This window comes from Polypterus senegalus, chromosome 5, assembly GCF_016835505.1.
Source record: "Polypterus senegalus isolate Bchr_013 chromosome 5, ASM1683550v1, whole genome shotgun sequence".
Lineage (NCBI taxonomy): Eukaryota > Metazoa > Chordata > Cladistia > Polypteriformes > Polypteridae > Polypterus > Polypterus senegalus.
In genome coordinates, this window is record NC_053158.1 from 49,366,793 (window position 1) to 49,438,881 (window position 72,089).

A 72,089-nucleotide genomic window follows, 5' to 3' on the forward strand; every position below is an offset into this window, starting at 1 on the left:
TTTCCTTAAAAACTGAGATGTAAATTCACCACTCACTTTCTGATGGTCTGTAAACGATACTAAAAAATAGCAAAACATTTATTGAACATCTATGACTTGTATTAAATTTCACATATTGTGTGATTACAAACAATTTAATTAATAGCAGGAGTCCTGTTAATAATTTCTGTTGCCAAGGAGAAAAACTGGAATCTGCTGAATCCAGCCTGGTTTTTATTCATACACCTCGATGCACTGCTGCAACATGGATGAAAAATCTTCCTCACCACATGCAGTTGAATTGCAGTACACAATGCAATATCCCTTAAATCCCTTCAAAAATTCCATGTAAACAGGGCTACACAGATGAGGTGTACTGTCACATCCATACAATTTCTGATCCCAACCCTCCTTTAACCAGTGCTTAAAAGTTTAGGGAGCATCAGGTACAAGCATAAACCAGTTTTACATAAGTTGTGAAGTCAATGCTGCGAGCACACACACAATTACTTATGCCTTGGGGATAGTGGTTTTGGGGGATCATGCAAAATGCAAACAGTGAGGTTCATGACAGTTAGGAATGCTGAACTTGTAAACATTAAAACGGCTCTTCAATATGCAATCAACAATCTCGCTTAAGAACACTGCTTCATCTGGAACATATTAATAGGATAATAAATACAGCAAAACATTATCTTGTGAAGCAGTTTACTTTATTGCACTAAATCAGAAAAATATCACACATGCTGACAACAGTACCATAGTCTTGGTAACTTCAATCATTTTATTAGCAATCAAAGAAGAAAGGAAAAAAAACAGGAAACCTCAATTTCTGTACAAATCAAAATATAGTACAATATATACTATTATAATACACTGGTATTACATTACAGATAAATTATTAGTACAGCAGTCACAGAGAAACAAACTTCAGCTTGTTGGAAATAAACAGTGTTGACTGGACTAGGTGAGTATATACTATCCATATTTTTCTTTTAAGCTGACAATATACACTATTTTCTATAACTGAACTTTATACTGTATATGTACACTATCACGGCTTATTTATGGAAGTTTCAACAGAAATCCCTCTTAAAAGTGCTTTCAGTTTCATGTTCAAAATACAAAACGTCAAATGGTATATCGCAAATAAAAACTTTTTGTTTTTTAATTTATTGCTTAGCCTCAGTCTTAAATGCTAAGAGGGACTTCCACATTGTAAAGATCATACACATATCTTATCACTGTGGGTAGCTGATGTTCTGATTGTATAAGTGCTCAGTAGATACTCTGAATGTGAAAATCTGTTGGCATAACCACCGAGATGGGGATGACACTAGCATGTAATGCAAAGCCTACTTACCACACTCAACTTTTTGTTGTAAAATACTTGGTTCACATTTGCAGTTGCACCACTCGGCTTATATTAATATTAAAAGTGCAAAAAAATAGCATCACCTATTTTAAAAACAAAACATGTCAGGGCTCAGAAGAGTTTATATTAATTTTAGTTTACTTGCAATACTTTCAAGTAAATTAATCATCATGCAACATTGTGTTTATTTAAAAAGAAAAAAACACATGACTTGTACAAAGAATAACAGCAGTCAATATTTATACTATCCTTAAATGTAAAGATGTTTTCAGGGCAACAGAAAAAAAAACGGCTGATGTAACAAAATGCATATGCACCTTTAGTTCATTAAATGCTCTGGAACAAATAGATAACTAGATATTATCACTGAGATGTTATTACACCCTGTTCAAGCTAATGAACACATTGTTTTTCTTTTTATATTGCTGTATCTGTATTATACACACACATCTCCTGTCTATGTACAGTAGCATGTACTATATGTGTATGTATAGACACTTTTTATACAGCAATATATATATATATATATATATCAATTCATATATATTTGCATGTGTGTATATATAAAATAAACCCACACTGGAAAGTTTATAAATGCATTTTATTACTAGAGATTGTACATCTCTGAGCTTCCATTGCATTTCTACTTGTTTACACCCCTGAGCTTCTGTTTGCTTTAAAATAGGTAACTAAAAAGAGTCTTGTGTTGAAGTGCTCAGTATATTTTATAAGCTAGTTCTTTTTTAAAAACAAAACCAAATTGTGTTTGACAAAATCTGTTTTAAACATATATGATCTACTTTTAAATCATTATTAAGTCAGCAGCAGTAAAGTTAAATGGCAACACTGCAATGCACATTGTAAAAGTACTGGAATTTGAAGTAATAAGCCTACATTGCAGAACAGTGTCAGTACTCTGCAATATGACAGCAAAGTAAAAAGCTCTACATGTTATTCTGTAAACTGAAAATCTTGACAAAACCTTTTAGTAAATATAGACAATATAAGCAAGTGATCTTTTAGATTATTTGAAAAGTCAGAATACATTTCTTTACTGTATTATTTTGTGAACAGATGCTGCAAGCACAGTTGCAGTTATCAATATATGATCACTGCACGGCTCCCTATCAACAACAGCTGCACCCACCTATATGGTAACTAAGATTTATATAAGCAAGCATAAAATGGCAACATAACTACAAATAAAATATCTTAATAGAATTACAGGGAAATCGTTAAAAGAGACGCATGCAAAAGTTGAATGATGAAAACGATTATTAATTATAATCTTAACTTTGTTCCTTCTGAAACTAATCTGCTCTAACAAATATAACAGTCAACAACCGTTACTAAAGATCTAATCGTACATACAGATTCCATCCAAACCATTTCTTACAACCTGCAGTGTATCATTTTAACAGGTTGTCAAAAAAAAATTCTTTTGATTTTACTAAAAGTCAGGTGGAGTTACATCAGAGGTACAGTATGTATCGGGTGCATATGATTCACAGAAGTCTAAATGAAGGGTGTTATATGTGTAGCCTGTGACCTATGAATATTAGCCTAATACCTTAAGATCTTTGTTATCCCCATTGGTCTCCTTTCAACATAAGCCTCAATGGCCCCAGTTTTTGAAAGTGAATGTTTAATTTTAGCTGGTGCATTTGTATGTAAATGAGTTCCAATTATATTACAAATGTAATCATTTTATTCTGTTTCTTCTCACAGTGCACGTCTTATATACAGAAATTTCCAAATCAGCCTGGGTAGCATTTAGGCAGATAGCACTACCAATTTTACACTTGCTGCCATGCAGTAAATGAGAATTTATAACATCAGATCTCTGTGTTTTAATACAACCAGATGGCCTGGCTACAATAGCATCCTTAACTTATGTAAGGAATTTGTAGTTTTCAGGCCCCCTATACATGTTTTCATACCATGCTTTGAATCAAGAATGATCCATTGGCTCAGAAGAACTGTGCACCTCTGCATCCTGACTATCCATTTCTTCCAGTTCCTCATTCACAACATTTTCCCCCTGAATTTTACTTGTTGTACTAGAGGGAAATATTATGTCTTCACTGTGAGCTCTGCCTACGCCCGACATCTCTGAGGCACCAGTCACCTGAACAGAGCCTGAAGTACTTGTTTGATTATTTTTTGTCCTACTTGCTAAACTTCCAGAATCTGTTTTTTTGGGAGAAGGATCACCAGGTAAAAAGTCTTTAACACTTTGTTCTCGCAAATGTCTATCCATTGAGGCCTGAATAGAGGAAACCATTTCCTGAAGTTTTTTTCGTTGAGCTTCAACCACATTTGGATCCAGATACCTTCCATCTTTTGTTGTTACAAACCCAGGAGCCATTCTAATAAGCTCTTTGGCATCATCAGAAATTTCTGCTAGGGAAGCTCCTGACTTGGAAATGCTACCACTCAAATCAGTTCCACTGCTATGCTTCCTAATGATTTGCTTTTCTCTAGACTTTAAATCAGGAGGTGAGCTGCTAGAAGCAGATCCCAATGAGTGACCTTTCCCCTGAAATGCCAGGACATTATGAGACTGATCGGATTTTTTCCGTACTACTCCTCCACTTCCAATCTTGAGGACACCATGCGAGGGACTGCCCTCTCGACTTCGAGAAGCTGCTTCTGACCTGAGCTGATTCAGTGCATCCTTTACCAGATCTTCTACATCAGGGCCCACTGCAAAATGACCAGCAGCATCTACACAAAGTTCTAGTTGATCCTCTGCCGCGTTGTAGACAAAGGTCTTACCAGGCATATGTGGCAATGTGCAGTGCTTACCATCCACTAAACCTGTGGTAACAAAAGACAACAGTATGTTAAGTATGGCATATCCTTCAAACCACTATACAGCATGTAGAAAAATAATGTTACTAAGTAATAGGTTATGTTATAAACTGCGGATTTGTTTGAACTCAAAGCTACTCCAGTTGGAAAAAATGAACATGTGATTAGAGTAATATTTAAATTTCTGTTTTATAAGGTCATAAAAAAGTTAGGCGAAGCCAATGAATGTATCTACTTATTAATGTGAAAGGGGCCTGGAGTAAAAATATTAGGAGTCATTTACTTGCAGTAGAAGGTGACACATTTGTAGAAAACTGCTGCATTTCTGGGCTTTCAATGTATCTTTGCCCATGGGTTGGTTTATAAATTTCTCAAAAATTCCACCACCACCCTTGTTTCTTTGATCCTGTTCCATCCTCTTCTGCTAGTAAGCCTTTGCCCCTTCACATCTCCTGACATTATAGTCAGCTATCCATTGACCTGAGGTAGTCTTAAATCACCTTGGGAATAAGCTCAATATCACTTGTGAGGTCAGTGGTATGTCTATTATTTCCTAATGGACACAGCACTGCCAAGACACACCTGCTATTTATGGCATTAATAGTTTAGGTCTTTTATGCTGCATTCACGTTGTATGGGAATTTTCAAAGTTATTCTATGTGACATCACAATTTCTCATTTTATATATTTCTGGTTGGATTTTTTTTGTTGAAAAGTGTGTGGTCCCTATTGATTTGGTGCTCAATTGCTCTCCTGATACTCAGGTCTATATAAAATAGAAAGAAATTTGCTCAAATATTTCTTGAGATAAAATGAAACTATAAAAAAATGTCTGACATATTCTAGTCTTTAGGAATTTCTCCTATACACAATTACTTCTGATTCACATTAACATTTATATTGCATATATCACTAGCTTCTTTCCTTTCAAGTATCAATTTTCTTCTTGTAGTTTTCACATTATTTGGTGCTTTGTTAATATTTCATGTAACTACTGGAAGGTTTCCGACATCTTCACAGGTGTAAACCATCATAAAAATGTGAAGTGAAAGCATTTATTATTTCCTTTGTCATATTTATGCTCCCCTTACTGCTACTAAAATGTGTTCCCTTCTGCTTGACAGTTCCTTAATGGGTGAAAAAGTGAAGGTTTCATTTTTTTTCAACGGTTGTGTAACTGTTGCACTGATGTTCTTGCAAGTCCTACTGTTAGTACTTCTATTGTTGTCATTATACAACACCTTCTTCATTAACATCGTCTCCTTACTTCTCCACCTCTAAACCTAAGACAGTCTCAGTATATTCCTGTGAGTCTCTACCAAACAGATTTAAATCTGTTTAAAATTAGATTTACTTTTATAAATTAAACCCAATAATTAAGTTTTCTGTCATATCTGCTGTATAATTTTAAGTCTACATAGGTCTTTCATTTTGGTGCTTCAAGATGCTGAACAAATATATAAATCTAGTGATTATTTGCTAACTACTGTTTCTGTGTTCCACTAACTTTCCCAGCTAGTCACTATAACCTCTCCATGTAAACTTATTTATTAGCAACTACTAAAGTTATTTATTAGTGATTGTTTCTTTACTACTTACCTGGTTGCCACTAGTTTTCCCAATTAATCTGCTCTACTATAAAATAAAACGCTACGGTGTGTATGGATGTGTGTCTGGTCCCTCTGAGCAATCTGATTGGTCAATTTGGCTTTGGTTTAATTGTTCAGTTTTGCTTTGGTTACCCAGTAAAATGAAAGTGAGACAGGAAGGTCCGGGTAAGAGAGGTTGATATACACAAGAATACAGAGGAAAAAGTACTGGGAATTGCCTTCAAACACAGGGAGTACTGTATATGGAAGAATATGAATGATGTTTTCACAACAAGTAATTATGGTCCATCTAACAATGGTGGTAGGTTAAATAAAAAAATAAATAAAAAAAAATCAAGACAGGAGGCAAGCAACATGCCTGAGAAACAAGCTTTATGGGAATGTGATCAAGAGAGGAAGCACCAGAGAAGACAAGCTGATACAAACAAGGATTCCAAAAAGGCATGGGGCTAATGCTGACAGTACACATAACGCAAGAGATATAAAATATTTTAAAATGTATTCTTTTACATAGCTAGTACACTATAAATGCTGATGAAAGCAATACTTTTTATATTTTTATAAAGTAATTTATTAACACACACTTCAAATATTATGTATCTGTCCTTGCAGGTTTATATTAAAATATCATCTTTTGAAGCAATGATTTTAGGCCATTTTAGGTCAAAGGTCATGCTGTCAGTCTCGTCCATAATAACTTGCAGCTATTTATATTACACTCATTCCAATCTAGAGTATCCAGCCCAATTTGTTTGTTACTATAACAATAAATTTGCATTCAGCTGTTTTACTTTTACTACTAGAAGCATAGAGGCAAATAATTATAGCCTAAATCAGGGGTGCCCACACTTTTTCAACTTGTGAGCCACTTTTAAAAATGACCAGGTTGAAATAACCTTTATGGCACAATAAAATTCAATACATTTATGGTCACTACAGTATTTGGATTTAATAATCGTCATGTGGGAAAAGGCTCACTCGCATAAATAAGTGGAGCCAAATAATGCAGTCAAGGAGCTTTTGAATTCAGCCGAGTGAAAAATGACGGCTGTCAGATAAACTGCGATTTTAGTTCCCTTTCTTTTCTCTTTCTCAGATGGCTTTTTGGAAGGACGTCAGTTTCGTAGTTTTTATGAACAGTTCGAAAATGCCTTTCCACATTTTCCCTTGGAATAGCAATGATAGATTGACAAATCAGACAAATGCACTTCGATTGTAATATTGTGAGAAAAAAATCCTCTTCCAATTCTACATCCAGCCCATACTCTCCCCAAAATTTTTTTTTAAAATCCCTTCTTTAGTCGATATAAATTGGAAAGCTAACTAGATCCCAGCCGAAGTTTTGCAGTAGCTCGCACGTTTGATCGTGAGTACAGGATGACCATTGTGTTAGAAGAGAAGAGATCTCAGACTGGCCGCCCTGTATGTCAATCAAGTGGCAAATGCCATTGGGAGGATATATGATAGACTAATGTTTAAAAAACTTTTTTTTGAATTCAACGCAATCTACCTGCACTACCTTGGCCCTGGCCTAAATAGTTCCTAAATATGACCTCTTCTATGCTTATGTTTTCCCAAATTGTTAGTAATTTCAGAGCTCTTGAACGTGTTCACCAAGTTTCTAAAATCGTAAATAAAATCTTAAGCAGGTCCTGTGCTAATCTTTATACAGCTACTGTACATTTAACAGCTCATATACCTTCTCAATATACTGTAAAAGCTACTCAGGGCACGGTTATGGAAGCGGCAGGTGCGAAACAAAAAATATTAATATTTAGGATCTAAAATACATGTACAAATAGCATTTCAATTTTTGACTCCAAGACATCTGCTGATAGACTGGTCTTTTTTAATATTCATTTTGTATGTTGTGTGTTTGCAATAAAATACAGATTGGCACAAGATGCAATCTGTCAATTTTTGAACACTTTGTAATAATCTGAACACTTCATAAAGTCGCTGCATATGTTGCATGGTGAATATACTTAAGAACAAACCAATAATTTACATATTAATACTACTCCCACCTTGTGCTCAGTGCTACCAGAATAGGCTTGGACACCTTACAAATCTAAACTGGATTAAGCACATTTAAGAATGTTGTGTTATGTTTGTACCTCATGCAAATTAATTCTGTATCCAAAGACAGAACACATAAAGAAAAATAAAAAGTCTATCCATGCATGCAGTCAATTTCAAATTGCCTCTGATTAAGTGATCTTTTTGTACAATAAACCTGGATCCACTAGCCTTATGGAATCCTGACTCAGACAATGAGCTTCCTATGTACAAAGTTTCTTAGACTGTTGTATATCAGCCATCACTTGCATAAGAAATGGATTGATATTCCATCTAGTTATGTTTATACATGTTACGGCCAAAACCCGAAATTGGCCAGAGTGGGAAGTGTCCGGCCAAATCGGGAAATGGCCAATTTCACTGTAAATTGACCAGCCAATGTCCGATCTTTTCCTCGATTTCGGGTTTTGGACAGGCAGTTTGCGAAATGGCATGGGGCGAACAGCCAAAGTCAGAAGAAAAAAGGCGTGAGCAGCAATTTTTGTTGTGCAGTTAGTAGTGAATTTGCATCGAGTATAGTCTTGGCTGCCAGTCAGTGATTGGGAAGATACGACAGTTCGTAGTGATTTTTCTTCTGTGCCTACGGATTCCAGTGTGAGCAGTTTCTAGTGCAGAATGGAAAAATCATTTCTGAATCTGCATGTTAATTTTTTTAAGCATCTTCGCAACTTGAGTGGACAGTCTTACATCAGCACATCAAATTTTGGCCAGAGAGTTCTCCCCACTTCGCAAAATGGCCAGCCAAAGTAGCATATACACTGGTCATTTCTAGTAATTCGGACTTTGGCCACACTCAGCACCCAAAATGCGAAATGGCCGGCAATTTCGGGAACTGGCCAAATTTCAGGTTTTGGCCTAACATATACAAGGCCTGTAAACATGAGTCCAAGAGTTAAATAATTTGCAATAATGAAATAACCTGAGCAAGGTCAGACTTTTGTAGCTTTAGCTTCCTATTAAATGCCCTTCTGAGTCAATATATACTGTAAGTACATGTGTTTTTTTACATAAATATACTATTAGCAAGAATATCATAGAATTGAAATACAGAAATAAACACATACACACTGTATTATATTGTAATTGTCACTACCAAATAAATTAATTATAGGACTAAACATACTTAATCCATTAACATAGAAAACCAGTATAAAACACGTTTTTGAAAACTACTGGTACTTGAACTTGAAACTCTGTTTCATTAACTAATAAGGAAAGTTCATAGAACAATAATAACAAGACAGTTTGCATTGGGCAAAATGTAAAAAAAATCTATATATTTTTAAAGGGTAACTTACTCTTTTACGGTAGATATTTTTTGCAAAAAATAAAATAAGCTTTGTACATTATAATACTAAATTTCCCCATGGGGTTAATAATGTTTATCTATTGTATCATTGTGTTAGAAGAAAAGAGATCTCAGACTGGCCGCCCTGTATGTCAATCTAGTGGCAAATGCCATTGGGAGGATATATGATAGACTAACATCTAAAAAACTTTTTTTTGAATGCAACGCAATCTACCTGCACTACCTTGGCCCCTGGCCTAAATAGTTCCTAAATATGACCTCTTCTATGCTTATGTTTTCCCAAATTGCAAAAAATAAAATAAGCTTTGTACATTATAATACTAAATTTCCCCATGGGGTTAATAATGTTTATCTAATCTAATATCTGTTTTATTATTATTGCTGCAGTTGAAACAAAGTTTTTTATTCTTAGGTGGCTTACTTATAATGTCACTACACAAGGAGTTTAATAAACTCTGTAGAACACTTTCCTGGCGACCTAAGACAAAAGCTGATAATGTGGTTACATTATTCTAGCCCTAAAAATAGTGCAGCTGATGCACTCTATTTTTTAAAGATATACAATAGTTAAATTGACCTTTATTTATAAACTGTTTCAGTAGTTTGCATATTCTCCCCATTTCTGCATGGGTTTTATCCAGGTGCTCCGGTTTCCCCCTGCAGTCCAAAGACAAGTAGGTTAGGTGAACTAACGATCCTAAATTGGCCCTAGTGTGGGGTTGGGGAGTGTGTGTGGGTGTGTTTGCCCTGTGATGGTCCACAATTTGTTCATGCATTGCACTCTATGTTAGCTGGGATGGGCTCCAGCAAACCCCCGTGACTCTGTTCAGGATTGAGCGGGTTAGAAAATGACTGACTAACTGAATTATATTACAGCATGTTCTAGAATCAAGTGAGATAATAAGTAAAACAGACACAAACATGAACCAGCAAGGTTTTGCCTGACGCTAATGTGATTATGAAAAATAGTTGCAGGTATTAACATCTACATATGGTTCAGACATACAGGAAGTGAAAGTCAATCAAGTATAACTACTGGTAACATTTACTGAAAAAAGTGAAACAGTACCCATATCTTTCTTCATAATGTTGTAAAAAACTCCACCATGCTGGAACAAATGTGGCAGTTTTTTTGCATAGGACCAGACATCCTCTCCTGTGAAGACAAAAGGTATTATTGAAATATTAGCACCACTGCACATACTGAAAGACGATTAAATTTACTCCTTAAGACTCAAAGAAAGAAAATTATTTTATTAAGGCCTTATTCAAAGTAAACAAAAAGGCTACACCCACCTACAAAATGGAACCTACCATAACATATTAATATTTAAGTATACAGTATTTGCCACTGTGTCTTTCATCTTTTGCAGTTAAACTACACAGATTTAAATATACTCCAAACAAGCCATTATCATTATCATAATTTTTGTTTTTTTCCCTGGTGAGGGACACAGTAGCAACACAAGGAGGTGGGGTGAGAAACAACCTCCTTTAGCCCTTCTTGGCAAATATCCAGATGCTCTCAGTATAGTTGAAAGACATACTTTCCCCACTGGGTTGTGCCTTTTACTGCTCCCAAAAGAGGTATCAGGGAGAATTTTAACTACATGAACAAAACCACCTTACATGGTTCCACTTAATGTGTAGATGTTGTAGTTCTAATCTTGGGTTCTCACATATTGCTGAGCTCCTCACCTTGTCAAAGAAAGAGAGCAATGGAACTCTACACTGCAAATTCATTTTGGCCACTTTTACCTGTGAAATCATTCTTTTACTCAATAACTAGAGCTCATGAGCACAGGTGAGGGCGGAGATGTAGACCGACCTGTAAACACCCCATTTCACCAGACGGTACCAATTAATGTTTGTAAATCTGCTTCTCCACCAATTCACTGAACAATCTCACAATCATCTCTTCCCTCATTCAAGAATATGACTCCGGGGTGCCTGAACTCCTCTACTTCAGACACTGTTACTACTCACACCTGACCTGCTGGGAACAATTGTAAGGGCATTCCACAAGATAATGTGAGGTACATAGTCCTCAACTTTTTTTCAAATTGTCAACCATATGTAGGCAGGTTTGGTGAATTCCAGTGAACCCTCCAATATCTGTGTGAGGGTAAAGTGTTTGTCCAGTGTTCCGTGGCCAGGACAAAGCCACACTGCTCTACTTGAATACAAGGTTCCACTACTGTGACGTTCTTTCCAGTAATCTGGTACAGGCTTTTACTTGGATAGCTGAGGAATCTCATCCCCTCTTGGTGCTTGCTGGAAACCCTCTTGTCCTCCTTTTAAAAATGGGTACCACCCCTCAGTCTACCAGTCTTGCAGCACTGTCCCTATTTTTCATGCAAAACTGGACAGGTGCATTATCCTAAATCCTCTCATTAGGAGTGGATTGCATGGTAAAAAAATCCTTATCACTGTGTAATTAAAAATTCTTATGGATTCAGTATATACCAGTGTATTGTATTTGTATGCACGTTTTAGATTGAATTGCACTTTGTAACTAATAAGAAATCTATTAGTGAGTAATTGTGCGCACACAGGCACAGTTCTTATCTGTCAAAATGTATGTCAATGCTCTACTACTCACAAGGATCTGACAGCAGGTGTTCACCTCTCTGGATTAAAATGAAGAGCTTTTTCTCACTCATCTGCCACTACCAAAAAACACTATCCTCTCTTTCGGCTTGTTTCAACTCACCAATCAGGTTGACAAATACATCACTTTGGGCAATAGACTTTAAAGGTTAGGCACATCTATTACAGACAATTCACATACAGTACAACTTTATATACAAACCCATTACCTTAAACATACTAATACACCAACACAAAATAACATTTGCCGTTTCCTTTTGCATGTACCAATATACAGGTACATTATTTGTAATAAAGCATGTTTTATGTTTTAATGAGTCTGCAAGTTTTGTGCTTATTTTTAGCATACCAGTATATATGTTTCCCCCAAATATATATCCATACCACACGAAGAATTCCATCTGGTATACCAAATCAACTGGTTTATCACACACTCCAAACTACATTATCTGCTGTTTTTAGCATATCAGACCGTGTCCACCTCTGTGGCCTTACCAATACAGAGTATTTTAATCACAGTAGCAACCTCAGGCCGAGAGATGGACCCAACTTCTCATCTGCCTGGCACTCCCTCCTCTTAGGAAGTTATATCCACCAGGTTTAGAAGTACTTCAAAGTGATCTTTCCACCTTTCAATAATATCCCAATTTTAGCTCAAAGTTTCAACAAACTAGGAGATGTTCCATCCACCCTTTGAATGGCTTGCTAGCCCTTCAAGATCTTACAAAAGTCATAATCTATGGCCTCACTTAATTTCACCCACACATCTTATTTTGCTTCAGCTAGCAGGAGTCTTTCTTTGCTGTGTGCTTCTTCTTGCAAAAGACTCCACTTCAATTGTCTCGAACATGATTCATTCAGACTTTTATGGCCTTAAATGAAGGAGAAACTCTTTTGGAAGTGAAATATGAATGCACTGTGAACAGAGGCATTGGCTAGTAGCTTAGAGCACACACGTACTCCATGTTTGGCGCATCCAGGCTAGGTCTCCAAGTAGTGATCAATTTAGAATCGAGCAACTCCGGAACATATTGCTTCAGATCAGATGACATGACTACAGCATTGATTTGGACCAAGGTACACTTATGTGCGCTTATTCTGTTCAAGTATGACATTTATTATGAATAATCCATAACAAGAGTTGAAATAATTTATTACTAAGATTCACATCAGGTAAGCCACTCCTATGACCACTACTATCCACTTATGTCATTCTCCACATAAGCACTGACATCTTCCAGTATAACTACAGAGTCAGTAAATGGTATCCATTCAAGCATCTAATCACTGTCACTATAAATGTCACATACTCTGAGTAGCTGCTGGTTGCATACAGACAGCTATCAAAACACTTTCCTCTGTGCATCCCAAAGTTGCACTGAGGGAACCCTCTCATCCACCAGAATAAACTCCAATTGCATGGCACACAGCTGGGGGCTTGGGAGTATCCCCACTGGACAGCACCAGAGTAGCAGGAACAACGCAATTTCATTAGAAGTTTCTTTTCTGAGCAAATGGAGCGTGTAAATGAATTTGACTATATCTAGCCAGTATTTTTAAACTTCTTACAAAAATTCCCATTCCTTTGCCGCCAGAGAATTTATGTTTCATGCCTCAAGAATTGGATGGCTGAAACAAAGATAAAAGAATCCACATCTGGAGCTAGGCCTGGAAGTAGCATTTGTCAGCAAGTGAATGATGGCCTGGGGACCCACGTACATTAGTCAGGCACAGCCCAGCAACACTGAGTGTATCCATCATTTGGACTCGCTACGCACAAGATGATAAGTCAGGGTCGAATGTAAAGTCAGTCAGGTGACAGGGACAGGCCGAAGCATACTAGGACCCTGGTAATGAAGACTACCACCAGACAAGTGATTTTGATAAAAAATACACAATAAATAAATAAAACAAATATAAAAGAGATATCCTGATTGGTAATTTTTCATTAGTTATGTTACTAAACAATATTATAACAGATATTGAAATGAAAGATCAATAAGAAAATTCATATACAGTGTCTTATATAAATACACTGAGTGTCTTATATAAATACACTAAATAAAAAAAAGATTTTTTTCTGAAATATATAAACTACAATTAAAGTTTGTATACTTGCAATATAGAGCCCAAAGGAATTGCAGCTTGCCAAAAGAACATTAGGTCATTAGGGAATTTTAGTACACTCTCGCAATTTCCAGGTGGAACAAAACCTGATCAGGCCTTAATTTAAATCCTTTGTTAAAAACTAATTTTGAGGAGCTCTTATTCTCTACTTGTATTTTTGGATTTCTACACATTTCGTCAAGATTTTGTATTCTGCTTTCTGGGAATGTTTTCTGTACTATGTGTTGATGCTGGTTTGTTACTATTGTTTCTACATTTATATTTGTCTATTGCATTGTTGTCTTAATCTGGACGTGAAGTGAAAAAAATTATATATATATATATATATATATATATATATATATATATATATATATACACACACACACACAGGTATATATATATAAAGTCAATGTGTGTATGTATGTTCCAGCATCACGTTCGAACGGCTAGAGCGATTATCATGAAACTTCGTACACATGTTCCTCATTGGTCGACTAAAAATACTGTAGGGTGAAATCAGCTGTAACCCACCCCCTTCTGGGTAGGGTGGGGGGTGATCTTGAGGTCTTGTATGCAGGTTATCATTCAGTTGACACTCGAAACGACCACCAGAGGGCAAACTGGAGGCAACTGCCAGCATTCATGTTTGAGTGCCACCGCGCCCCTGTTGCTTTTGAAATTAAATAGAGTTCTACGTGTGGAAATGTGTGTGTCTGTCCAGCCCGGAAGTGACACGTAGAGTCGGGGTGAGGGCTCCAGCTCCGAGGATACGCAAGCGAGGCCAACTCAGCGGCAAAAGGAAACCTCCTAAGACAGACAGTCCCTTAGCTGCTAATGCACAAATGATGCCAGCCCGTCGGCAACACGAATCCTCATAGCAGAGAAATGCCCAGAGTAGTTCTGACGATTTAAATGCTTTCTAGGATCCCGTGCTTCCTTACACAGTTAGTATATACCAAGCGACTGCCAACATTCTTTGTTTTTGACCAGCACTAGGCCCCTGTTGCTTTTCAAATTAAATCGAGTTGGCCGGTTCCAAGTGTCAACCAGATGATAACATACATACAAGACTGCAAGACAAGGTCATTAGTGAGTCTGTGTATCTTAATTTATTTTTATGTTGCATTTTTTTTATTACGTTTTTCTCAAACAATTAAAAAAAATACAAGGGCAAACTGGTGGTAACTGCCACCATTCTTTATGTTTGAGCACCACCGCACCCCTGTTGCTTTTCAAATTAAATATAGCTGGCTAGTTCCGAGTGTCAACTGGATGATAATATACATACAACACCGCAAGACAAGCATATTAGTGAGTCTTTATCCATCCATCCATTATCCAGCCCGCTATATCCTAACTACTGGGTCACGGGGGTCTGCTGGAGCCAATCCCAGCCAACACAGGGTGCAAGGCAGGAAACAAACCCCAGGCAGGGTACCAGCCCACCTCAGAAAACCCACGCAGACATGGGGAGAACATGCAAACTCCAGACAGGGAGGACCTGGGAAGCGAACCCAGGTTTATTGTTTGTTAATTTATTTTTATTTTTAAAGTTGTGTTTTTTTTTTATTATGGTTTTCTCAAACAATTAAAAAAAAACTTTATTTTCCTCCCGGGCAACGCTGGGTATTTCAGCTAGTGATCTACAAAGTCAACAAAGGATTACTCTCTCCTATGGAAAATCCCAAGGCATCACAGATAAAGATTTTTTCAATGTTACATTGCATGGACTAGTTTTTGTTTTCTTGTTTATTTATTTAGTTAATTATTTTTCCATTATTTACCATTTATACAAAATATAACTTTCATCCTAACAGCTGTCTGCTTTCATTATCTTTTCATTATGTTGTTTGGAAGGACCATTATCTGTCAAACCGGGAGGGGAAGATTACCAATTTCTAATCTTGCTTGTAAAGTGATTATACATTTTCTTTTTGACTTTAACAAAATTTATGATTATCAGAGGATGTTTTTGCATGTTTCAAATTTGGCATGATAAATAAAGTGCATTCAAAAGTATTCAGATGCTTTCACTCTTTTTACATTTTGTCATGTTGCAGCCTTTTGCAAAAATAATTTAAATTGACTTTTTTACCACAATCAAGCAACACTCATTACCCAGAATGACAAAGCGAAAACAGGATTTTAGATATTTTTCCAAATTAAAAAATGATTATAATTGATTTCTGAATTCTTAGTTGAAGCCTTAGTTTTTTTTTCAAACCAAGCAGGCTTTTATGTGTCTTTTACTGAGGAGGCATCTTTCTGGCCACTCTGCCATTAAGCCCAGATTGGTGGATTGTTGCAGTGGTTGTCTTTTTGAAAGTTTCGATCATCGCCACACAACTTCTCAGTTTGGCCAAGTGGCTACATATAGGAAGAGTCATGGTCGTTCCAAACTTCTCTTTAAATATTATGGAGACCAATGTATTCTTTGAAACCTTCAATGCAGCATAGCTATTTGTAGTTTTCCCCAGATCTATGCCTTGACACAATGCTGTTTCAACTCTGTAGGCAACTCTCCTGAACACATGACTTGGTGGGACCTTCTATAGACAAGTGTGTGCCTTTTCTAATCATGTACAATCAAAAAAAATTACCACACAGGTGGATTTCAAATAAGGTGTAGAAACATCAGTAGTGATCAACAGAATGGGATGCACCTTAGGCAGACTTCAAATGTTATAAAATAAAAAGGGTCTGAATGCTTGTGTCAATGTATTATTTCAGTTTTTTAATTTTTAAACAACTTTGAAAATTTCTCTCTTTTCCTTTTTTGCTTTGTCTGAGAAATCAAGTGTTGTTTGAGTAGGAAAAAAAATGTAATGATTTAATATAATGATACAAAATAAGAAAATGTGAAAAAGTGAGAGGTATGGATATACTTTCTGCATGTACTGTAACTGATTAGCAGTGACATTTGTAAAAGTTTATATATAAAAGTGAACAAATGACAGAGTTACAAAAATAATAAAAGTGAATACATTTGTTTACTGTACCTTCATCATTGCTTTTACCTGTTAATTTGTTCAATATTTTGGATTAATGTTTGTCCTTTCACTTCTAGACTACATTTTTATCTTGTATGTGTAAACAATTGTTATGTTTAACGTAGGTTAAGCCACACTGAACAGAATCCAAGAAAAATATCCAAACACTTAATATAGGTTATCAATATTCATATATTTCTAATTACCCATCTATTTACTTCACATCCACCTTCAAAATCCATGGATTTTTCCTTAAATCACATTCATTTGTAATAATCTAAAATACTCCTGAACTAAATACATACATGTGTCACAGTGGTTAGTATTTTTAACTCACAGATCCAGTGTCGTGGATTTAAATCCAACTGCCAATCATTATCTGTGTGAAATTTCAAAATACTCCCTTTTTCTGTGTGTCTTTGCCTTCATATACTCCAGTTTTTCTCTCATATCTTCAGAGACATGCAGGGTATAACTATAAACTGGCTTCAGTGTGATGGCATGAGGTTGTGTATATGTCCTGCGATGAACTGATCCCTTGTCCAGGGCCATTTCCTGCCTTGCACCCAGTGTTGCAATAACTTAAACCAAATGCTTCCTATAATTCAGCATCAATCTTTCACATTGTTATGGAGAAATTTTAACTCCTTGCAGAACTACTCTAATAAAGAAACACTGGTAAGCACAAGCAGCACAGTGACAGAGAGGTTGTACTGCTGCCTCACAGTAAGGAGACCAGGCTTTTTACATCCCAGGTCCTCCCTGCTTATAGCTTTGCATGTTCTCACTGTTGTCTGTGTGAGTTTCCTCCGAGTGCTTTGGTTCCCAAATTCATGCAATTTTGTAAGTTGGCAATTCTAAATTAGCCCTTGTGTATGTGTGTGTGTGCATGTGTGAGTGTGTTTTTGTTCACCACGCAATGGACTAGTCTATTGTCCATTGTTTGTTCCTGCCTTATGCCTTATACTAGCTGGGACAGGTTCCGTTTCAAACCCCACCCCCTTGGAAATTGACTGCTAATTGGTAAGCAGGTCCTGCCATAGCAGTCTATTGGGTTTAGGTCTGGCATTTATCTAGGGCAGTATAAAAATTTAATTGTGCTTCTATTCAGCCATTCTGATATGCACTTGCTTCTATGGTTGGATCAATATATGGCCATGACCCAGTTATCCTTCATCTTCAGCTCATGGAGAGATGACCGGACATTCAACTTAAGAATTTTCTGCTGCAGGGCAGAAGTTGTGGTTCTTTTAGGTATGTCAAGTTGTCTGAATCTTGAGGCAGCCAAGTACCAGCACACAACCATGACGTTTCACCGCTAAGATATTATTACTTTTGATTGACCACTTTGTCTTATGTCAGAAATAATGGGTTTCTTGTCCAAAAACATCTTGTCTAATCTGCTCATAGAACATTCTCAAAAAAAAAAAAGCAAATGAGAGATGAGCGTTGTATGTTCTTATTTGTTAACAGTGCTTATGCCATTCTGCAAAGCAGCACATTTTTATACTTACAGAGTTGTAAATACTGAGTTTTGCTGAGTCAAAAGAAGTCTTCAATCATGTGGGTTTTTAGGATCCTTTTTGAATTCCTAGATGATTTTAAGCTGTGCTCTTGTAGTAATCTTGGCAGGCTGACCACTGCCAGGGAGATTCACTACTTGTCCAAGTGTTCTTTCTCCATTTGGAGCTCTTGGGCTTTCATTGTGTTTCAGAGGAAGAGCCTTATAAATATTTTTGTAGCTCTTTTCAGACTAAACATATCAATGCCATTTTCCTGATCTCTTCAGGAATTTCTACTATTTTTCTATATTTCTATTATTTGTGTTTTTTCAACCTCTGTGCTATAAACTTGACTCTAATGATAAGAGTCAATATAATTAAGATTTACATTAAACATGGCTGAAAGCAGGCCTTGCTCTGAACAATCAGTTAACACCAATTACCCCTTTAACTTTAACTATGTGGAAATTACCTTTTGGAGCAGTGCCTATTGGTGTTGAAAGTTTTTTCTGATTAGATAATTGAAGTTAAACATGTGCTATTTGTTCATGTAGCTGTTTTAAACCTATTATTAGACTTTGGGTAAAGGTTTGAGAACAATAAAACTTTGCAACGATCAAGAATATTGAGAAGAGGCAAATACTTTTTCACAGCTCTGTATATACTGTATTAAAGCAATACATATTTTAATAAAATAACACTTTAGCACGATAAAATATTTTACATGAACAAAAAAAATACTACGAAATTTAGTAAAACAGAACAATTTAAAATTGAACCAGTGTTTTAAGCAATCTATGTTAAATTTGACAAGCATGGGTGAATCATCTTAGGTATTATTATACTTGACAGGATTTATAAGGGTTCACAAATAAGCAGGTGAGCAAGAAGAGTAGACGATCTTATGCATTTTTACTCTAGTAGAAAACTGGTGAATAGCTAAAGGTTATAGGAGAGTACCCACTCCAACCTGCAAATGTACTTGTGTTAAGACAGAATATGAAACAATGAACTGAACATGCTTAGTAGCTAATTTCAGTATGAGCTGTCAGAGAGTACAAAAAAGTCTGCATTTGTCAGTAGAAATAAAGACTCAGTTTAAAAACTACATTACAGAGACATACCAGATAAAATTTTATTATTGAGGAAAGTTATTGTACAGGATGGTCCAGATCTAATTATGCAGATCCAGATCGTCTGGATGACTTTGATTTTATGCAAGGACGATTCCAGTTCGCACACTTCTCGATGGTCCAGGATTTTTTGGATGATTTTCTATGTAATAAACTTAATAAGTTAAAGCGTAATGAAAACTGCATAATTAGATCTGGACCACCCTATACAAAGGTAAGAAGAATATTTCACATAGAACAAGCTGTGCCTACGAATTGGAGGTTTTCAAAATGATAATGATACTTTATTAAAAAAAAGAAGAGTAATGATAGTGGATCCTAGGACTCTGACAGGTATGTACAGAGTAGGAATTTTAAAAGGTATTATGAAGTACTGAAATATACAGTTTCTACAAAGTATTGGTAAGTCATTGAAGAATACCATATAGGCAACAGTACCTAAATGCACTGGCCTTGGTGAGGGGTGATGTGCTTGCAAGTCTGGTCTCTGGAAGCAGCATAAGCAAAACATGAAAACATATCATTGGTGGACAAGTATCTGGAGAAATAACAAATACCATCACAGCTGAGAGTGCTTTGTCTATGGTAATAAAATAAGGATTTACTACAGTGAGACAGCTTGGTAAGAGGTTTATATTGTCTCATCCACTCAACAATGTGACTTTTAACAGAATCATATACAGCACTGAACATACTGCACCAGAATGTTGCATGTTAAGCTTAGTCACCTCAAATAAACACTGTTAATGAAAGAAAACTATTGATCTAAAAAAATCCAAAATGTATTATTTGGTAAAGGGTTACTTCAATTGGCACAATCTACAATCCTCTCTCTCTAATAGAATACCTGGAGAACAAACCCGTCAGATAATTGTTTTATTACTAGAAAAACATTTAAATGAATTCAGTCTTAATCGTCTCAATTAATACTCAGTGCCTCAATCAAAAAAAAGTATATTCAAGTTGGTAGCTTTTTATTCCCAATCTGTAGGGGGGAATTGATCTTTTTTATCTGGATCTATATATACCCTGTAATAAACAGACAATTGAACAAGGCTTCTGCTTTGCACTCATTGCCACCAAAATTATCCCCAGGTCTTTTAAAAACCTCAAATGTCTCAACAGAAAACTGTATTTCCATATCAAACAATAAGTTTAAATGTCGTTATTTACATTTACCCAGGTTAGTTTGTAAATTCCCAAATACCTTACTTGAAGCACTCATGTTGGGAATGTTGAAGCATAGTTAATATGGGAAGATCTCACACTGATGTTAACCTCCATTAGTTTACCTTCTAGCCCGTCCAGGAAGAACAGTGACACTAATCTAAACTCAAGTTGCAAGGATAGATGAATGAACTACAGAATTATAAATTGGTTTGTTTCTCCTCCATACTTTCCTCTGAATAATTACATTCATTATGCATTACACAAACGGATAAGAAAGAACAATGCAATGGGCAAAGCTGTTATTAGCTTAAGTGGGGAAATGAAAAAGCACAGGCAGCTGTGTATGTGCACTGAAATTTCAAGTTAATCATTCAATGAGCATTAAATAGTAACTCTAAAATTATCAGATATAGAAAAGCAAATTTTAAATAACATTGAGGAAGGTGTACTGAAAACCAAATAACACTGTAAAAGTAGCTTACTTATTTCCATTAAGTATTTATGCAGTAATTTAGCTCTATAATTGATAAATAAAATGTTTCCGGAGTCTTCAAGTTAAACCTTATAGTAAGCAATGGATGTTGATGTTCCAGCACAATTAACCAAAATTGTGAACCAAATCAGTCCTCAAAGATGAGCAATCCAATTTGCACAAGAGGTGAGCCTGATATTTTAAATGATACTAAGAGCAAGAAAATATTTTATTTGTATTAATATAGCAATAAAGATGGAGCATTTGTTATCAGCTCCTTCTCCAAAAATGTTATATTTTGCTACATTCTAAACTAATAATCATAAAGTCATACTGAAGCACTAAAATAGAACCTTACATTATGAAACTAAAAAATCTAATCCAACGGATAAATAGGCAAATCCAAAATGAGTTTGTCAAAAACGTTTGTCAAAGAACATTAGAAAACTGAAAGCCTTAGTTACATCAGCTCAAATTACCATAGTCACAAGAGTGATTTCAGAGTGAATGTAGTGTATCATTCTCTTTGAACTGCTTCAAATAAGCACTGTCATGAAGAGCAAGAAAATAAAAAAACTTTGCACTGTATCTGTGAGTCCACTATATAGAAATGGCTTATTCTTCATTTTGTCTATACACAGAGTAGAAGAAAAAGTGGTAAAGTGAACAAAGGTGCAATCTATGTACTACGAAACTGCTACAACTGATATACAAGTCAATGCTTCTAAAGCTTCTCTTGGCAAGAGGCAAAAATGAAGCCAAGACTGGGTTAAAAGGCATGTGAAATCTAGAATCAACTATGTATCTAAACAGATATTAAAAGAAAGCTTTGGGTGCCAGAAGTCAAAGGAGAAAAAAAGAGCTGAATTATAGTATATTTTAATCATATTTATACAATTCATTTTTAAGCAAGTACAACCTAGCACACTTTCCAGTCAGCAACATTTCAAAAGGAGCAGTGCCAAATTACTAGATTCTTACAGGCTAACACACAAGGTATGTAAAGCTTGTACAGGCCTTTCAAAGAACGTGTCAAATGGCTTTTTCTTGCCAAAGGAACTGAATATTTAGCCATCATATTTCAACCTATGTATTTTCAATAAAGCTTTTGCAAACATTGAGCTGCTTGCATATATAATAATGCACTGTTATTTTATAAAGTATGATGATCAAAAGTAACTTGCATCTGCTGAAAGTAAACAAGTGTGAGCTTGAATTTATGAGTGTGCCTTACAATGGACAGGCAAACTTTCCTGTGTTGGTTTCTGCCTAACATATGATGCTGCCAGTGTAGGCTCCAGTTCCTCACAACCCCAAACTGGGTTAAGCTTGTACAAATACCCAAATAAAACATAAAATTACTGTGGCACAGCTAATATTTACAAGAAACTGTACAAACTGCTGAAAATATTTGCGGTATATTTGTTTATTTGCAACTGAAACATAGGAAAATTATTGAGTAAAAGCTATTCAGCACAGAAGGCCTCGTCAACATACAAGCAAAAACACAGAAACATACTCCAGCCTTTAGTAGGGATATGTTGCGATGATGTCAGATGCCTCATTACTAGAGGAATCTGCATGGCTATTTTCTATTGCAGCACTCCCTTGATGTTCTAAACTCTTTCATTTTGTATATACTGACTGCTTCTGAAGCAATCATTTCTACCAAATCCTAGTTTCACTTTCAAGCTCCACCTACCAAAAGCTCTGCACCAGTAAAGTATTGTTGTCTCTTGCACTGTAGGTCAGGTCAGATCAGGTTGGGGAGCATGCACTGGACAAGGACGTTGCCAAACCCCCCACACAACAAAAAGCTTGGGATCCTGGTTGGCAACCCTCAAGGCAGACACGCAGTCCAATCCCATTCTTCAGAAATGACCCTCTATCAAGGCAGACACGCAGTCCAATTCCATTCTCCAGAATGACCCTCTATCTGCCGCAGCCAGGTGTTATGTGGGTGTCCGCTTGGACTGGTACGGCAACTCGGGTCCTCAGTAATGAGGATCCTGTGAGCCAGATCACCCTTGAGGAATCGTGTCACATGGCCATAGTGCCATAACTGATACTCCCTCACAGTGCAACTGATGTGTCTCATTCGGGAGTCTGTAAGCAATCGCTCACTCGACACAAAGTCAAATTAGCAGTACACAAGGATTCTCCGAAGAGACACGGTACTGAAGCAGTCCAGTTTTCATCTCAGGTCACTGGATAGCATCCATGTCTCGCAACCATTAGCAAGACAGGAAGCACCAGAACTCTAAAGACTTGAATCTTGAATCTTTGTCCTTTTGCAGAGATATCGAGAGTGCCACACACCCCTTTCCAGCGACCACATTACCCCCATGCTCTCCCAATCAGTGTACTGACTTCATAGGAAGAGTCACCAAAGAAATAAACGTCACTGCCGAGGTAAGTAAACCTCTCGACAAGGTTGACACTCTTTCTGCAGACAGACACACTGCTGATGGATGTGCCTAAGAAGTCATGAAAGGCCTAGATCTTGTTTTTTATCCAGGACACTCACAAGCCCAAACACTCAGATTCCTTGCTCAGTCTGTTGAGAGCACCGATCAGAGCCTCCATTGACTCCACGATGATCACAGCATTGTCAGCAAAGTCAAGAACAATGAATCTTTCTTCACCAACAAATACTCCACAGTCCTTGGACCCCAGGTAAACTGTCTGCTTTTGCCCTCTGCCAGCACATTTTGTGCGATCTAGAAAATACAGATAATATTTTTGTACTTTCATAGGCATAGGATGTAATTTTATGTTTTAATTAAACTGTATTAGTCAAAAATATGTAAAATGCACTGGGCTTTTAAGTAATTTTGATTAATCAAACTAGCCACCTTTTGCATGATACAAGAGCCAAACTGTGGTAACCCTTTCGATTCAGAATGCCTGTCACTCTGTGCAACTCACCAACTCTGCCTCTAGCAAAAGAACACCAGACCATCACACTTCCAACTCCATGTTTGACAGTTGGTGTCACACACTGAGGAATCATGCTTTCACCAACTCAACAGCATACAAACACCCTGCGTGATGAGCCGAAGACTTCAAATTTTGATTCATTGGTTAGAGACTTTCTTCCAGTCTGCAGCCAGCATTTCAAGGCCTTATTTTGTCCTTTAAGGAATGACATTCTTACTGCCACTGCAGCACAAAGTCTCCTCTTCATAGTAGAAGCTGAGACTTGCTGTCTTTGAACACTGTTAAGCTGTGCTTGAAGCTGTTGTGCTGTGAGGCACCTATCAACCTGCTGACCATCAGAAACCTGTCTTCTGATTGGGTTGTGACTTTGGGTCTGCCAGATCTCTTCCTATCAGAGTGTCTTCCAGTTTCCAATTGCCTTTGGATTGATTATGTAAGACACTGTACTCACTGACACTTTTGATTTACTTTTTACAATTTCTCAAAATGAAAGATCTACTCTTCTAAAGGTAATAATGCTCTATTTTCACTTAATTTGTTAATTACTGCATTCTTGCCATTTCTTGATCATTTGAATTAGCAACTTTCTACAGTGTAATATTGTCCAAGTAGTACCTTAGAGAGTGTAGTAACACTCTGTACCAACTCTCCTTTAAAACAGACAGAGCTTTTAAGTAATCAATAGAAGTTGGGGCACCTGTGCAAATTGCTTCAACCTACAAGACTTCATTTACCTTAATTGCATGTAGAACCTTCATTTGTTGTTCCCTGAAGAAGGCCCATTTGTAATATTCTGAAATTTCCTTTATTTTTAGTTTTTGCTAACAAACTTTAAATAGAAACCTCTGGCAGTTTACTGCTTACCTTTTTCACCATTTTAGGTCATTCATGACATTTCAACTGATTTCATTTGAAGAAACATTGGAAAAACTGAGATGTTCTGAAACTTCAGACCAGTAGTCTATTTTGATTTATAAACATGTTCTCATAATCACATTCCTACAGGAACAATTCTACAAATTCTGCCTGGTTCATATATCCATTGAGGTTACAGCCTCAAACAATGCCCATTTCCTTGCACCAAATATAATGAATCCTTCGTTTGTGGTCTGACACCATTCCATTTTTGTTTTTTTTTTTGTTTTTTTTACTGTTTTTCTCTCATGTAGACATTGAACACACCTCTGGCTTTTGGATTCAACTTAAGAGATGCTAATTTGACTTTTGTACTACAGCAATGAGCAAACTACACTTGCAGGAAGAAAACTAAAGGTCTTGGCAGCTAGTTGGGTGGGTAAGTTCAGGAAATGCTTGTCTATTACTGGAAAGTATCAAAATGAGGCCAAGTCTGGGAAGCAATTAAAAACATATACACATCTTAAAACCACGAACATGCCAAGCATGAAATAAAAAGACACCATCCAAACAAAGACCTCAAAGGAAGAAGAATTTTTCATGTTAAAAGAATGAACAAATATTTTCATATTTCCAACCACCTTCGTAACAATGAATATATAGAACCAAATTCAAAATTATGATTATTTGATTGCATATGCTCATTATAAAATTAAGGCAACACAATTTTGTTAGAAAATATTTGGCAGTGTATTTTGGTTCTCTGAACAGCTTCCCCTACACCTTATTATTGCTCTTGTTTCAAGTCCTTGAAGAATGGTACAGAAACCTACCCAAGTATGCTATCTATCTATTCTGCATATCTGTGATACTGAAAACCACTCTTTATTAAAAGGCTTGAGAAAATAACATATACACTAGCAACGTTTGGTCCTCCAGTCCTAAAAGAAAGGTGGTTTGTACACCTATCTCAACGCTACAGGTCAATTCACCGATATTGCTGCAATGTCATTTACTGTTATCTAATTTTGCCACTTTTTTTTTCCTCACAGACATGCCACCTATGCCATGTGGTCATGTCTCCACTCACCCTGCAAAGGACTTGAAGCCCAGTAATGTGGCAGAGGAGTTTGCATGTCTGGTACTTGCAATGAAAGCAATCAATAGGCCTGTGCATTATGCTTCACTGTCAGTTGAGTTCACAGCGTTTCTTTTACTGTCAGCGGCGCTCACCACTGTTCCCTTTCTGCTAGCTACGACACACCACCTCATTGCCGCTTGGTGTGAGAAGGATCCAAAGCCCAATTTCATGGCCGAGGTAGCCTGCAAGACCACTTTATGGATTGTGTAACACTTATTACAGCATAAGTTCTTGAATATGACCAAGATCAAGGTTTAAGGCCCAGGACTGTTGGTTTTTTGCGTAGCAGACAGATAACACTTAGCATTTTAGACAGACAGACAGATAGATAAAAACGAATTATTACAAGTCATCTGATAAAGGAAGGTGGATAAGAGAACTTATGACTCACTTGTGTACAGTAGAATAAAAAAACACTTTTCTTTGTTTAAGTGATGCATGATTCAATTAAGACTACTAAGTTTTGTTTTTTTTTTGTTGGTTATTTGTTGAAATACAAAACAATGGGCCAACTCAGCCTTAGACAGTTGCTGTAACCCATTATTTTGCACAGTTTAATTAATGAAGATACATTACATGAAGGGCGGCACGGTGACACTGCTGCCTCACAGCAAGGATACCTGGGTTCACTTCCCAGGTCCTCCCTGCGTGGAGTTTGCATGTTCTCCCTGTGTCTGCGTGGGTTTCCTCCGGGTGCTCTGGATTCCTCCCACAGACCAAAGACATGCAGGTTAGGTGCATTGGCGATCCTAAATTGTCCCTAGTGTATGCTTGGTGTGTTGTGTGCCTGCTGTGGGCTGCCACCCTGCCCAGGGTTTGTTCCTGCCTTGCACCCTGTGCTGGCTGGGATTGGCTTCAGCAGACCCCCGTGACCCTGTGGTAGGATATAGCGGGTTAGATGATGACTGACTGACTAACATTACATGAACTGCTAGCCTGACTGAAAAACACAATTCCATGCTGAAAAATAAGTACAAAAATAAATGTCTTATTTTGGTTTTTGAGCCATAATTATCTGAGAAAGGCCTGGCAGTTGACATACTGTGTTTCTAGCTTTGTTTTAATTTTTTTGTTAACTTTCATTTTATTTCTACTTTCAAATGCACACTATTACATTCCTCTCCTAAAATTTTCTTATTGGTCTTTCAGGTTTTAAAAACACCTTATAATGCACACTTTTAAGTATTTTCATAAATATTTGTTCAAATTAGTATAGTAGCATTATTATTTTGCAACATGTCATTTTCACTTAAGATTTGATCATGTACTCTTTGCCTGGTTATAAAAAGTTAAGATATATGACAAAGTATTCATTCTCACATCTGGTCTGTTACCACAATGTGTTTACTTATGCATCCATTCATTACATTTTCTGTAACTGCTCTTCCCAACTATGGGGTTCGAGGTCCTTAGCATCCTAAACTTTTTAAGTATGGGTGCATGTCTGGAACCAAGAGTGAATAATGCTGCAGTGTACTGCATGATCTAATGCAAACTCACTCACTTGGATAATTTAAGGCCACTGATAAAGTTACCAGTATGTATTTAACCAATATAATAAAAATTAAAGAATCTGCAGGAAATCTACATAAACAAAAGAGTTCTAAATTAGTAATCAGCAACTTAATGGACTAATTTTCTACTCTATATATATACTCAGCAAAAAAAGAAACGTTCCTTTTTCCAGGACTGTGTATTTCAACAATAATGTTTTAAAAATCCAAATAACTTTACAGATCTTCATTGTAAAGGGTTTAAACAATGTTTTCCATGCATGTTCAATTAACCATAATCAATTAATTAACATGCACCTGTGGAATGGTCGTTAAGACCTTAACAGCTTACAGAAAGTAGGCATTTAAGGTCACAGTTCTAAAAACGCAAGACACTAAAGAGACTTGTCTACCGACTGTGAAAAACACCCAAAGAAAGATGCCCAGGGTCCCTGCTCATCTGCGTGAACGTGCATTAGGCATTAGGCCCCTCTACTATTACTATAATCATGAAGGTATGCACATGTGTGATTACAGGTGCCAAATTAGTCAATCCCATGTTGGCTGATAAATGCTGCTTGATAAATAAGTTTGATGTAAAAAGTTACTTGCCATGCGACTGTATAAACTGCTTACACCTATACCTATCCTATTAATTTCCTCAGCCAACCACTACAGATGTTAACAGAAGCGGTTGTTTTTTTCCTCTTGCACTTAACTTAAGTAGCATCACTTCTGATGAATGCTTATGGTGGACTGATGGAGACAGGACTTTTTATTTGTTTTCTAAATGGTTATTTTTTTAAAGAATTAAGAGAAAAAAAGCAAACAACAACTATTTAAAAAGAATGTTTAAAACATTTTGTTAATATAAAGCAGTTTCTGCATTCATTATTTTACGCACATAGAGATGAAAAAACTGGTAAACATTACCAATTATTATTACATTACCTGTCTATATGTACACATAGCACTACAAGCTGTTTATTATACCTCCATGAAGATACAACTGCAATCATTTTTGACTTTATCTTTTTATTCTACATTAAGGTCAAAAGCCTTCAACAAGCACTGTATTTGCATGACTTCTATTATGAATTAAACACAGACTTTGTCACTCTTAAGAAAACCCGAGTTTCAGAAGGAAAAGCCAGTAGGTGTAAACATCACACAGACACTGCTAGGAACTTAAACTCTGGAGCTAAAACTGTGTCATTTGCCAACTGTCCTACAGCAAAATTAACTATTTTAAGGAGCACATATGAACATGCACAGAGTTAACAATAAGTGACTTTATAAATAAATTACAGCACAGGTGTTGTTACAATTAAGAGAACAATATGATTATATTAGACAACATGGAAGGAAATTACTATAATAAAAAAATATGTATGGAATGGTCCATACAGTACTTCCATGTACATTACACTTTAGTGATACTGTAGGAACTCACTCAACAGAAGATTTTACAATACAATAAAACCAATTGTACTGTACAATAATATAGAATCAAGTACATTACACCACCATTATTATATTTATCATGTACCCAAATAAATACTGTACCACTGTCTAAACCCTCTTAATCCTGAGAAGGGTTGTGGTGGCTGGAGCCTATTCCAGCAAGCATATGGCACAAGGCAGGAACATTCACATGGACTGGGCATCAAGTCATAGCCGGGTGAACACACTCTCACATCCACACAAACTAGTGCCAATTTAGCAGTGCCAATTCACTCAACCTACGTGTCTTTGAACCAATGTAGAAAACCCAAGCACTGGGAGGAAACCCAGGCAGACATGGGGAAAACATGCTTACTCCAAACAGAAAGTATCTGAAACATGGACACACCATTACCACCTTACACAAATAAATGTGGAGTAAAATGAACAATGCAATGAATCAAATGAGCAACTTTGAACATATTGGGCCAAAAGAAGTAAACAGACTCCACAGACAGAAAGATAGGTAAAGATGTGGCTTAACGCCTCTGTGCACTTCAACCTTTTCAGGTCTAGGTGTTTGTGCGTTAATTTCTTTCCCTTCACCATCTAGCATGTGTTCTGATAGAGCAAAAAAGATCTCAGCTATTCTCACTTAAAAATTTCTTATTTTCTTACTACACACTAAAAAACTACTTATGCAAACAATTTGTCAAAAGGCCTATTCTTATGACTAATCGGAGCAGACTGCAAAAATCCTGGTTAAATAAAGCAATTTCTATGTCTCTGCAAAAATCCTGGTTAAATAAAGCAATTTCTATGTCAGTTATAACTGGACATAGATCAAACTGTTTTTTAAGAATAAGTACTGATCTCAGCATTCAGGCTTGATATCTTGTAAACCACTAGTTATAAACTGTTTTATCTGTGATGGGATGTAATCACCCAAGACACAAAAATCAATTTTGATTTTCCACAGACATGCACATACACAAAGACACACACAGACAGACGTTTTCTCAAAATTTTGAACATAGTATTATAACAGATTATTTCATCATAGTTTACTAATGCTACAATTTACTTAATACTTATTAAAATCCTACTTTGTTTAAAGAAGCAGTTTTCTACCTTTTTCTTAATGCAACTGCATTTTGCTATATGCATATCCATGTATGTGGATACTCCCCAAAGATTTTCATTTCAAAGAGTGCAAAGTCTTTCCCAAAGCATAGTTATCTGCATTAAGCAAAAATTCAGTCAACCAAAAACACCAAAGGAACAAGCACATGCTGTGGGAATATGTTCTCATTTACTGCTGAAAAACTTTTATTTCTTTCCTGTAATTCGAATGAGAACATCTAGACATGAATGGTGCCCTTCTTAAGGTTATGTTTGGAGTTATGGCAGAGTAGTAGATCTTTCCTGCACTCCATTATTATTTTAGCCAGATTTTGTTTTTTTTTTCTTTTCATTTGAAAGAAGATGCTTACGTCTGCACTTAATGTCATTTTAACACCCTTCACCAATAACATGACAAATTATGCTTTAATTCCCCAATGGAGAATTTCATGTCTCATTGGAAAAACTGAATCAAACCTGCAATGATAACTGTGGATGGGCAGAAAAATGTTGTCTATTAAAAACTGTAATTTAACATGAGATAAACATGAGCATGCAGAAAAATGAGCAAAGCCTGTAAATACAAAGAAGAAGAAAAAATGTTTAGAAATAAACACTACTCTCTTTGTTTATTGATATCTTAATATATGTGGAGATGAACAATATTGATGAGCAGCTCATGATTCAAAAATTTCAAAAACAGCAAATCAACTCTGATAAGGGGCCTCTGTGCCTTTTTGCCATTGTTTCCTCTTTATTTTCTAATATATACAGTACATTTAAAATGCACTGAAATCACAGCCATGTTAAAAAAAGGTTGGGAAAAAATAAAGTTCAACTTATTTTCATTTATGTGACCACACGTTTTTACTACTAGATCCCCGCAAGAAGACACTACTCATTGGCATTACACACAAACACACTCAATTGTAAACTTGAGATTGAACAAGGACACATCTTGGCAATTTTAACAGAACTCCTACAGTACAGTGATGCACTCTATGGCAATTCAAAATAAAGATTCTCTACTACAGACTTTTTTTTTGGTAAATCTAGAAGTATTTGGGTGCAAGTATTTGGGAAATTCATAATTATTTCATAAAGTTTAAAAAATAAGCAAGAAAAATTATATCTTTTAGTCTCCTTAGTTGTTATTCATCTTTTCAAACACTATTCATGATGCTTTAAGAACTGTATGATTTATTGTGTGAAAGCTATAAATAGAATGGTGAAATTCCATGACAGTTGACAATGTACTTGATTTTATTTTTATTAACTGTTAAAACATATTTAAGCTGTGAACATCTAAGAACTTACTCACGTGACTCATTGAGTAAGTGCCTTGAGCATTGGAAAGGTGCTATATAAATAAAACACATTATTATTATTGTGTGACATCATTCTCCACAGAGTATCTGCCACACTATAGGCATGGCCCTGAGGTATCAATTCTGTGCTAACATAATTGTCAAATTACTGAAAACAAGATAATATCACATTATGAGCACAAATGCCCCACATAATTATTTGAACCACAGTATGATACACAGCACAACACAGAAAACTACAATTTTGACAATGATATGAATTCCAATATTTACATTGAAACACTGTAGAAAAATGGCCACCAATCTACCCAATCAACACAATTACGTTGCCCAAGAAATATAATAAAAGTTGTCAACTTCAACAAAATCAGTCAGCTGCAGGGTACGTAGTGTATATTCAAACCTGGCAGAACTGTTACAGCAGTGCCAAAGAGATGGCAACAAATTACCGCCATTTCCTTAAGTCTGATAAAATGTAATTAACTTTCAGCTTAATTCTGTTTGTAGGCTATGTGAAAAGTTATAAAATAAAAGAATACTCTCTCCAAAAATATATATATTTTTAAATGTTACTTACTCCATGTACTTTGCATACATCTTGCATTTTTTGAGTATTTGACTGGATGACTTTAGGTGGACTATGCAACATGAGTAACTTTTTTTATGGATGTTTTAATATCATTTGCTGTTCCCAGCACTGCCCACCATCTATTTTCCTTGAGGCATTAACTTCACTAGCTCCATTTTCCTTGAAAACATGAGATTATTTTTTTTTCTCTGCCATCACTGCAAAGTACATGGGGCAATTAAAAATATTATTTTTGGGTAGAGTATTCCTGTAAGATTCACAACATAAAAGAGTGGAATATCATAATTGATTCAGTTTTTTAAACATAGTAACATTCAGATAAGCACTTCATGTCACATTCACTATTTGGTTCATCCCCATTGCTTACAAGGCCTAATCAAAAGTCCAGGGGCCAAACTTTTACCTTATGACTCACTCACATCACCAGTATGATTTTGTTAACCACAGAACAATAGTTAATTTTCTTTCAAACAGACCTTTAAACCAATTTTAGTTCATGATTTGAGATGTTGACACAATTTAGTCAAGTTTGCACCTCAAATATTTGTTGTTGATCAGTAATGATGTCAAGTTCTTGCATGTTAGGGTTTTCCTGAAGATGCTGTTGATGATCTAAACTTTATTTTTTTGTATCATTATTGGTGACAACTTCTGTATAACACAAAAAAAGAAAGATCTAGACCTTTGAACAAAAGACTTTGTGCTCTCTAAGGTCCAGAAAGGCAACGCAATTTGAAGTTCATGCTTATTAAATGGTCAGACTGTGAATATATACAATATACATTTAAGCCTCTAACAGAATATATACAGTACTAAGGATTTTTAGCTGCAGAAAAATATCATCTGCTAGAACACCAATCACTCAGCTTTTGAAATCAAAAGATCTGTATTCCCTTTTATTAATTTTCTTTGCACTGAATTAAAACATTTCATGTCTATTGAGTCTAATTAATGACTATGACATTATTGGTAAAAAAAACATTATTTCGGTAACATGTTTCCTCTATTTAAATTTGAAAAGCTATGATGTGACAGTCTACTGTGAAAAGTGCTGTACCAGAATATACATAATTGCTTTTTTATCCACAGTTGTGGCATTTGTGGGGCTGTTCTGGAGCTAAAAGTCAAACACAACTCCAACATGTGCAAATTTCTGCTCCTTGCTACTTGCATAAATGCATTTAGCTCCTTTTGTTAAAAAAGTAACACAAATTATACTTCTACAGCAATTTAAATTTGTGCATGCCAATATAAGTAGCAACTAATCCATGTCTTGAATTTCAACTTTTACTGTTTTCATACAATGATATTTAAGTAAAAAGACTTGATGATGTATAGCTGAATAAAGAATTCACTAGACAACTAAAATGAATTAAAAAAAGATCATAACAAACTTTGCCATGCATGAATCAAAGACTATAGGGAGAAGTGGTGACAAAAAATGCATTTTTGGTAACCTGTACCATGACAATAAGAAATCACACACACACAAGTAAATTCCCAGGTTTCCAACCTAAAACTGAATACTCCATTTTTAAAAAACTCAAAAATGCTAAAAACATCATGGGCACATATAGAAGGGGGTCTTCCACAGAATGAGCAGTAATTGCACTAGATCTTTGCATATTGAAACGGATGTAATTTTATCAAAACCTTAGAAATAACTTTGTAACAAAGACTGGGACCCTATTTCATATTTTACGCATATATTTCTTTCTCTTTTTTCCTATTCTGTAGCATTGTAGTGTCTCATAGTGCAGGAACAATGGATTCAGTTTTCGACTCAGTGTATGAAAAGTTAGTACATTCTTCCCATGACTGTACTTTCTCTGGCACTGCTGCTTACTTCATATTGAAAAACAGGGATGACAGAGGGCAAAAGTGTGAATGAATGTGCTCTGCGGTAGACTGTGGGGATACACTCTGGCATATTTTGACCCACTGCTGGAAAAGGCATATTGAGAAAATACACAGATTTCGATTTGTATGCATCATCAATGCTTTGGCGTCAACTAATTTATAAAGTGCAAAAACGACACAATACATTTTTCTCTTTTTACGGTAATCTCCCTGTGACAAAAGGCAAAGAAATGTATTATTAAAAAATGCTCACTTAAAGAAAATGTCAGGTTCCTTTAAGTTCTCTGTATATTTAAAGTAAAAATATGACACACAAATTGCAAACATCTTACCCATTAGGGTTGCTAGAAGGCATAGAGAAGACATCTCTAGGTCAATGCTCTCCTGGAACTCCCTGGAAGCTGTTCGACTACCAGTTGCAGATCCATCACTTTTGATAGAGTGGTGTGAAGGCTCAGGAGCATCACGTGACTCATCTTCCTCTCTGGAATCTTTGAGGATCTCCACAGTGACTCTGTCTCCATGCTGCAGTGGAACAGGTTCATTCTCCATTCCTTCAGCAGGGGGAAGTAGCTCTTTAGGAGGGAAGCCAAAACGAATGCACAGCATGTCAGGCAGTACACTGAACTCTTTGGCAATACTTCTCTGAAGTTCATAAAATGTGGTCTCTGTCTGCAAGGTTAGCATGGCTTGCCGTCCATCGTTGGTGGTCACCCGAATTTTCTTCTCCTTGTTAGATTTTGGGGAATAGGAAGTTTTTGTAGGTGTGGATGGTGTAGACGAGGGAGTTCCTCTGGATGGTGCTGGTCCTGGAGATGTTGGCCTTTCCTGACCCTTTTGCTCCTGTTTCAACTTGTCAGTTCTTTTCTTCTGCAATACTGAGGCATGCTCAGCAATATTTTGCTGAATATTCTGCTCAGTCTTGCTCATTGTCAGTTCCTCTTTGTGGAGAGTCTTGCCTTTCTGGCCAGTTAAAATTATCTTGGTAGGAGGCTGGACATCTATAGTAGCTTGTGCTTCTTGTGCATCTCCATGGTGTTGGGCATGTGCTCCATCAATAGCCACTGGTGTATATTCATCTGGGTTTTTTTTGGCAGTGTGATTCAAGATAGTGTTTACAACCTTCTGCACCAATATCTCACTCCCAAACTCTCCAGGAAAATGTTTAGTGACAAGTTTCATTGCAACATCATAAACATTACTGTTGAGGGAAGTGTCAGATTCATACTGGAACCAGTACACAGTTTCTCTGACTACTCTCCCGCTCCATTCTAGAGTGATTGGAAAAGCCTCAGGCAGATTTTCATACTCCTTACCATCCCAGTAATGTTTAAATCCACAACCACATTTACCCCCCTGTGACCTGGTGTTAGTCCGATCCCCATCTAGGTACACAACTGACCCATCACCTCTCACATGACGCACTGATGTTCCATGACACCAGCTGCAGGCATTCAAATGACTCAGCTTGTAATCAGGCACCAAAACATCCCTTGAAGGATCATAAGAGCAAACTAAATTATTTAGAGGAAAACTGTAGTTTTTGTCAGCCCTCAGCTGACCATGTGTGGATTTGGCCAAATTGTAGAGCTTGCCACCGGGAGTAAGCCACTCCGGAGGTACGTGAAGTTCTGACAGTGCATTGCACATCAGGCAACGGTGGAGGCGATTCTCCATTACTGCCTTTCTTGCTGCTTCAGTAACTTCCTCTGGTTGTACTCCTATAACACCAGTCCTTCTGTATACATATTGATGAACATCTGCCACCAGAGATGGATGAATACCATGTTTGTCCATGAAGACTTCCTCCATCGCACTGACTAATCGCATAAGGTACTTGTCTTGCAGACTTCTGTCTCCTCCAATTAAACAGCTCCCATCAGCCTGCAACTTGACATACTTTTTAATGAGCTCCTGTGGTACTCCCCAAGCTTTCGGGAGAAGTTTAGAAGGCAGTTTAGGCAAACGTGTGTTTTTTATTCCAACAAGAGGAATGTAGTGGTTGCGACCTGAGCTGCTCCAAGCTATGCAGATTGGCTTATTTAATTGCCCATCTTTGCCCATGCACTTCTCTTCAGGCACAAGGCCAGGAAGAAAAGTGGCTGAGTAATCTCCAGAGCTTCTCATTCCACTCAGGGAATCTAGAAGAATAATTGGCCTGTGCAACACATTAGCTAAACCGAAAATGTGAATATTTCGTAGTCCTAGTGGGACCCCCTCTGGAGGAACAAAGAGGGGGTCACACTCGTTGATGATGTCCTCCCACTCTGCTGCATCAATGAAGTCTTGAAAAAGAGCTTTATAGCGGTCCAGATTCTCCTTAAAGTGATATTTCAAGTTTTCCCTTAAAGCATGCCAGAAAAGCTCCCTTCCGACTAGTGCCCTTGACACTGCATGCACTAAGCAGTGACCATCCCCATCCACATGCACAGGAATAAGGCACTCCTGGTTCTCGTTAGCTTTCTTGATCTCCTCCAGAGTATCATGGAGATAAAGGAGGCTCCCTGAGCGGTCCTTACCATAGCCCACTGTAGTCACGTGCTCCTGCTCAATGAGAAAAGCCCTGTCACCTAGCAGAGCGCAGTCAAACATCTCGCCTTGGTTCATGTCTCTTAAAAGCTTGGCTTTGCCTGTCTGCTTATCCATGCCATACCTCGTGAGAATAGGAGACAGCAACTTACAATGATAGTTGGAAAGTCCCATTACTTTCACCAACTCGGTTCCCTTTTTGGGAGCTCCCGTCACCCCAAGAAGAGCATTTCTCAGAAGATTATGCAGCACCACGTCCGGATCCGTAACCTCCTCCACATTTATCAGATTCTTCTGCTCATGGCGCTGCCCACACTCCGTACATTCAATGCTCACGGAGCCATACGCGGGGAAGAATAGCCTCGCCTGGCACTTGGGGTCCGGGCAGCTGCCAGACAGAATTCGCTTGTCCTTTTTCTTCGACCCTTGGTGTAACGACATTTCTGAAATATAAGCTGTCGGTATTGACTAGTGTTTAAAAACACATTCTAAAAGGCGATTTATTTTCCCCGATTCACCTCACGCCGTTATTCTGTATCACAATAACACAGCTAAAACAACACGGAAGCGGTTCCTTTTTCTATCGACTTTTTCGCTGCCTTTTCTGGAACGGTAAAAGACCAGACGCTTTGTAATGCATTCTGGGTTTGTAGTTTTTACATGTCTAGCGTGTTCTTTTAAAAGACAGGAGTTAGCTGCTAAAAAGAACTACATGTTCCAGGAGACCGTACGGAACGATAACAACACAAGATACTGTTGGAGGAGCATGGGAAATGTATTTTTAAATATGTATACAGTCCTACAGTAATTCATCTGAAAAGTCTAACCTGTGTACTACAACTACCAGAACGAGAAATAAACGCCATATCCGTGTTTACTTTTTGTAGCCGCGGTAATCCGGAAGAGTAAAGGTTTGTACCCGGCAGTGTTTAGCTGGCTTTCATAAGTGAACACTTAAAATATCTGTATTCTGGTAGTGTTTGTAACCGTTACTTGATGTTTGGTTACAGTGCGTATGTGCACTGAATGATAATCGATGTTTGTGAGTATGAAGTAATTCCAGGATTCAAGATGATATTACTAGAAAGTCGCATTAACTGCCCAAACTATCACGGCCAACTACGTTTTTCTTTGTATTGTTGCACTGATAAGTAACTTGTATTTTACAAACAAATGTATATTATGGAGCACAGGTTACTAGTTGCTACTGCATTTTTATATTCATTTTTGTGTTCTTGACTCTTATATTATCTCGAAGTAAAGTTGTTTACAAGTAACAATTGCATGGGAAATATATATATATATATATATATATTTTTTGCCAAGACCTACCAGTGTGTTTTTGTGAGTCATACTATGTGTCAGCCACTTAATTTAATGTCATAATGATAAAAAATAGTTTTGTAAAGAATGTAATTTTTCTACTGCAAGCCTGACTTAACTACAAAGTAATATCTCTCTCCTTTTAGTAAATAAATATATATATATATATATATATATATATATATATATATATATATATATATATATATATATATATATATATATAATGCAAAATTGACTGACGCAGTATTTTCCATTTATTTATAAAGCTGAAATTTTGTAGGATTGTACGTCTTGGGTTGTAGGCATCCTCTAAGAAAGGACATTATGATATATCAATATATAGGCCCCAATCCACCCCATACACTAAAATCTCAAAAATGCTTTGACTGATCTGATTGATTTTTGGTGACATTAAAAAACAAAATTAGCAGTCACATTTTTTATTTGTAGATGCATTTTTTGATCTCTCGTAATCATGCTCTGCATGGCACTAATAGCAGGCTTTACACACTAACCAACAGAGTGGAGAGACAAATACAGAAGGTGGTGTCCTGGAAAAAAAAGATGTGATCACATTTGACTTGTACAGTGCAATGTAAATTGGAAGGAGAAAGTTCGTCCAATCTCAAGGAAGATGCAAAACTCAGTGGTTAACCAGTAATGTAATGTTCCAGTGAGGGTGTCAGGTGCTGTATCTGTGAAGCGGGTAGGTGAGGGAAGGAAGGGAGAGAGAAGTAGAGACAGAAGTGTCCTCTGATCCAAGACAAGATTGGACAAATTACATCAGTTTAGACTTAATGGGCCCCCCATGAGCTACTACATTGCAATATAGTTTCAAAAGGGGACCCTCAACCCTCCCTGAAAAATCGTTTATATTTCCAAGCGGATCTGTTTACTTTGAATGGATATGCCCCAAGTGCCTGCTCTGCACACATTTTTATACATAAATTTGCATCCTCAGACTTTAAAGAAACACTTGAGTGAATGACCTAAACAAATGAAAATTGTAAATATCTAATAATGATATTAGTATATACACAAATTTCATTTTAGTCCTACTGATAACCCATTTCAATTTAAAAGAAAACTCTTCATGTAAAACTGTGCTTTGAGGTGACCTTCAGCAAAACCCATGTTACTAGGAAAACCAGAAATTGATGTAATGCAGGCATGTTTTACTCATGGATAATTGTACTGTCCTGTACTGTATATAGCATGCTTAAGAGGAAGCAGTATTAAAACCACTAACAGGTGAAGTGAATAACATAGATTATCTTCTTACAGTGGCACCCATCAAGTGGTGGAATATAGGGTGGTCCAGATCTGATTATGCAATTTTCATTACGCTATAACTTAAGTTTATTACATGGAGAATTCACAAAAAATTATTTTTGTTGCCGATAGATGGCAGCCCCTACCCTGCATTCCAAAATGGTGGGGAGACGGTTGTCAGTCAAACAGCAGGTGTGATGTATTCGCCTTTTCATAATTGCATAATTAGATCTGGACCACCCTGTATATTAGACAACAAGAGAGACAGTTCATTCTTGAAGGTGATGTGTTGGAAGCAAGAACAATGGGCAACATGATCTGGGAAACTTTAAAAAGGGCCAGATTGTGATGGCTGGAAGACTGGGTCAGAACATCTGCAAAACGGTAGGTCTTGTGGGGTGTTCCTGGTATGCAATGGTTAGGATCAATTACATACTAAAAATGGTCCAAAGAAGAACAACTGGCAATCTTGTGACAGAGTCATGGGCGCCTAAGGCTCACTGATGCATGTGAGGAGCAAAGGCTAGCCCATATGCTCTGATCCCACAAAAGAGCTACAATAGCACAAATTGCTGAAAAAGGTAGTGCTGGCCATGAGAGAATGGTGTCAGAACACACAGTACTGTACATCGCAGCTTACTGCATATGGGGCTGTGAAGCCACAGACCAATCTGAATGCCCATGCTGATCCCTGTCCACCTCCAAAAGTGACTACCATGGGCACATACATGTCAGAACTGAACCATGGACCAATGGAAGAAGGTGGCCTGGTCTGACAAATCACATTTTCTTTTAGATCATGTGAATGGCTGAATGCAAGTGGATCATTTACCTGAGAAAGAGATAAGTCATTGTAGTAGAATGTTAAGCTACATATCTGTGCATGATGTGAAGTTTTTAAGACTTTTAGTGTTACATCAAAGCATTGTTTTGCAAATATTCTTGACTCTGCCAATATCATTCGAAACTGCCCTCTTTCTCTTCTGTACAAAGATATTCTTCCATTTTAGTTTTTATCCAGTAACACCTATAATTTTGTTTCTCCTGCTTAAGCATAAAATATGGTAATAAGTTGTAAACAGAATAGATCATAGTTTTCATTTTGGAGATAGTATTTTTAGGTTTTCTTGTTATATTGGTATTTGGACAAAATGAATATGTTTTGTAAGTCTCAACTTCCAAACATTTTAGTTACTGGTAAATAGCTCAGGAATGTTTTGTTGCTTTCTATTTGGAGACCCTTCAGTCTGGGCTATTACAGCTGAAAGTCGTACATGATTTGAGAGAACTTGCACAGGTCAAATCTGTACTACTGCCAATTGATCTGTCCAGAGTATTCCTCATTTTTACTGCTCTCTGCTCAGGCTACACTGTTGCAGTGATTACTCTATATTCTTCTTTCTGATCTATCATCCAAGCCAAACACTCTGAAAGGTTCAAATGCCATACTGTTTCTGATCCCTGCATGAAAAAAAAAAATCCTCCAGGCATAAGCTGTCTGTCTCCTTTGAAACCTGTTACCTTACCTAGGAATTTATGTCCAAAAAGTGTGCTTCCTACATAAACAAATGCAAAGCTAGTTATTATAGCACAGTTTTGTCATTTACTACAAGATGCGAAAATGGGGTTGAAGTGGCCCTTGCTTTTAAGATGTGGAGCCTAAACAAGAGTCCCTAGTATCACTAGAGCCCCAAGAGGACATGCTGTAAAACTACACCAGCTGCGTTTTTTTCAGGGATCAATCTCTTGGGCTGGAAGCAAAAGTAATATTCTGTTTCTAAGAGAATCAATGGTGTCTTATATGCAACAGATATTTATGGTAAAAATAAATGTTGAAACAATGTTTTTTTTGGCTCATCATATAATTTAAAAATATGAAACGCCACGCTTAATGTCTTTAACTTATGTTAACTCTAATGTTTCCTACACTGTAGGAATGCAGAGAAAAAGATACATTAAAAGGAATTAGTTCTGTTCTGTGAAAAAAAAATAATGAAAAGACTGTTCACTGTTACGTTTTTTCCAGTAAATGAAATTATAACTGTTGCATTTAAATATTGTTTTGTTCCTTTGACATTAATGTAGCAACACTAAATTGTCTTCAAAGAGCAGTATTTGGTCAATTTACTGGTTTTCAGTGGTGATCCTGAACCAGAGTTTTCTGCACAGACTTCTGTTTGATGATCGGCATCTTCTTTGTGATACTTTTTTTGCCCTTTTTTGATTCACACTAACATCACACTTGTCTTTTGCGTGGCATTATAATGTTAAATTAAGTCACTACTTAGTACTGGAGTTGCATTGTTAACATTAAGAAGATGGATGGATTGTAAGCCTATACTGTACCTAATTAACACCTTTTTTAGATATTCACCAATGCTGGTTTTCTTTTGGTTGTCTTATTTGCTCCAGTTTAAGTTGATTATTGTCTCTTGATATTAAAAAATTATCTGGAAATCAATCAGTCTTTGCCTTCACTCAACTCTTCTCATTTCTCCCAATCCCCTCTCCTACACTGATCCAGCTAGATCCTGGGTTTCAAGAACAGTAGTACAGTGAGTATATACAGTATTAACACATTGGAAGTGTTCACATTTTATTATTATCCATCCATCCATTTTCCAACCCGCTGAATCCGAACACAGGGTCACGGGGGTCTGCTGGAGCCAATCCCAGCCAACACAGGGCACAAGGCAGGAACCAATCCTGGGCAGGGTGTCAACCCACCGCAGGACACACCCACACACTAGGGACAATTTAGAATCGCCAATCGACCTAACCGGCATGTCTTTGAATTGTGGGAGGAAACCGGAGCACCCGGAGGAAACCCACGCAGACACAGGGAGAACATGCAAACTCCACGCAGGGAGGACCCGGGAAGCAAACTAACTGCAAGGCAGCAGCACTACCACTGCACCATCATCCCGCCCCATATTATTATTATAAAACATTTAATTACATTGGATTTATCTCTGTAAGTTATGTAAATTAATTGCTTATGTAAAACACAAAATAATTGATTGCCTAAGTATTTAATGTGACATACCTAAATCTTCACTGGTTCAGCCAGTTGCTTTTAGAAGTCATATAATTAGTTCAATGGAGATCATCTGTCTGTTGTACAGGGGTTTCGGTTGGTTGTAGTTTAAATGCACCTGTTTGAAAACTACACATTCTCAAAATACATCATCTCCAATGTGAAGCATGGTAGTGGCAGCAACATGCTATGGGGATGCTTCTCTGCAACAGGCTCTGGAAGGTATGTGAGGGGAAAATGAATGCAGCAAAATACATGGATCTCCTGGAGGAAAAACTGATAACAGTTTGTAAGAAACCTGTGTAATGGAAAAAGATGTGTTTTTCAGAAAGACAACAACCTCAAGCATAAAGCCAAACCTACTGAGGAATGGTATAAAAACAAAAAATGTTAATGTCCAAGTCAGAGTCCAGATCTCAGTCCAATTCAGAATTTATGGCTGGACTTGAAAGAGGCTGTTTAGCTGCAATACCCATTCAACTTGACATATCTTGAGCAGATTTACAAAGAAATTGAAAAATTGCATTGTCCAATGTGATGGACAAAATCAAGGCTGAATTTTCTGTCAAAGGTTCCTCTACTAAATGGTAAATACTATGTCATCAGTTATGTGTGTTTAAGAGCACTTTTTCCGTTGAGCAATGTTAATACAGTATAATAAAAATTAAAATAATAATAAAATGTGAAATTGCCCAAAGGGTGAATTCTTTTTATAGGTACATTATATATAGTAACTACCTGCCAGCTAAGAACTAACCAACCTGTAAATGGTACTGTAAATGAAGTGTCCTTCTGAAGCCTTAAATCAGCCATAACACAATGCTGTATAAACATATTTTAATGTGGTTCAGTGATGCTTCCTCACAGCTCCAGAAAATTTGTTTGAATCCCAAATCAATTTGCTTATGTAGTGGGACAACTTTGAATTGTCTTTAAGATTTTCAATGAAATGTAGTGATTAAAAAAACACAATGAGCGTTTGTATGTATGAATACTGCATTCTTTGAGTATTCATGAGTACCATTAAACATTCATTTCCCAAGTCAAGTACCACTTTATTCACTATTTTATCAAAATTGCATACTTTCCTTAATATACCATGTAGCTACTGGCCTATTACCTAACTTTTTAATGATAAAGGTTGTGGTATGGTTGACTTTTACTTATTCTTTTCTAACTTCTTTGTGTTATTGACTTTTGGTTAAATAAGCAATCAGTATGTCAGTAGAAGAATTGGCAAGAAGTACATTAATGCATGCCTTCTATAAACCATGATGGTGTTAGTGTCATTCTCTGGGGAACGTTTCAGCCAACTTTCTAGGAGATCGGGTCACAAATGAGTGGAGTAATGACTGCTAAGAAATATAAACAGATTTGATTTCATCTTGCTGTACTGTTGGGAAAAAGAGTTCTTGGCAAAAACTTTACACAAGACAGAAACCGTAAACACAATTAAGGCCTACTGAGTGAAAATCTGCAGAAAGACTAAATCAACGTAATTAAAGCTACATAGGATCATTGAACAGGAATAAAGAATAAAAATGGCCACTGTAAAAAGAAACATTGTGGCACATCTTGCGAGAAACTTGGAAGAATTCACCACAGGACCACTTCCAAAAATTATACAACAGTGCACAGAAGAAAATTGATTTAGTTTTATATTATATGGGAGGCCAAACAAAATATTAACTTATTTTTAAAAATAAACGACATTCTTGTTACTTTTTATCAGGGCTGTTAAGCCAGAGTCTTCACAAACAATTATAATCTTTTTTTCTTGCTTAATGTTAGCAGTGACTACATTTTCTTTCTCTCAGAAACCCAGTTTGTTTTGGCCAGGTAACATTAAACACAGCCAAATAGTTCAACTCCTTTCCTTATGAATGTAAAACCAGTGAAAGCCTGTCCTAAATTGTTAACTTCCCTGTCTTTTTTATTGTGCTATACTGGCCAGTTTTGATCATCCTGTCCACTTCTGTCTGGTCCATTTTTTACAATAAGGTTTGAATATCTGGTAATATTTTTACTGGTGTTTTTTGTGCACATCATAAACAATTTCTCAATGCTCGCCACCAGTTCTTGTCCACAGAAAAGTAAAAAGTACCTGTTCTAAAACTTGTATGTTGTGTCCCTCATGTTTACAGTGCTGATACACAACTACAATACAAATCTTTCTTTGCTTAGCACACTCATTTGCCATATACTTTAAGAAATGAAAGCATACATCATATTTAACATCTCACTATTATAAAAGAAAATCTTGAGACAAGACGAGACTATTGCCAAGAGATTTTTTCAAGTTGGTAGAGGGGGTCACACGGGACCCGCGGTCTCCATCCTCTCAGCTCTCATTCCTGTGCATGCTTTTGTCAGGCACAGTTTCTGCGCTCTCAGCTCTTATAAATTTTTATGTTTTTATGGGCCTCTCTGGCAGTGTCTTAAATTGGTTTGAATCCTACCTGACAGGGAGAAAATATTTTGTTAGTTGTGGGAATTACAACTCGAAGACACATGATATCCAATATGGTGTTCCACAAGGCTCTATCCTGGGTCCGCTGTTATTCTCAATCTACATGCTTCCGTTAGGTCAGATTATCTCAGGGCACAACGTGAGCTACCACAGCTATGCTGATGACACACAGCTGTACTTATCAATAGCACCTGATGACCCCGATTCTATTGATTCACTAACACAATGTCTGACTAGTATCTCAGAATGGATGAATAGTAATTTTCTCAAGTTAAATAAAGAAAACTGAAATTTTAGTGATCAGCAATAATGGATACAATGAGGCTATTAGAAATAAACTGGATACATTAGGATTAAAAGTCAAGACGGAGGTAAAAAGCTTAGGGGTGATTGTTGACTGTAATCTGAATTTTAAATCACATATTAATCAGATCATTAGGACAGCATTTTTTCACTTAAGAAACATAAGTAAAGTTAGACCTCTTTTATCACTGAAAGATGCTGAGAAATTAGTTCACGCGTTTGTTTTCAGTCGACTAGATTACTGTAACGCACTCCTCTCAGGACTACCCAAAAAAGATATAAATCGTTTGCAACTAGTGCAGAATGCAGCTGCTAGAATCCTAACTAGGAAAAGAAAATCAGAACACATCACACCAGTCTTAGCGTCACTACACTGGTTACCTGTGTCATTCAGAATTGACTTTAAAATTCTGCTTATGGTTTATAAAGCCTTAAATAATCTAGCCCCATCTTATATATCGGAATGTCTGACACCTTATATTCCAAATCGTAACCTCAGATCCTCAAATGAGTGTCTCCTTAGAATTCCAAGAACAAAACTTAAAAGAAGTGGTGAGGCGGCCTTCTGCTGTTATGCACCTAAAATCTGGAATAGCCTGCCAATAGGAATTCGCCAGGCTGATACAGTAGAGCACTTTAAAACACTGCTGAAAACACATTACTTTAACATGGCCTTTTTATAACTTCATTTTAATCGTAATTTAACTTAATCCTGATACTCTGTATGTTCAATTCATCATAACAACTATTCATGGTGGCTCTAAAATCGGTACTGACCCCTACTCTCTTTTCTGTTTCTTTTCCGGTTTCTTTGTGGTGGTGGCCTGCGCCACCTCCACCTACTCAAAGCTTCATGATGCTCCAACAATGATGGACGGATTAAAAGGAAGAAGTCTACGTGACCATCATCATCATCAAGCCTTTCCGTGAGAACCCTAAATCCAAAGAGGACTGTTTCATTTATGTTAGGTAGAATGCCCAGAGGGGACTGGGCGTATCATGGTCTGGAATCCCTACAGATTTTATTTTTCTCCAGCCGTCTGGAGTTTTTGTTTTTCTGTCCCCTGGCCATTGAACCTTACTCTTATTCGATGTTAATGTTGATTTATTTTTTATAATTATGTCTTTCATTTTTCTATTCTTTAATATGTAAAGCACTTTGAGCTACTGTTTGTATGAAAATGTGCTATATAAATAAATGTTGTTGTTGTTGTTGTTCCTCACTTTAGGTTCCTAATAAAAGAAGAAGACTTATTATGTCCAAATATTATTGAAGAATTTTATCCTGAACGATTATCAACAGAAGAAATGAGTACACGGGCAATCCTAGCACTGAGAAATGATGTAGTCAAATGAATTAACACAAAAATTGTCGATCGATTACAGGGCAAATTGGTTAAATGTGTATCAATAGACTATGCTGAAGCAGTTGGTAGTGATGGTGCGGAAGATGAAAACATCAACTTACAATATCCCGTAGAATATCTACAACTGTTAACACCATCCGGTTTTTCACCAGCTGAATTACTATTAAAAAAGGGATGTATAGCAATGTCATTGCATAATTTATGCATTAGTGATTGGCTATTCAATGGGACAAGATTAGTTTTATTGAAAATTCGTCAAACAATTCTAACATATAAAATTTGAACAGGCGACAAGAAAGGTAATATAGTACATATTCTGTGGATAACATTAGACACCAAAGGAGATCCTGATATGCCATTTGTATTAAACCATTTACAGTTTCCTGATAGAATAGCTTTTGCTATAACAGTTAACAAATCACAGGGACAAACATTCAAAAAAGTCAGCTTATGCTTTGCGTTGTCACAATGTAAGTCCAAACACGGAATCAAAATTCAATACAATACTGACAAAAAGTTAATTGCAAATATTGTTTTTAGTTAAGTTTTACAGTAAAAGTGTAAGTTTAAAAGGTATTCGCATGGTAATTTCAAAGCCAAACACAACAAAAATGTATAATGTAATGAATACCTCTAACGCAACATGAAACATAATTTTCTTTTAATTTATTATGTTTTACTATGGTTAATTACTTGCTGTAATGTAAAATAGTTTTATTATGCATATGTAACAATTCCCATGAAAATAACAATCTATTTAAATTGTACATCTGCTTTCCCATACACGAGCAGCAGAGCTGCAAAGTGGCTAGTGCGTAGCGCCCACACGGGGGTAGGCGAGCAAAGCGAGCTGCCCTCTGGTACTATAAATTATTGATTACCAATAAATCCTGTGCTCCAGACAAAAATTAACCTCAAGGAACCAGTGGCTCCTTAAGGAAAAAAAAAATAGGAGCCAATAGCTTTGACTTAGGTGCCAAATAATAAAATATATAAAATATTAATCTTTCACTCATTCATCTTTCTAACCTCCACGTACAGTATGTGTGGCTAATTATTATCCTCTTTGTGCTTTTATGTCCATCTTGATGATCGTGGTAACTGAATGTCATTATAAATTTCAAACTATGCACAATCTTTAAGAACAGTGTGTTTTGCTCAGGTTCTGAGCCCGTCTCAATGGCCATCAGAATGTCAGTGTCAGAGGGACATACGGTGTAATTTGGTTTTCTTTTCCTCATGTTTGAAGGGAGCCAGTGTTTAACACAGGACTCAAGTTCAAACTGCTCAAGTGATGGGCCTTCTGTGCTTATCCTGACTAAATTAGGTTGAGATATTAAGTGAGTTTCACATTTTTGATTTTATTGTTTTGTATTAAAAAGTCATGTTCACACTGGGCTTCTGAAATAGGCATAACCTGAACAGGATGTAGAATATTGTGGAAATCTGTGCAATAAAGCTGTTCTGTCAGTGAGACTTCCCAAAAGCTGCTATAAGTCCGAGAATAAACCTTTAATCTGAATTTTTAGTAAACACTATTCCATTTATACAGCCTTGACATCACATGCATTCTTCAACAACACTTCTTGATACCAGTTAATTAAAGAGACAATCTAATTTTCTCCAAAAGTGATTATATCATCTGGCTATAAATCATAATAGAAAACTGAGAAGCAATGAATAATCTCAGACCCTTGTGAGCTTTCTTGCTGTGTATTACCCCTCATATTTTCAAACCAGCTTTCCTGTTCCTTGACTTTAACCTCCACTGTTTTCTCAACAAGCAATAGAAGATCATCTTTAAAATTGGTGAGACTTGTACCTTTGAGATGGATATTCTAAATGGTGGCGCTTGTATCGATACTACTCACTGACTTTCCCTGCTTTTTAGTGTTCAGTCTGTCTGAGATCTATGTGTTATCCTGGGACACCACATTTTTATGCTGAACAAGTATTACTAGGCCACTCTGGTGCAGAAAATTCTGCAACTTTCCATTCATTAATAGTCTGTCTGATACTCCCCATGATTATGAGAATACAACTGTCAATAACTGCTACAGCATGAGGCAAAATCAGAGCATTATTTTAAAGTGTAACACTTAACTTTGAGATTTCTCCAAACAAGTCAAGGAGAAAGTGAAAAAATGCCACAAAAGGCAATCTCTCCATTTTTTGTGCAATGTACTTTGCCCTCCCTTTAATGCCATTGCTTTTTAAGCTTGTAGCCAGGTGTCATGTGTGATCTAAGAGTATAAAAACAAAATGTGCCCAGTAATTGTGGGGTGACCAACGCTGGGTCTTCACTGCAGTAGGTGCTCCTATAGAATAGCCTAACTCCACACCAATCACTCTCACTACATTTTTGCTTTTAGGGGCTAATATGGTATGGTTTACATATCTGTTATAGTCATAGAATTTTTCAATCATTAACTGTCCAGTGTTCATTTTGAAAGCAGAAGACAGGGGCATGCATTTCTATGCCAAAGGTCTAGCTGAGGAAATGTGTCCCCACCAATGGAAGGGACATGGGGGCACAGTAGACATGAAAGTGATATAGAAAACGTCCTTCATTATTTTTAAATTATTTCCAGACAATCTTATAATCCCAGTATTCATTATGCAAGCAGCAGGCAGGGAGCACGCATTTCTACAGCTATGCTCCAGCCCCCGAGTGGAGTGGACAGAAAATTACAGTAGACATAAAAGTGATTTAACAGATATTTTAAAATACATTTTGAAGAATTTCTGTTGTCCTTTGTTCATTTTGTAAGCAGCTGACAGGGGACACGCATTTCAATGATTCAGCTCCAGTCGTAGAAATAAGTGTCCATTCCAGTGGATAGGACAAAAGGGCACAATGGAGAAAAAAGTGACAAAAGAATTCGTAGAGTCATTTTAAATAGGTTTATCCCAATTTTAGCTGTCTAGTGTTTATTTTGTAAACAGAAGAGTATTTCGACAACAAAGGCTTACCTGTGGAAATTAGCAAAGCTTATTTTGGTCATATTTGTGACCATTTTAGTTACAGTCTGGAGCCCATCAACTAGAATAATAGTCTCATATACAACCTACACTAAAGCAGACATCGAAGGTAGAGTAGGACTTATTTAAATTTCTGGAGTCGGAGTCAGAACCTTTTTTTCAACAAATCCAAAACCCTTCTTCCAATTAGATAGGTATATAGATACTTTGTTTGTCACCAAGGGGAAATTAAAACTTTACAGAAGCTTAAGGAAAAAAAAAAATATATATATATATATATATATATATACATAAGAACTTCTGTCTTGGCTAATAAGAGATAGATATTTTGTTTGTCACCAAGTGGAAATTAAAAATTTACAGAAGTTCAAGAAAAATATATATTATAATAAATAATAATCTCCCAAACACACAAGAACATTTGTCTTGGATAATAAAAGGGCTGCTACTGTCAATAGCAGGCTTGTAGGTTGGAGTAAGATGAGGTTGGTCCTGCCCATTTATACCATAGGTTTACATTTAAAGGAATTAACAATTAAATAGGGCAATTCCAGCTTGTTGTGTCCGCAAATGCAACATTCTGATAGAAGTTATGTTACCCTGGTTGAAGTCACCAGCATTCTAAGCTTAGAATGATTCATCATTAGAATATTAGTAACAGTGTGAATCAGTTTTGCTGGTGAGTTATTATGCAGTACATTAAACAGGGTGATATATATCATATATAATATTAGTAGGCAGTAAAGTGGATGATATTCAGTCAGGATTTCAATGTCTGGATCACACATTTTTGTTTAAATTACAATGTGTTTGCTTTTTCCCCATTGCTCATTCACATAAATTTCCAGTACCCCTCCTGCTTCTCCCACATCATCAGATCCTATTATGACTAGCTTTAAAACAGTGTCTGAAATAAGGGGCTTAAGCCAGTTCTCCACAGTACTTAAAATGTCACTGTACCTGATCTCACCATAACTCACCATGAGATGCAACTGTTTAATTAAATCTATTTAAAAACAACTGAACCTCCCTCATTATGTGGAGGCAGGCCAGTGCAGGTCAATTATACCAATGTTTATTCTAATGTTAAATAGTGTTTTTACGTACATATAAACACTTCATACCCAGAAAACTAGCTTCAAAAATAATTGGATTGGTTGGCCTAAAGGTTTTGCACAATATTTCCATCTCCTTATTTGTGCAGTGGGATCAACTATATTCCCTGTGGCTTGTATTTTTTTTCCATGAAATTATAAAGCATTGTATAAAGTATACTTTTAAATATAATCAAATTAAACTCAACAGTCTTCGTATCAGGAAGTTTGTTCCAGTATGTTTCTGCAAGGCTTTGTAAGGCCTTTTTTTTGTTTTGCATGTTTACAATTTTACATGTTAATTATCTGGATACAAACAGCTAATTAACATCTATATTTGAAAATACAATTTTTTACTATTATGAAATGTTAAATCTATACAGGCTTCCCTTCTCATCGAGTATACTCTAGAACACTGTACTAAAAGAATGGCCATTTTATCCATGACTTCCCATTGTTGTTTTCTAATATTTGCTGCATTCCCCCTTTACATTACATCATAGTTGCTAATTGTAACTTAACCATGTAAGCTTGTTTTTTATATTGACATAGTGTGGTATATTTACTGTATGCTGCGGTTTTCATTGAGGCATCCAGTGTCATGTCTCTGTTCTTGCAGTTCTCTGATCTATCCCAAATACACTTACTACTTTGCTTATTTTCACTGAGCTAAATAATTATTGCCATTCCAATAATTAAAAACAATAATGCAAACTTTCTCTGAATTTCAGTTTCTTTAATGCACAAGAACAATGTATTTACTGCCACATTAATTAGTAGGTGGTCATTTGATTTAGTTACTTAAGTTCTAAATTATTATCTTATACAGACAGTCTTCTCAATCAAGCACAATCACATATTTTATGTGAAGTGCATGCAGTAGTGTAGATTTGTACTGTTTTCAATTTAAAATATAAAAAATGTGTGGGATTAAATAAGGGCCACTGGAGTGTTTTCAGCATGATTAAAGCAGTAAGCAAGAACCTGCTTTCAAAGTGTGATGCTTTACTGAACAAGGGCCTCATTAGCACACTTAGCAACAAGATACAAGTAAGTACAAGTGCGATGAGTAGTGTACTAGCTGCTTCAAGAATAATGTATTGCTGCTGAATGTGTACATAGCTTTCTGTGTTTTTTTTTTACCTATCTGTAGAGAATGGTTTTGTTTGTAGGTAAAATGGATCCAGAAAATATTTTTTCATTCATACGGTTTCCTTAGATACCTCACGAAATAGAGCAGTTTTTAGAATGTCTTGGCAATATAGTGAGAGTCAAAAGAGCTGCTGATGTAATTTCTAAAGAACTGGAAGGTGTACAGGATAATTATGCAGTAATTGAAATAGGCCTTTTGCTAACCTGTGGTCGCATTTTATTTGTATGGTTTTGGATGTGGTGAAATACAGCACTTTGTCAGCGAACCATATATATATGTTGTCAACTTTCAAATTATATGGGTCATTACTGTTGTTTCAGACAGCAATAGCAGGAGTTTTGTTTGTATGATTGAAAATTAAATTGAAATCTGCTGTAAAATTAAGTTGTTCATGAACAGAGGAAAATGCGTAAGTCTGTAAATATTCCCTATCATACCCTTTTGCTGGTTGCTTTTATAGTGAGATGACACTTTTATTCACAGCAGCTTACAAAATCAGGATACTCTATGTTACATCAGCATACAGTTATTTTTTACAGATGGTGCACAGGCACCTTATCTAATTTGGCCTAGGTCACACAGTGATCTGGCAGCCTTAAAGTTTAAGGTCCTGTACCTTAGCTACTTCAGCATACTGCTTATCCTCCAGTATCTAGCATCACATAGCTCAGTTTATTAAACACAGGGACAAGCCTAACTGCATATATTTTCAAAGTTTGCATACCTCAACAATAGCTTAGGGAGATGTTAAAAATATTTGTGTAAAGTAGGAATAGTTTGGGTGCCAAAGTGTCTACACACAGCAGGAATGAAATTGCCAGATCATACTGTTCTTTGAATGCTGTCTGTTGAAAATAGCTCTTACCTTTCACTCCTGGATGATGACTGGTGGTAAAATAGGAATTCTCCAATATGTCCCCAATACCTGTAGTTTGAACTACTTTTGTATATTATTTTAAACTGAAATGCAGTGTACTTTAGAAATAATCTCTTCATTTCTAGACATATTATTTAACTTTATATAGTAGTGTTCACTGCGGTGAACTGGCGTCCTGCCTAGGGTTCCTGCCTTGTGCCCTGTGTTGGCTGGGATTGGCTCCAGCAGACCCCCATGACCCTGTAGTTAGGATATAGCGGGTTGGATAATGGATGGATGGATAGAAGTGTTCAAAAGTGCTTTCCATCTCAGGTTTTATAACAAAATCATTATAGTGTCTTCCTCAGGGTGAGATTAAAAGTTGACATGCAGATAGGAGAGATGCCACTTACACTTTTAGAGCATAATTTTAGTAGGTTTAGTGAGAGATTATGTCATCTATTGAAAAATAAAGTGCTTTAGTTATTGTTTAATGTTAAATCAGTCAGTATTAACATGTGTGGCCATAACTTAAATATGTGAAAAATCAACACTCTGAGAATAAATAAGGTTTTTTGAGGCTAGATGAAAATGTATCCACAAATGTTTACATCACTCATTTCACATGAAGTAAAGGAATAATACATCATATTTCAATTCTACATTGCTATGTCAGAACTATATGTAATTAGTATGCAGTCTGATTCTAAATAGTTATTGTGCAGTGGCTAAAGACACATTAGTTAAAATAATTATGATCATATATATTTAATAATTGTTACTAAAGTATTATGGAGTAGCACCATGGTGGTAGCACTGTTACCTTGCAACAAGAAGACTGGGGTCCAAGTCCTGGATTTTCCCTGCATGTTTAGTTTGCATGTTTTCACCATGTCCACATGGGTTTCCTCCCACATTCTAAAGACATATAGGTTAGTTATGGCCAAAGTTTGCTGGGATAGGCTCCAGTGATCCCGCTGTGGATAAGCAGGTTTGGAAAATGAATGAATGGATGGATGTATGTAAGTATTAAACCTCACAGAACTAAAGAAATAACAATGTCCTAATGAGATGGTAATGTCTTGTGTTGTAGGCAGCGCAGATGATTGGGAGGAAATTTTTAATGCCTATTGAAGATATGATGAGACATGGCACAAAAACAAAAACAGTTCCAAACAAGATTTAAGACAGTTCAGGCCTAGAAGGAAAGCGCATATGGCAGTCAAACTCAAGCATAATTTTTTGGTTGAACTTTGCTAGTTTGTCATATGGTTTTTTCTTGCACTGCATTGGTGACCTCAACAGTGTGCATAAAGCCTAGCGCTTCCCGGAACCTCAGCACATAAATATTGTGAAAGGCACTATTTGCTAAAGGCATGCAAAGTAACAGTGTCACCTGCTGTAATGACGTGCATGTCATCTTCTCACTTTTGTATACTTACTTGCACTTGCCTGACACCAAAAAGTTAGTTGGTAGAGGATTGTGTGGTTAGTGTGTTCTTCTACAATTTAGTTGAGACACTTGGCTTTAATTTATGTTGGCTTTCTTATCTACTTAGAAGGGAAAGCAATTTTATATGGGTTTTATTTATCAAACCTTAATTGTGATTGCTTGTGTTTAAATTACTTAAAGTAACTTTTACAAAATTACACACCTTAACTCATTTTAAGTCTTCCTGTTCCGTATGTATTTTTATTTATACTTTATATTTACTTTAATTTGATAAACCCTCTAGTATTTTTAATGTTTTGTCATTATCTTACACAAGAAATGTTTTCCATTTCTTCTCAATTCCTACAAATCTCTCTTTATTTGTATGCAATATATACTGTAGCTATACATTTTATATTGCTACAGCCTAAATAATTGGATTTGACAATGTTATCTTATGGATGGCTAGATGAATAATATATCTTGGTTTCAGGCTCTTAACTTTTTATTTTAGGTACGCTTTTAAGCTTTGCTGAGTCAGTCCTTGCTTCTGACACACTATGTGACCTTGAACAATTAACTTAACCTGCCTATGCTACAACAGTTATAAAAAATAAAGAATTTTTCTATTTTTCTTTATTTGTAAAACATCAAAACATCTTTGGATTGTGTATGTTTAGAAATTTTAATTGTATTATATTCATTAGTTTGATATTTAGATTGTTCTGTAAACACATTTGGATGGTATATTTTCATAACTAAACCGCTGTAAACAGTATAGAAACCAAGATGACAATAAAAAAAATAAAGTCAGCTGTCTACTGCATCACCCCATTTCATTTAGAACAAGAAGGCAACTGTAATTTTTTGATAAGGATTGAGTCAGTCCTTTATTTTTTCAGGTGTTGTCTTGTGATTGCTGAAAATGTTTAATGATGGAGAGGTGGTTTAATCTCTGAATGATGTACTTCCAAGTCAAACAATACATACAGACTGCTCACATTACAGAGTGTTTTTTTAAGTTTTCTCCAGTAAGAGCCAATCTGTGGTCACACTAATGGCACATTAATAAAATAAAGGAGGGTTTATTGATTTTAGTGTCTTTTTATTCTCATTTTTACCATAACTGATTTATAAGGTATTATATTTTAGTGATCTTTATTGTAATACATATAGTAGTGTACAATCAATACTGCTTAAATGACAAAATGTTAGCATGAGCAAAAGCATTTATTTTGTTCTTTAAATTGACAGGAATAAGCCATTATCTTTATGCCTTTATTATGCTTTAATACCGTGACTTCTGATCCTGGTCTGGCAGAAACACTGTGGCTGCCAGATTTCAATCCAACCAGTTTCCTCAAAGTTTTTTTTTTTTTGTTTTGTTTAAATAGGTCTGTTATTTTTTCTCTAAAATTAATCTAAATTTCATAAATATTCAATTGTGTGTTTTAATTTCCAAATATTTCTGAATAATGTATATTGTGATTGCAAATATGTATACATGGTAGTCTTTATGTTACTTTTTTATTTCAATTGAATACATTTTTGTATTCCTTTATTGTTTATGAAATGTTAATACGAATGTTGTGTTCTTCGGAGGGGTCAATTCAGTTGTATTGGCTATCATATGGGAATGCTTACCATTATACCATTATAATTGGATACTAACCCTCACCTATTCTGTTTCTGTTCTCGGTACTCAAATGTGGTACTTGGTGCACAGCCCACCTGCCAAGTTGTTTTGCCTGCCTAAGGTAAAGTCAACCCTGATGGAGGATTGCAGGAATCGTGGGGAAGAGGGGTCCATTCATTGGATTGGCTGGCCCAGCACTGTTTTAGCCGTGGAATGGCCAAATGGGGGAGGCAGCTTGATGGATGAGGTCTCCAGGACTCTAAAAATATCCAAATCTTATTATATGATATCATCTACTGTTAAATTATGCTACGTACTTCTAAATTTTTTATTTGTATACTGTATTGAGGATTTGTTCTGTTCTGTGTATTGTATTGTATTGTATTGTATTGTATTGACCCCCTTCTTTTTGACACCCACTGCACGCCCAACCTACCTGATAAGGGGTCTCTCTTTGAACTGCCTTTCCCAAGGATTCTTCCATTTTTACCCTACTGGGTTTTTTTGGGAGTTTTTCCTTGTCTTCTTAGAGGGTCAAGGCTGGGGGGCTGTCAAGAGGCAGGGCCTGTTAAAGCCCATTGCGGCACTCCTTGTGTGATTTTAGGCTACACAAAAATAAATTGTATTGTATTGTATAGTATGAATTGTCATGTCATGTAATTTTTAACTTACTTACTTCAGACTAGGTATGTGGCGAAGGTGGGGGGGTTGTCTGGCACTAGGCACAAACAAACCCTGGACAAGGATTCAGTCTATTGCAGGGTGAACACACACACACATGCTCATGCACTCCCAAAACCAATTTAGTGTCACCAGTTCACATAACCTGCATGTCTTTGGATGGTAAGAGGAAATCCACACAGAAGTGGGGAGAACATACTGTACAAACTCCACACAGGGAGGACCCGGAACTTACTTCTACCACTCCGCCACTTGACTGCCCTTACCATAAATTGCTTACCTTAATTTAGTATACAGTACTTCCATTTTCAAAATAAAGTTAAAATAAATTAAATCATAATAAACACTTTGAGCCCCACCCCTACTGATTTCATACAGCTATATAAGCAAAATGCCATAGTGTTTCTTGGAGAATAGTTTAAGCAGGGCAGCACGGTTGTCCTTCCTGTGTGGAGTTTGCATGTTCTCCCCGTGTCTGTGTGGGTTTCCTCCGGGTACTCTGGTTTTCTCCCACAGTCCAAAGATATGCAGGTTAGGTGCACTGGTGATTCTAAATTGTCCTTGGTGTGTGTGTGCCCTGCAGTGGGCTGGTGCCCTGCCTGGGGTATGTTTCCTGCCTTGCACCCTGTGTTGGCTGGGATTGGCTCCAGCAGACCCCCGTGACCCTGTAGTTAGGATATAGAGGGTTGGATAATGGATGGATGGATAGTTTAAGCAAAATATATGAACATGCAAATAACATAGTGTATAAAATCATAGTGAAATTATCATCTCATACTTTTATCCCATCAGAGTCATCCTAAACTGTGCCTTTAAAGGATTAATAATAATTGCACACCCAACAGTAAATTTTCTTTGAAAATGGCTTGAATTTAAGACAACTCCAAAAAATATTCCCTAGCAAGACCTGTGCTTAATGTCATTATTAACTGTTATAATTCAATCAGTGATCTGTTTTGCATAAATGTAATCCTGAAAGATGTGTATGGCATAATTTAAAGGTTAATTACACTATGTCTTGCACGTTAGGAGTGTATTATGAATGGCTGAGTTTCATTCGGATGTTGGCTGTTGCGAACTTCATTAGACTAAATGTATACGGTATTTTAGAGTTTGGCGAGCTATTTTTCGTTCTTTCCTACCCTACTAAAAAACAACCTTATCATCGTAATTGCATACTCACACCACTAGGGGCTGCAATGGTACCTCGTTTCTCCGTTTCGAGTCCCGTGACTACTAACACTAAGACTGAGGTCTGAGGTGCCGGCCAAAGCCATTTGCCAGCTTGTCACGCCGGATTATTTTTCAAAAACAAACGAATGAGAGAATAGTCTATTTATCTGTGTCGGTATGGAGGTGCTCCTTCCCTGGGAGCTCAAACACCGGGCGTTCGCTTAACGAGGAAGCTGCTTCGGCTGGGGAAGCGGCCACAAAGAGGAGAAGAGAACCGAAAAGCATTTGCCAACTCCCAACGGACTGTCACTCGGACAGCCAGGTAGGTGTGGGAAACTTTTGGCATCTCCGGTGCTATTTTTTAGCAATAAGTAATTCTAATGCCTGCTTTTCTTTTTACATTTACCGTAGCGCGAGACTTAATAGGAGGCACGCAGCCCCCAGAATAAGACTCATTAGGTATAAATATTGCTAAAATAAGCGTGGGGGTAATTCGTTGGGCTTACGTTGTGTGTGTATTACTCGTCTAGATGTCGATTTGTGTGTTGTGTTTTTAACCCCCCGAATCTAAACTACCTGTTGAGGTTTCTTAGCACTATCTGGGGACTGGGAGTCCGTAATTAATACATTTTAAGCAAATGTTCGAATAACGCGTTACTCTGAGCTTGCCATTCGTACTTTTGGGAAACGCCTGATTATTTCACTTGTATTTATCAGTCTATTGTCTGTTTCTTCACTCTTGTTCTTCTTTGAGAAGCGGTTGCTGCTTTATTGAGAAGAGATGAGAAAGAATCATTTTACTCTGTTATTATTTCAGTTAACTACGTTACCTTGCATTTGTTTTCTGACTTCCCTTCCAAAACTGCATGTTTCCTTTTAAAAATAAACCAGCACATAACATGAAGTTCCAACTTCCAGTATACTTAAAGCGGGGAACGTCGATACTTCCCTTTTTTCTCCCTTTCTTTAACAGTATAAGTTGTTGCCCCTATTCGCTGCATGAAGCAGGTACTCCGTGCTTTGGTGCAAAGTATTTTTTTAATCGGGTGAGCCAATTGTAACTACGAAATAATAAAGCTCTATAGAGAGCAGGGGTAGAATAAATTTTTGCAGTCGTCAAGGTTTATGGCTCCTTTGGACTAGAACTTTCTCATGCTTCACTTAGGCATTGTTGTCTGAACAGAGAATCGCAACAATCAATGCACAAACCCTACGGCAGATCATGTCCATTTATATTGCCCCTTGCTTACATTATGTAAACATTAGTCTCTCCGTCACAGTGGGTATTTTGATGCTTTTCTATTTTAGTTATTAGTTGCATTTGTGAGATTACCAGAATCGCCCACTTTATCACCAGGTCACTTTGGTAATCTCCTAGTTTTATGAGTGAAGCCACTTCCTTATTAATTCCACCAGTCATCTTGGGACTTATTTCTGTTTTTTTCATAATATACCGCCTTCTAAATAAATAAAGTATCTTACATACTTGGTCGCACTAAACAAATTTAGAAAATGTCAGTCAAACAATCAAGATGTTTTTGGACTGAGAAAAGAAAAGAATCACCTAGACAGTAATGAAGAAAACATACAGATATCCAAAGCCAACCATGCCCAAATTGATATGAGACAAAATTGGCTTTGTGTAGACATGCATTAAAAACACTATGCATTCAATGTTTTTCTAAGCTCTCTTCCATTTCAAGGTGCAGGTTAGGGACTAGTCCTGGATAGACTGCATGTTCTTACTCCTGTTCTCATTCAAGCTGGGCTAAATTTTGTCACCAATTCACCTAGCCTTTGTCTCCTAAAATAACCAGAGAACCAATGCCCTACATCCTCCTAATCACTCCCCTAATTTAACAACATCTGGTGAACATGCAATCTATATTTCTTGTTTAGTAATACCACATTTGTTGCTTAGCAATACTGCATTCTAACAGATTATTATTTTTTATATTTATATTTTTTATATTTATATTTTATTACACATTGTATAATGACAGTAAAGGATTCTAATCTAATCTGAACTCCAGGCAACCGGAATTCATACTCAAGATTCTGAAACTATGAGGCATTAATGTCAACCCCCAAAATCTGAAAACACTATCAAAAGTACAATTCTATATAAAATGATTGTTCTACAAGGTCGCGTGAGGTTTTTTTGATTAATTTTATTGTTGTGCATTTTTCATTAGACCTATGTTTAAGCAAATCAAACAACCACATAGTTTAGTTACAAAATATTGCAGGATCTTTTCAGCCATGTTTACAATTTAAACACATAAACACTTGAACAGTCGGGTATTATTGACCTTTATTACATGGATTGCTTCGCTTTTATGTTTTATCGATCCTGCCTTGGTAAAAATCCTTTTTGTAGACATTATGCTATTTTTTCACTAACTCTTTGCTCCTCTGAGCACACTGACTTAGAAAAATAATTCAGTGGTTGTAATATTGTAATTTTACATAAATACATTTTTAGAAATACCTGTTTTGTCATTAATGTAAGAACAGTTACTTGGAGTTTTTGAACATTCTCCATACTTTATGCACAAGATTACACAATTTCACTTCTAATGCATCATTAGAAATGGAAAAGCCTATTTTTAGACCACTATTAAATCTGAATGTATGTCTGAAACACAAAAGATGTGGAGTAATTATGTAAACTTAACAAATTTTAGCTCTATAAGTATGTTACAATAACACTGAGATTATTGTTGGCATTTTAGGTATTTTCAGGGATGTTCATATTTAAATGTAAAATATGTTTTTGATTAATTTTAAAGTTATATCTAAGCAAGCTGTAATGTAATTTATAAATATACCCAATATTTGTTTTTCCCAAAATTTTTAGGTTGTATTATTATGCCCTTGCTTTATGCAACACATTTCAACATTATTTATGCCATAGCTACCAATATTTTACTGATGGATACAGTCTTTGACACAATTATTTCATGAGTGAAGAATACATTTGTTATGTGTATGGTTGTATTATGTAGTTGCGGTAACTTTTGGCTCGGTTGGAACCATGAGTACTACTCCTTTCTATTTCGATTACTACGGTTTCATGAATAGATCCCACATTAACAAACTGAATGGCTTGTTGAATAACTGAATCAGTGAGATATGGCGTGAGCTGAAAAGCCCTACCCTTTTTGTGTTGTTCCCACTATTGAACACCGATTTATGGTGAAAATTTCAAAATTCCATAAACTAACGTCCATGAAAAATTTCATAAACATCCACGTAGATGATATATATATATATATATATATATATATATATATATATATATATATAAAAACCCCCATCACACTTATTCCCCCAAACCCTTCCATTAAATTGTTTCCATTAAAATCCCTGTCATGTGAAATGTGGCCTTAACTGTAAGCAGGGTCAAACCTAAACCTGAAATAAATTCATTGGTAAATTCATTACCATTGGTTGATTTGCTTTGGTATAATTTTGCACCCTATCCCTTACAACCCCCACAACCTTGATGAAACTTTTTAAAGCCCTATAGCCCAGTGGTGGAAAAAAATTTAGGCACTGGCACAATGTTTTGGGGGACAAACTGAAGCAGTACATATTTATTATATAGTGCCTTTTATATTTATCTATCCAGTCATTCCACATGCTCTCGTTTTCCTCATCATAGTGCCAGCGCACATCTTGGTCCGTCCAGTAAAAGACACATAGGACAAATCCAAGACTAAAATGTATTATACCCTTTCCATCATGCTGCCCAATGTGATGCCAGCTTTCCCATAACACTTCTGCTCCAAAACCTCAGTCTATGGCATCCACATTATTCTTCCTATAACTTGCCCTATAAACGTGGAAAGGAATAGGTGCTCCTGCCACCCAAATTTTAATACACTTGTCTCTAAATTGCCCAATTCTCTGCCAACTTGCCCAGTTCCCTATTTTGCCAAAACCCACACTATAATGTCTACTCCCCCACTTCCGTAATCTTCCAATAACGTGTACTTCCTTCTGTCCTATAACTCATCCATAGCATTAGTCAAATTCAAATCATAGTCTGCCTCTGCTAATAGACTGCCCAGTTTTTGGACATTTCCACTGTATTCCATAAATCCACATCACACAATCACTAATCGTCTGATTTTTTTTCTGAAGTCTTGTATCCCAGTTTACCATTTACCACACCCATAGAGTCATTTCTGTCCTAATTTTATGCTACACTTACTGTCAGTCTGCACAGTCCTAGGCAAGTTTGCCAGGCCTACCTCGCCAGGGCACAAATTCACATTGTATAATCCACAGACCCCAATATCCTAAAATGTGACAATCCCCCACCCCCCCCCCCAAACCCCTCAACCTTTCTAGCACTACACTCGCAGGACAAGTCCAACCTAAATATTATTCTGCCTTTATGATAAGGATACCTATATTTCCTTGAACATAAATTTACGTTTCCTTCAAGTCTTAAAATTTCCCCAGTGCTTTCTGCTTAAATTGAGTCATTTCATGAAGCCTGCCAAAAAAATAGGCCTCATACTATTATCTAGATCAGTGTTTCCCAACCCTTTTCAGTAATGGCACACTTTTTATAACCAAAACCATCCCAAGGCACACCGCTGTCTTACTACCTCAGAAACATTGCATCTCATACACATGCTGAACTGCCCAAAGGAGCGGGACTACCGGAAAAGTTAGTGAAAAAGCAGTTTCAAGATGAGCGTTCACAGACACGGCACTTAGTGAGCACTTTGGTGGCATCTCCAAGCTGCTTCTCCCTTTTGCCTGCAACTCATAAGCCCACGATCCACTAGCACTGTGAGGCTCACTGGAGACCACACGCCAAGGGCAGATGAACTCTAGAAGTCTGGAGACCTGTCTGAACTGCTCTTAGTGCTGTGTCTGCAATCATAGTCCTGCTTTTTATAACAGGTTCTCTAGGTAGACCTCCACAGACAGGTCTCCAGCACATGCAGAGATTATCCATCTAAGTTTCAGACCCAAGTGCACTACACTGTAATTTCCATGGTACATCTGGGTAGCTCTCATGGCGCAGCACTGGTTGAAAAACACTGCTCTAGATGACTGAGGCTACTTTCATTCTGCTTGCATTTTTCAGAAAGATGTTTTAGTTCTCATACCCCCATTGTTTGCAACAGCAAACAGGGAAAGCAAAAAAAGGCATTACTTACACCACATCCACAAAAGGCCATGGGTAAGCTTGTCCTCAATCTTTTGCCTGCTGCTGAATTCTTAAGTCAGGTCGGTCCAGTCCAAGCTCCTTTATCTTCTCTTTTTCTACAAGTGAACGATTTATGAAGAGGTATTACTTCATTAAAGAAATAACCAGTTTTCTTTGATTCCACCTGAAATTGCCATCTCCATAAAGTCGCGCTAAATATTTTGGGGCTGGTGATACCTCAGAGCCCCACATTGCAAACCGCCACTGATATAGTCCATATTTTAAGTTACACCAATGGTAACCTTCATTAAAAAAAAAATAATAAATTTTGTGAAAATTTACTTCAGCCGTTTTTGCGTGATTGTCAAAGAGACAAACAGGCAAGATGTGATCTAAGGATTGAAGTGAATTTCTAGGTGTGCAAAATAGATAAATAACATCAAATGAAGCCAAACAATTTGAAAGATTGACAGAGGATATTATGGTTTTATTTGCATAGATGTTAGTTACCAAATTATATCATTGGATTATGCAACAATAAGTAAGAAAAAAAACTTTGAACAAAATTTGGTTTAAAGGTAAAAATGTTTGATTATAGCTTGCAAGAAATTGCCAGGTATGTGTTACAATTTTATACGTAAAGTTAAGTTTGATGCAGTATATTTAAGAATGCCCAAAAGTGTTGTATTTCATTTAAATGATGCCTGAAGTTCTAATTAATATGCCAATATATCAGACATGGTTCCAGTTAATTGTGTACATCTGAAAGCAGTATTATCAGGAGCACTTCCCCTATCATTAATTTAGGACCAATTTTTTAAAATGTCTGTTTATTTCATGCAATCTACTATGCTGGACATAACATTTTCAGATCTGCTTAAAGCAATTTAGGGGTACTGTGGTATCCCAGAAAGGCAGGAAACCGTCCAGTACAGAGTGCCTGTCCATCATTTGTCCCACCTGTACACACATTTATACTTGGATAAAGATAATTCATAATTACCAGTCAGCCTACCAAGTACATTCCAGAAATATGGTTGGAAAATCTATGTAGACACAGGGGGAATATGCATGCTCCACACAATAGTGACCAGGAATAAGGTTCAAGCCTAGGGTGCTGGGTGTGTGTTATCCTACTGTACTGGATATTTCATACCTTAAAAAGATTAAGCAAACAAAAACATATAAGTGATTTTAATAACTTAATTGACTACCACTAGATTTAGTTAATTAGCTGGGTGAAAAAGGCGTTAGGTTCTGTTGGAATAAAACAGAAAGGGAAAAAAACCTTATTGTGTCAATTGCTTTCAACCTTGTTAAATTCTGAAATAAGTTTTCAAAAATACACCTAATGCGTACAAATATACTTTACATAAAACTGCCCAAATATCACAAAATCATTTTTGTCATACTATGTTCAAAGTACTGTAGTTCAGAAAAAGCTTGATCAAACTTCATTCAAGGATAGATTCAGTACTTGGTTTGGAAGTCTTACTAAGACATTAGTTTTATGCAATAGCAACAGCCCCAAGTGTTTGTGTAAGGAAGGGAGATAAGGGGAAGTTTTAAAGTGGATTTTTATAGGCTACTTTTAGATCATTTTGTCATTTCAGACAAGGGATATTAAGAGTTAAATATTGTTTGATTGACTTGCGTTAGGCCTTTAAACCGACTAATCTTATCAGTTATAGGATTAACCTAATTTATATTGAGAATTTTAATTGCATTCCTTCATTGGAGCACTTGATATGTTTACCATGAGACATGTTCATTTAAACAGGTACATGACGGCACTATTTAAGCTACACAGCAGATTCATTTACATCTGGGAGCTGAATTGATGTCTTTAGTGAAAATAAAATGTGCTTATACTTTTATATGGTTTAGAACCATTTGTAGTGAAAGGATGACAATGTTTTCTGTAAACTTTGCAATACTCTGTTGAAAGACAGAGGCAGCACTTCTAATATACATTACCTCATACAAAACAAGCATGCTGCTCCTGAGGTCAGAGTGCAGAATTACCAAAGAGTAATTCGCACACTGGTTGTTACTAATGATGCAATAGTCATATTGCCAATCACTGTTGTTGATGGGAAATGCTTTTGATGGCTTATCAGCTACCTTGATTCAAAGTACTACAAAATCTAGCTAGCAACTGCCAGCAAGCTTGCGCTCACAAGTGACGTTTGGACTTAGCTAACAACCGACAATTATAATAAAGTGTCACTATGTAGGGCGGCACGGTGGTGCAGTGGGTTCCCAGGTCCACCCTGCGTGGAGTTTGTATGTTCTACCCGTGTTTGCGTGGGTTTCCTCCAGGTACTCCGATTTCTTCCCACAGTCCACAGACATGCAGGTTAGGTGCATTGGTGATTCTAAATTGTCCCTATTGTGTGTGGGTGTATTTTCTGCGATGGGCTGGTACCCCACCCGGGGTTTGTTTCCTGCCTTGTGCCCAGTGTTGGCTGGGATTGGCTCCAGCAGACCCCTGTGACCCTGTAGTTAGGATATAGCGGGTTGGATAATGAATAATTGGATGTCACTATGTAAATGAAAACTTGACAGAAATGCCACAAAATGTTATACCCAGACAGATATCTTGCAGCCTTTGTTAAAAGTTAACAGCTATTATGTAGACCTAGGAACTCGCAGGAAAACTGGTTGAGTGTTATCATCACAATGCACAAGTAACTCTGGCTGTTAATTTTACACTCCAGTACTTAGTCAATAAAGATTTCTGTATTTATCTCCACATTCTGCATTAATTGTGGAGAGAGACAACCTGAGCACAACTGGACAGTCAGTCCTATGAGAATGGCTGCCTTTGGCTTCCAGCCTAACGGAGAAATAGAGAAATGTGATGGAAAAGTAGCCTAAATGTTGAATGATGTCTTTGAGCAACAGCAAGCAAGCCAATCAGATGATAGATGATTTTTTTAGCATCATTTATTTAAGCATTCCTATACTTTCCCAATACTTTCCTTGCTGCAATGAAATGTGAACTTAAAATAGAAATTTAAATGTAAAATAATGGTTCTTCATATAGATTTGCACACTGCATCTGCTACTGGTGAAAGCGTTTTCCATATAGTTACATCATTACAATATCAAATTTGTTCCATGTAGACCTTTGCTTTAGAGCTTCTGTTTGAGTAACATGTGTGCTTTTCCACTGCCAGTAACACTTCAATACATTTCAGATAGCTTCTCCACTATTCACATTTCAATTGACATTCTTAAACATGCTTATTCCAATTCAACCATCCATAGGAGTAAGTGTCAGTCCATCACGTAGCACACTCATGCATACAGCATACACAAAGGGACAATTTAGAATTGTCTGATAATCGTAACACACACATCTGAGAGATGTATGTTTAAAACCAGCATACTTAAGAATGATTAAAGAACAGAGCATGTGCGCACTAGATACAAATGTATACCAGGTACAAAGGTCCAATCTAAAATGCTGGATCTATGAGGCAGCAGCACTAATCACACAAACAAAATCATCTTATGGTCCACCTTTATGCTGTCTACAGTGCATTGATGGATCAGGATTAATATCTACTACTTGAGTTCTTTAGTAGTTCTCAAAAATGGCTTAACGAAGATAACAAAGCAAGCTTTATAATCTTGACGACATTGTTGAATGAGTCTAAACGGCTTCTTCAGTTTTTAGCTTGGCAGTTTAATAAGTGTTTGTAAATATTACATTTTAACAAATGTTATATTTTTTGTCACTTTTGCTGCCACTTCTAAAGTATGTAAGATTGACATATCGGGTCTACCAAGGGGAAAAAGTTGATGCAGAGCTAAATGATGACAAATTGAAAAATCTATATGATAGTATTTGTGATTAATGCTAAGGGAATTGGGTATTGCTTCTAATTAAAGATGGCATCAACTTTTCTTGCAAAATTTAACTAAAGTGCAACAGACATTGAAACATTTAATTAGGAAGAACGCATATGGGGGGGCAAAAAAAATTACACTTTCAAAAGCAATCATTTTATTTAAAATATTTCAAACAATTGACTAGTCTCCTTCAAAGTACTCCCCACTGGAAGACACACACTTGTCCAATCTCCTTTTCCACTGATCAAAACATTTTTGGAATCCTCCACACTGTTAAATCCGCGCCCTTTCAAGACCCTTTTCATTCTGGGGGAAAAGAAAAAGTCACGGGGCCAAGTCCAGTGAGTCATGCCCTGACTGGTCAAAAACTGGTGAATTCGCAATGCTGTGTGTGCCAGGGCATTGTCAACGTGAAGGGGCCATTCACCGGACTGCCACAATTCCGGCCTTGTCCTCTGCACTCTCTCTCAGCCGTCTTAAGACCCCCAGATAGTACTCTTGGTTGACCATCTGACCCCTTGGAACGAATTCCTTGTGCACAATGCCTCTAATGTCAAAGAAACAGATCATCATCGTTTTCACATTCAGTCTCACCTGTCTGGCTTTTTTGGGCCTTGGTGAATCAGGATTCTTCCACTGGCTCGATGCTTGGTTCGTTTCAGGGTCATACCCATAACACCAACTCTCGTCACCTGTTATGACCCTGGACAAGACATCTGGGTCACTTTCAAGCTGCATTTTCAAGTCTTTGCACACATTGAGTCAAGTTTTCCGCTGGTCATCTGTTAGCAGACAGGGGACAAATTTGGCCAAAAAACGCCTCATGTCCAGGTCTTCATTCAAAATGCACTGAACTGAGCTCCATGTTACTCCTGTAGCTTCTGGCAACTCATCAATTGTGTAACAACAGTCTTCATTTATTTTTTCGCGGATTTTTGCAATATTTTTGTCGTTCCAGCTGCTTAAAGGTTGACCAGAACAGGTTGATTCTCTGCTTAAATTTCCATTTTTGAAGTGCAAAAACCATTCCAAAACACTTGCCCAACTCAGAGCTTCTTCCTTGAAAGCCATCTGCAGCATTTGGAACGATTACGTTGGTGTTTTGCCAAGTAGAAAACAAAGTTTCAAACAAGTTCTTTATTCTGTGAAATTGAAATCACAATTTCAATAGGGTCATGAGAACAGCTTCTAAAAACAATGACAGCGTGACACGTGAGATCGTTTCACAGAGGTGTCCACCTGGCTACTGACTGGCGAGGGATGAGAGAACAAGCACTGACCTTGATCCAACCCCCTCCATTCACTGTCCAGGCACACAGTCTTGTTTCTTTTCTTTTGGGTCCCCCCTTGTATTTCCAAGCCAGTGTCATACACATACATACATGTATTTCCAATTAGACAGTGGTTTAATTCATAAATTATTAATAAAATACAAAGACCACCATGAGCATGAAATTTTTCTTGATATTGACAGACTAAAGGCATGACATCTATTATTAGTTGAATATATAAGATGAAACACATAAGGATATTGTTATGTAAATAAATATTGAAATAAAAATGTTTTATACATTTAAATCACCAAAATGTAGAAGTAGTTAATTTTTTGTAACATTAATTTATTTGTTATGGATAAAGTAGTGTAATACAAGGTTTCAAGGTCAAGACAATATAAGCCTAAATGAAAGTTTTACTTCAAGCCCCTCTGTTCTGGACATACCATAAAACCTGCACTAGCAAATAGGGATACCGTAACAAGAGTTCTATCATTTAGTGACTTACCTGCTTTTATTACTTCAAGTGACTAATATGACTAATTGCATAATGAATAACTAATTCAGCAAATACATGTGAATACTTGCTGTATATGAATGCTTCAGTTATGTTTTGACTATGGCTAACACAGTACAACACCCTAGTACTACAGACTATGTAAAGTATAACCTACAGAAGATTATTCTTGCTCTTCTTAATTGCAGTATTTCATTAAAATAATTGCTTTACTTTATACAAGTATTGGATTTTTTTCCCCAAATATGAATACATTATTTCACAGAAACTGCTGATATTACTCGGCAGAATGATCAACAAAACACTACTGGGGCTCTTTTATACCAACAGCAATACATCTGCATAATGCTTCTGTGTGACTGTTTACAGCCAAGTCGGAACTTTTCCTTCTTTTTAATTTTCTTGCTTTATAGTCATTCTGGTGCATGTTCAGACCAAAATATGTGTGTGTGTGTGTGTGTGTGTGTGTGTGTGTGTTTATTTATTGATATATTTATGCAATTATTTACTTCTAGAGCTTTTCTGAAAAGCAAAATTTAAATCCAGGGACAAATAAAAAGTTCTATCTGTCTGATTGATGTAGGAAGCCTTCCATGTGTGGTTTATGTTCTGACACAGGTGGAAACAGATTTAGCATGTGTGTAGTACAGATGTAAAAATATTTAATTTTAATTGTTACAATCGGTAATTTTCTAAAACTGGGTGACATTCCTCAAAGATCTAGGGACTTGGATTTGGCTCTTAACTTACCACAGATGATGTGGACTTTCTTGTTCTGTGCTTCATGTTTGTGAGCAGAGTGTACAACAACTTACCATTTTCAAAAAAAATCTGCCTTTTGTTTGAGCAAAGGATAAATCCACCCTTGGTTATATTGCATGCAAACTATATCAACTGTATTTTATATTAAATTTGTTGTACACGTCACACTATCTATAGGTAAAATTAAGCTCCCTTTGCATTTTATTTTTTAGGTGAGCATTAGAGAGATCTGAGGAACTAGTACATGGCCTGTAGCTTATGAAAAGCATAATTTCAAATGAGGGTTTTCTAAGCTAAATTTGCACAGGAAGAGATAAGTGATTTAATATTACCATTAGAAAGATGACAAATTCAAGCTCAATGTAGAACCAGATACCAGATTAATGTAGTGGTACTGATATTGGTAGCTTTATTTTTTTTAATCTCTTAAATTAATCAGATTTAGAAATCTGCACTGGTTTAATTGTAAATTGTGCTATAACCTGTAAGCTGCATTTTGAAAAGCAGCAATATTGAGGATTAGGACAGCTTTTAACATTTAATAAAAAGGATTGATGTTTTTGCTATTCAATTCTCCTGTTTTTAATGCAAGCAGCAGATTGTTTTGCAGTCCATATACAGTCATATGAAAATGTTTGGGAACCCTTCTCAGCCTGCATAATAATTTACTCAACTTTCAACAAAAAAGATAACAGTGGTATGTCTTTTATTTCCTAGGAACATCTGAGTACTGGGGTGTATTCTGAACAAAGATTTTTAGTGAAGCAGTATTTAGTTGTATGAAATGAAATCAAATGTGAAAAACTGGCTGTGCAAAAATGTTGTAATTTTGCTGATTTGAATGCGTGTAACTGCCCAATACTGATTACTTTCAACACCAAATTGGTTGGATTAGCTCATTAAGCCTTGAACTTCATAGACAGGTGTGTCCAATCATGAGACAAGGTATTTAAGGTGGTCAGTTGCAAGTTGTGCTTCCCTTTGATTCTCCTCTGAAGAGTAACAGCATGGGATCCTCAAAGCAACTTTCAAAAGATCTGAAAACAAAGATTGCTCCGTGTCATAGTTTAGGGGAAGGCTACAAAAAGCTATCTCAGAGGTTTAAACTGTCAGTTTCAACTGTAAGGAATGTAATCAGGAAATGGAAGGCCATAGGCAAAGTTGCCGTTAAACCCAGCAGGTCTGGCAGGCCAAGGAAAATACAGGAGCAGCATATGCGCAGGATAATGAGAATGGTTTCAGACAACCCAACGGATCACTTCCAAAGACCTGCAAGAACATCTTGCCGCAGATGGTGTATCTGTACATCGTGCTACAATTCAGCGCAATTTGCACAAAGAACATCTGTGTGGCAGGGTGATGAGAAAGAAGTCCTTTCTGCACTCACGCCACAAACAGAGTCGCTTGTTGTATGCAAATGCTCATTTAGACAAGCCAGATTCATTTTGGAACAAATTGCTTTGGACTGATGAGACAAAAATTTGAGTTATTTGGTCATAAAAAAAGCGCTTTGCATGGTGGAAGAAGAACACTTCATTCCAAGAAAAACACCTGCTACCTACTGCCAAATTTGGTGGAGGTTCCATCATGCTATGTGGCTAGTTCAGGGAGTGGGCCCTTGTTAATGTCGAGGGTCGGATGAATTCAACCCAGTATTAACAAATTCTTCAGGATAATGTTCAAGCATCAGTCACAAAGTTGAAGTTATGCAGGGGTTGGAAATTCAAACAATGCAATGACCTAAAACACAGTTCGAAATCTAAAAGGCATTCGTGCAGAGGGAGAAGTACAATGTTCTGGAATGGCCGTCACAGTTCCCTGACTTGAATATGATCGAAAATCTATGGGATGATTTGAAGCAGGTTGTCCATACTCGGCAGCCATCAAATTTAACTGAACTGGAGAGATTTTGTATGGAAGAATGGTCAAAAACACCTCCATCCAGTATCCAGACACTCATCAAAGGCTATAGGAGGTGTCTAGAGGCTCAAAGGAGCAAAAGGAGGCTCAACTAAGTATTGATGTAATATCTCTGTTGGGGTGGCCACATTTATGCACCTGTCTAATTTTGTTATGATGCATATTGCATATTTTCTGTTAATCCAATAAACTTAATGTCACTGCTGAAATACTACTGTTTCCATAAGGCATGTCATATTAAAAGGAAGTTGCTACTTTGAAAGCTCAGCCAATGATAAGCAAAAATCCAAAGAATTAAGAGGGGTTCTCAAACTTTTTCATATGACTGTATGTGTCAAGTAAAATAAAATGAGTGCCCAAATGCACTGTTACCCATTGTAATAGTGTAAAGAAAAATCTACATCTGAAGTATAAAAACTAGTTTGGTGTAGGATTTTCTTGCTGCTTATAATATAGTTCAGAGTGTCAGTTTCCTTTATTTTTTTGTATACATTCATCACAATTAGCTAATAAATCTATAGTAATTCCTAGCATAATACAATATATAGCTATACACAACTCACGGATGTGAAAATAAAAAAATGCCTTCTTCAAAGCAAGAAATTACACATTTCTTGCTTTGACTGAAATTATCAAAAATAAGTAAAATTACAAGTCCTATTTGTCAAAGAAAAAATCAACACCTCTGGAAATGAAATAAACCAAATAATAAACATCCGCTGAATGAATATCATCAAGGGTCCACCACAGTGAGCTAGAATGTTAATGTAAATGAAACACATGCTGATTTTGATAAAACTATTTACATTTGTATACAGTGTATATCAAAAATTCAGTATTAAACATACTAGTAAGTAAACTGACGGAACACTTTAATAGTGTCTGTAAGGAGTGCAGTAATGCACACATATCACAAAAACATTTTTGGATCCATGGTACAATACATTTTTTAATATATCTTTGCTCAGCTTGTAAATAAGAAGAAAACACACAGCTTTCACAAGTAGGAGATGACTATGATTTAAGCTCTAGGTCTGGTTTGACCTCTCTGCTTGCTGTATCTGACTACTTTACTAGCCATGGTTGCAAGCAAACAGCAGAAAAGTTTTAAAAAGCAGTACATATAGAATTTGAAGGCTGATGGTCAGTGTGTGAGTTAAAGGCAGGTATAAATGCAAAATGTCAGAATACAGCTGACTGGTGCAAATAGCTATTAAGTATAAACTTTTGTTGGTATAGTGACATGCAGAGATTTAACACTGTTACTGTTTTAATGAATTGCCCTTAAATTCAAATACCTCAAAATAAATTACATTTTAAAGAAATATATATATATACAACCCAGTAA

At 36.6% G+C, this 72,089-nt stretch overlaps 2 protein-coding genes across 3 annotated transcripts in view; one reads left to right on the forward strand and one right to left on the reverse strand.

Moving 5' to 3' along the window:
• Nucleotides 1–675: 675 nt before the first annotated feature.
• Nucleotides 676–37,074, reverse strand: vcpip1 (valosin containing protein (p97)/p47 complex interacting protein 1). Its single transcript, XM_039754599.1, has 3 exons — nucleotides 34,256–37,074; nucleotides 10,236–10,322; nucleotides 676–4,174 (listed from the first exon to the last, which is right to left on the reverse strand). Exons 1-3 carry the CDS (start codon nucleotides 36,891–36,893, stop codon nucleotides 3,306–3,308), a joined length of 3,594 nt encoding a protein of 1,197 aa, XP_039610533.1. The 5' UTR covers nucleotides 36,894–37,074; the 3' UTR covers nucleotides 676–3,305.
• Nucleotides 37,075–57,265: 20,191 nt separating this feature from the next.
• sgk3 (serum/glucocorticoid regulated kinase family member 3) overlaps nucleotides 57,266–72,089 on the forward strand; it is a 118,774-nt gene continuing 103,950 nt past the window's right edge. For both annotated transcript variants that reach the window (XM_039754600.1, XM_039754601.1), the window contains exon 1: nucleotides 57,266–57,556. The gene's annotated coding sequence lies outside the window, so the exon portion shown is untranslated. The remainder of the gene's footprint in view (nucleotides 57,557–72,089) is intronic.

Excerpts from the sequence above, each read along its gene's own strand:
- vcpip1 (XM_039754599.1), bottom strand. The coding sequence starts at position 36,893 with ATGTCGTTACACCAAGGGTCGAAGAAAAAGGACAAGCGAATTCTGTCT. Across the intron at positions 10,323-34,255 it reads CCTTCTAGCAACCCTAATGG|GAGAGGATGTCTGGTCCTAT; the intron begins GTAAGATGTTTG and ends TTGTCTTCACAG. Across the intron at positions 4,175-10,235 it reads CATTATGAAGAAAGATATGG|GTTTAGTGGATGGTAAGCAC; the intron begins GTACTGTTTCAC and ends TTGTTACCACAG.